Source organism: Anastrepha ludens, chromosome 2 (genome assembly GCF_028408465.1).
Source record: "Anastrepha ludens isolate Willacy chromosome 2, idAnaLude1.1, whole genome shotgun sequence".
Classification (NCBI taxonomy): Eukaryota; Metazoa; Arthropoda; class Insecta; order Diptera; family Tephritidae; genus Anastrepha; species Anastrepha ludens.
The window spans coordinates 115480124-115552212 of NC_071498.1; positions in this window are offsets into that span (position 1 = coordinate 115480124).

Here is a 72089-nt window from a genome sequence, read left to right on the forward strand (position 1 = left end):
TCCAGGCAGAATGCAATTCTGCACAATAATAAACACTCATACGTTTCTTGCTTGATGGACAGTAATTGCACATTGATCTTTTCCCTTTCTTTATTTGTTTTCCAGAGTTTTCTTGCTGCTCTTCGGAGCTATGAATGGAGTCGGTTATTGCTTCACGAACTCGTTTTTGAGCCAGTCACAGCACAAATCCTTACTAAGATCCTTCATGAAATCCCTTCTGCTCATTGGCTTTATTTGTTTTTGGTCACAGTTTGAAACATAGAGAATATAACTATTCAACACTGCCATATTTATCATACCGTAAAACATACATAATGGCCAACGCCTGGTTTTGCGGCTGCAGCTGGCATGACAACACATCTGATCAAAAGTGTCAACAGCACCTTTTGTTGCATTATAGGATTCAATAATTACAGGTTTTTTTGATAGTGAGTTAAGTGTGGGTTCGTCGTGCATAGTTGATATTAAAAAAACAGTTTTATGAGGCTTTGCTTTATAGCTAACAAGACTTAACTTATCATGGAAACCGAACATGGATGTTCGAATACGACGGGATGTATTATGCTTGAACTCATCTGGAATTTCTTTTTTGTTAGTTTTGATTGTTCCAATTAAAGTTAACTTATAAGGATCCGCTAATAGCTGTTCTGCTAATGGTATGGAAGTGAACCAATTGTCTACAGTTATGTTTCTATTTGTTCCATGTATAGTTCTAGTGAGAAGCTTACAATAATAAGAACCTAACGGTTCGCCAGCTACTGTATTAAAATTTTTTCCCAAATATGGTGAAGCATCAAACATATATTTAGTTCTGACATCGCAGACTAGCACAATTTTTATTCCGTATTTAGCTGGTTTGTTTGGTATGTACATTCGGAATGGACATCGACCTCTAAATGCTAGTAGCTGTTCGTCTATTGTCACATATGACCCCGGTTTAATAGGACTATGAATAAGTTCGTTTCGGTTTTACAACAGATGGCGTAACTTGATTATTATTCCATCGATCCACATTTCCAAACATTCATTGGAGAGCTACTGTCGTAAGGCACAAACGTCAGTATAAGTTTTTTATTTGAAGCGTAAACAACAATATTTTTACCACACTTGAAAATGTCGAATTTCGTGCCAAATAATGTGTTTTTGCGGGGAATTCTTCTTCATTATTTTAATATGAAGAAAAAAGCAGCCGAAAGTCATCGTATCTTGGTGGAAGTTTATGGTGAGCATGCTCTATCTGAGCGAACGTGCCAGAAGTGGTTTGCACGCTTTAAAAGTGGTGATTTTGGCTTGGAAGACGAAGAACGCGAGGGTGCGCCGCCAAAGTTCATGGATACCGAATTGGAGGAATTGCTCGATCAAGATCCGGCTCAAACGCAAGAAGAGGTTGCAAAAACTTTGGGAGTTGATCAATCAACCATTTCCAAACGTTTAAAAGCCATGGGAATGATCCGAAAGGTAGTCCATTGGGTGCCGTATGAATTGAAGCCAAGAGACGTTGAACGCCGTTTTATGGCATGCGAACAACTGCTTCAACGGCACAAAAGAAAGGGTTTTTTGCATCGAATTGTGACTGGCGATGAAAAGTGGGTCCATTACGACAATCCAAAACGTCGGGCAACGTATGGATACCCTGGCCATGCTTCAACATCGACGTCGGCGCAGAATATTCATGGCCTGAAGGTTATGCTGTGTATCTGGTGGGACCAGCTGGGTGTTGTGTATTATGAGCTACTGAAACCGAATGAAACGATTACGGGGGATGTCTACCGACGACAATTGATGCGTTTGAGCCGAGCACTGCGAGAAAAACGGCCGCAATACGCCGATAGACACGACAAAGTTATTTTGCAACATGACAATGCTCGGCCACATGTTGCACAAGTGGTCAAAACATACTTAGAAACGCTCAAATGGGATGTCCTACCCCACCCGCCGTATAGTCCAGACCTTGCGCCATCCGATTACTATCTCTTCCGATCGATGCAACATGGCCTGGCTGACCAGCACTTCCGTAATTACGATGAAGTCAAAAAATGGATCGATTCGTGGATTGCGGCAAAACCGACCGAATTTTTCACAAAGGGAATCCGTGAATTGCCAGAAAGATGGGAAAAAGTAGTAGTAAGCGATGTACAATATTTTGAATATTAAATTTGTAACCATTTTACGTCAATAAAGTTTCAAATTTCGAAAAAAAACCGCACGAACTTATTCATAGTCCTATTAAAATTATCTCTACATTGCTGAATAAAAATCTCCCATATGTGTCTAATGGGAGCAAATTTATCGGTCTTTCTTCTATTTTCTCGTGTGTTCCGATCATCAAAATGAAGGCAATTTATAAGAAATCTGAAACGTTCCATACTCATTGTAGCAACATTTTTAGATCCGCAGAGCAAAGGATCAAAAAGCCCTCTAGTTGACAAATGGTTGTTCTTTAGCGCACCACTTAAAACCAAAATTCCAAGGAGAGCGCGAAGTTCTTCTGTTTTAGTTAATGATGTGGTTGTGGTTTGTTTTTTGTAATTATTGGATTTAACTTTAATGTCTTCGTTGGTATAAAGAAGAATTTCTTCAATTATATTTGGTGTGAAAAATTTTTCAAAACAATCTAAAGGCTTTGTAAGGTCCCTAAATTCTCTCTTTGATCCCGGTAAAATATGAAAAATATTCCTCGCTGGAGTTCTACTTGAGCTTCGTTTTATAGAAGACGGTTCAGTCGACCAAATGAAATTGTTCTTACCTCTTACAATAGCTTCGGAAGGCTTGATTATTAAAGCGTCATTAGATTGGTCATTACTTTGTGGTACGTCTATAGGTGAAACTGCAACAGTAGTCAATTCTTGATTGCCTACAATTATATTTTCAACTTCATCTCCAGATTCAATTTGAAAGTTTGGATCAATTAGACTATCGTCTGAATCGAAATCCATTGCTAAATTGTCCTCTATTTCGCTTCCATTTAGCGACAGCTCCTCCAGCCATTTTTCTATTTGGGAGTCAGAAGTACACATCTCTAAACGAAAAAGCCATTAACATTATAGCTACTGTCGCAAAAAAAAGGAAATATTTACAAATAATATGTAGTCAGAAAAATACCTTTAATACTAAACCTCGCCTCTCAGGCAACACGAATTAATATATCTCCGTAACAAAAAAACTTTGTGCAATGAACGTTCGCCCACAAACTCACACAAGAGACTACTATAATGGTTTGAAAGCTCGTACTGCCACTTGCATTCAATCTTAATGAAATACGTAAAAATGACAATCTTTGCGCCTCAGAGGCGGGGTTTAGTTTTCTAGGGCTAAATAATTTTTAAATAAAGCCCCTGTTTCAACCTTCGAAGGCTCATATTTTTTTAAACTGAAGACTTACTCTAAAAATTGCATACATCACTTTTTTGCTTATGATTCAACTTAAAAACAAATTTGATCCAATACCCAGAAAAATAGTTGATTCTGCATTGTAGTGTAAGTATTCACACCTCTATGTAAGATTTTATTTAACTTGCTGTAGGATACTGTGGCTGGACTGGTCAATATCTAATTTCTACATAGTCGAGTGTTACTTGATACGTTTAACTCAGATTTTGCCGGCTGATTAGGATGTGAGAGTCGGCTGGTTAGGTCACCATACCAAAAAAAAATTTAAAAGTTCATTTATGTTAGGAGGATTTCGGGCTATAAACATTTTTTTTTTAATTCTACCAAAAACCACCGATATGAATTCTTCCTTATAACTTGATTATTATTTTTGTCATTATTCTTGCCAGGTGGGATTCTATATTCAGTTCCTATGTCCTTTTGATCTTCGAAGTAGTTCCCACATAATTGAGCCAGTTATCCAGAGTAGGTTCCACAACCTTTTCACAACCAATATTTTTTCGTTTCATCAATCTCAAGTACTTCAATATTCATAAAAAATTTCGCTTTTAAACTTATTTACTGAATTATTAGGGGCGCAACTAAGTTCTCGCTGTTTTTTCATGAAAATACAACTTTATGCTGAAAAAATGGTTACAAGTGAATCATTGGAAGTATTGCCCATCGCTGGCTACTACTTTTTCCCATCTTTCTGGAAGATCCCGTAGGCGGTAAAACTGTTCATCTTTTGAGGTTATCCACGGATCAACTCAGTTTTTGATGCCTTCAAATGAATGGAACTGCTTGTCAGCTAAACCAAATGCCATCGATCGGAACAGGTGATAATTGGACGACGCAATATCTGGAGAATATGGCGGGTGGGGTAGGATTTCCCATTTCAGAGTTTCCAGGTAGGTTTTAACAGGTTTGGCAACGTGAGGCCGAGTGTTGTCATGCTGTAGAATCACTCTTTCATGCCTCTCCGCGTATTGCGGCCGCTTCTCCCGCAGTGCTCGGCTTACTCGCATCAATTGAAGCCGATACCGATCCCCAGTGATGATTTTGCTTGGTTTTAACAGTTCATAATAAATAACACCAATTTGGTCCCACCAAATACATAGCATAACCTTCGCAGCGTGAATATTCGGCCGAGGCGACGACGTAGAAGTATGACCGGGCAGTCCCCATGACTTTCTTTTCTTTGGATTGCTGTTATGAATCCATTTTTCATCACCCGTCATGATGCGATGAAGAAACCCCTTCCTTTTTTGTCGCTGGAGCAGTTGTTCACATGCGAAAAAACGACGTTCAACATCCCTTGGGTTTAACTCATAAGGAACAAGAGTCCCCTGTTCCTGAATTATTCCCAAAGCATGCAATCGCTTGGAAATGGATTGGCAGGTAACTCCTAATACTGAAGCAAGCTCTTCTTGCGTTTGACACGGATCATCATTAAGCAATGCCTCCAATTTGGCGTCTTCGAAGGTTTTTACCTTCCTTCTCGCGCACGGTCGTCACTATCAAAATTACCGTCTTTGAAGCGACGGAACCAATCTCGGCACGTTGTTTCACTTAAAGCAGCATCTTCATACACTTTTTTTAGCTCTCGATGCGCTTCATGCGAAAATCAACCCTTGCCGCAAATGACGATTATTCGGCACAAAATCAGACATCTTCACAAAATCAAAAGTATATGATACAAAAAAAAAAACATCACTAATGTGTCGAAGCAGTTTGTTTAGCATATGTCTAAGCTTGGTTTATGACGTTTAGGTTATGTTAGAATCAACTAGCACACACTGCTGGCGGCATCTATTGACAAGCAGCGAGAACTTAGTTGCACACCTAATAAATTAGATTAGATTAGATTTGTGGGGGTTGGACAAGTCCAAGCACTTAGTCAGTGGAATGGTACTACACCCGGATAGATTTCAGAAAATAGAAAAAATAAAGATAGGAAAGATCAAAAGTGGATGGTATGATGGATAAATTAGTTGTAGGTCACTCTTCCACAAATCTCTTGGATTATTTGGTGAATTTTAAGAGATCCGGAAGAGGAAAAGTATAAACTTTATCCATACTCAGTATATCGCAACGCAAATATGCAGTGTCGTCATTCTCAAGACAGGAGAGGCATATCGGGCTGTCTATGACTCCATGGCCGCCATATGCTGACCACAGACGTTGTGCCCTGTGATTACACCCATCAGTACTCTAAGATCCTTTCTGTTGAGTTCTAGGAGAAATGTCGCTATTTTCCTATTCGGTTCTTTCACAAAGCACTTGGCTTCTTTCACAAAGCACAAAGCACGAGTTCAACCCAGACCAACGTCCTCTGTGGGTAGACCTCATAAAGTCATCAATCCATAATTGAATCGATATGGAATTGACACCTAGAAAGGTTTCAGTTTATCAGCCAGTTTATCAGCCAACTCGTTCCCTGTAATACCGCGGTGTCCAGGCACCCAAATAAGACAAACTTTGCTGTATTTTGTTTAGTTTTGTCTTGCATTTACCAACCATTTTCGAAGAGCAGCTCTCGGTGCAGCTTGACTGTCACTACAAATTCTAATACTACTACCTCTCCACTTTTTCTCAATTACCCAGTATGCCACATTCAAGATGGCATAGACTTCCGTAAGGAATACCGTGACCATCTGTCCTGTAGCGCCCGAGTACTTAGTATCATATCTTCGTCTAATTACCATCCAAATCCGCTACCATCGCTGGTTTTGGATCCGTCGGTGTAGAAAGTGTGTTGAAATCCCGTTAATAAGTTTTCTGGACTTAACCATTGATCTCTATCTGGCATCAAAACGTCATACCGAAGTCAACGTAAGGCACCCGATTATCTGCTGGCATCGAGAAACGTGTGCACCGCCCCGACAACTGGTGGCAAATCTCACACTGGCCAGTGTTTTCCTCGTTTCCCTAGACTCCGTTTGACTTGAGTCTGTACGCCGCCTTCATTGCTTCCTTCTGGATTTCAAGATCTATAGGTTGATAGTTCAGAATGGCATTAAGGGCATCGCCAGATGTCGTACTCGTAGGACCTGTGATATCCAAGCATACACTTCTCTGTAGTCTCGTTAGGGGTTTTACTTTGGAATTAACTATAGTAGCCTTCAACCAGACTACGGAGGCTTATGTGATAGTGGATCTAATTAGGGTGATGTACAACCAGTGTACGATCGCCGGTCTTAGATCCCACGACTTGCCGAAGGTTCTCTTATACTGCCAGAAGACTTTTAGTGTTTGAGAGACCTTCTCCTCGACGTGCGTCTTCCAGGTCAACCTACAATCTAGGATTCTTCTTCTTATTTGGCGCTATAACCGCTTACACGATTTCAGCCGAGTTCAACAAAGCGCACCAATCGTTTCTTTCTCGTGCTAACCAGCGCCAGTTGGACACACCAAGTGAAACGAAGTCCTTCTCCACCTGATCTTTCCAACGCAGAGGAGGTCTTCCTCTTCCTCTGCTACCACCAGCTGGTACCCGTCGAATACTTTCTGAGCCGGAGCGTTTGTATCCATTCGCACAACATGAACCAGCCAACGTAGCCGCTGGATCTTTATTCGCTGCGCTATGTCTATGTCGTCGTAAAGCTCATACAGCTCATCGTTCCATCGTCTGCGATATTCGCCGTTGCCAACGTGCAAAGGTCCAAAAATCTTACGCAGAATTTTTCTCTCAAACACTCCAAGCGTCGCTTCATCGGATGTTGTCATCGTCCAAGCTTCTGCGCCATATCTAGGATTACCCCTAAGTAATTGACCTCAGAAGACAGTTGCATTGAATTCATTAACAAAAAAATGTTAACATTGCAAACACTTTGTGAATGCCCTCATTTACAATATGTCAGGGTATTTCAGTGATTGCTCGCAGTATTTGTGATTACGCTCGTTGAATAATTTCTATGTTGCTGTCGCTGGCGTTTGCCCACAGTTCAGACCCATACATCCAAATTGGCTTTAGTATGGTTGTATAGAGCCTAACTTGGTGCTTCATGCAGAGTGGCGAGTAGGAGTTAATCAATAAGTGGACACTACTCAAGGGTGATAGACTTACCAGATTTGCTATTTAACTATGGTGAAAAGGAAAAATGTTAGAGGAACTTTGGCTACCACGTCATTGGGGTTTGGGCAATCGAAATTCGCACAATCATTTCACATGAATTCACACACCCGTCCAACCAGTCGTCGTTCAGACGGTAAAGGAAGTGAAGTTAGTTGATTTTTTTCATATATCACCAATGCAATCTCAGTTTTTTGTAAGTACATCCGCTTTTATATCAGCGCATTGACTGATTCTGTCAATTACGTTCAGAGCCCAATAACGGTCTGTTAAGTATCACACCTCTAAAAATCTTTTCACCGTGGAGACTAAGTTTCAATTTTATTCGCACTTCTTTTTCTTTTGAAAATTCGATGCACTTTCGTCAAGTCTGTAGCCTTTCTAGGCCCCAAGGCACGTGATACAGTTACTTTGTACGTGGTTTAATATCAATGGCTGGTGTTTGTTTAGTGTAAAATTAACTTGATTGTGCTCTAGCCAGACTCGATGGAATGCCTGGGATACGTTCAGAAATATTGTTGTGCATTATTCTCTTTGCTCAAATGCCCTATGAATTTCCGATGCAATACAATTTTTTTGCTCGACAGTTCCGCGTTTTTCTCGAAAACCAAATTGGTAGGTTGGGATAATATCAAAAGTTCACAGATAAGAACCAAGTTTAAGTATCATATAAGAAGTTACTCAAATGGTTTTGAAAGGCAGTTAAATGCCAATTTTTAACAGTTTTTTTCTTTTTAAGCCCCCGTTTTTTATAAGAATAAAGCAACAAAATCCAGGTAACGCAATGTTTCAAACTTTGTACATAATTTAAAATAATTGAAGAAATTTGTAGCCTATTAAATTTTGGTATAACATTGTGCCAGTTTAAATATATGAGAAGTGACTTTTGCAAATGCAGAAGAAGCATCCGCTTTTCTCCTATATATTTATAAAAAAACTCAACGATCCATCGATTGGCTGTATCAATCGACCCTAACAATCAAAGGCCCTTCTCCTGAGCACTCAGAGAGTCACTTAATCGGTTGTACTATCGACAATTCCTCTGTGCTGTTCACCATAGCACGATTATGAGCCATGAAGCATTCACGAAGTGTGCTTCTTATTCAACGAGAGAGCACATGAGAGCATAGACAGTAACATCAACTTGACAGTAACACCTACTTACTTGAAGTAAAGTGTAATTTAATGACATTTAACACTAAAAAAATCCGTTTTGTTTCTGCTTCATTCATCTGTAATTTACAGGGTGTTAACATTGGTAGTCAACAAAGAGAAAATGCGGTACATTTTACAGTTTTTTTTTGATAAAAGCGAAAATGAGTAAATTGTGAATGGAGTTTATGGTGCCGATTCGGTAACCGCAAATTACGTGCAATTTTGTTTTCGCCGAATCCCTTCAGGCATTTTTGATGTTAAAGAAAATATCGATAAAGTTACAGAAAAATTGTAGTATAGTCCAGCAGCTAAAGATCAACCATAAAGCAGTTTCAAACTATTTGCTCAAAAATTGTACGCAAAAATAATGGTTTTATTTTTCCCCAACCTAATATTTTGTTGACGTTAAAAGTTAATAAGGAATTCGAAATACATTGGGATATAACTCGATATCAGTATGCTAACCGTTATTGCAGCATTCCCAAGACCCGCATTTATATCCCGCCAAGAAGTGCCATTCCAGCAGCATTCCCCAAATATTTATGGGGGAAGGCTTCTGTTTATACAACAACAATTGTTATTGCAGAATCAACCAATCTTCTGATAAAAAATATCTTTTAAAAAGTTGGTAATCAATCTGCTATCTGTAGATTTCCCAGATCTATTAAAATAGAAATGTCAAGTGGATATCACGAATTTCACTGTTAAAACACAAATACAGTAGAAGCCCGATAAGTACAATTGGAAAATTTCAGCAATGATTGCACTTAACGAAAATTTGCACTTTTGCGAATTTCTCCTGTGAATCGAGGAATACCTAGGGAAAAATATTTTAACTCTATTCAATGCAATTAATGAGCTCAAAAGGTCGATATTCAAGAAAAATAAACACATATTTATTGAAATTAATACAAAGAGATCAATGCGGAAGGACATATGAGTGTGTGCTCCAAAATTCAATTATTTCTTTTGGAAAAACTTGGTTATTTTCGATTGCGTTTTCTCGTAACACTTTTCAAGTGCTTTTGATCGGATATCATGCAAACAAGCGATCTGATTGAATGACAGTACATCGTTCTGTTCACCCCATTTCAAAATTCTATTGACACAGCCAAAAATGGATTCATGCTGGACTTTTTCGGTTGTTTCTTCTTGAGTAGTATCTTCGGGTTCATTGGCTTCACTATCACCTTCATCTATTCCTAATTCCAAAACCCTATTGCGGATTTCATCTGTGTCTGCTTCACCCACATAGTTTTCGACCATCTCATTTAACCGTTGTAATCCTCCAACAAGAAGGGGTCGTCAATTTCAATATCCAATGGCATATCGTCTGGATTAGATTCAATAATCGCGTCAACTGTTGGGCTTGTACCCAATACGCTTTTCCAGCATTTAGCGATCATTTCAGGGAGCAATTTCCCCCATGCTTGGCTCAACATGATCGCGGCGGTTTTCAAATCAATTTTCTTCAATAGTTCATGTAATGAAGAATCTTTTTCACTAATTATGGTTTCCATTAGAAATGTTTTGTATTGAATTTTTGTCAAGTTAATAACACCTTGATCCATTGGCTGTAAAATCGCTATGCAATTGGCCGGAAAATACATCACTTCGATCTCACTACAAACTAATTCTTCTTCGGGCGGATGAGATGGGGCTTGATCCAGCAAGAGTAATGCTTTGGGTGGAATATCATTTTCTTTGGCGAATTTTTTTACTTCCTCGACAAAATTATCAAAGAACCACTTTTTGAAAATATCCCACGTCATCCAAGCAGTCTTGTTGCTAGCATAATTCACCGGTAGACGAAAATTTTTAAAACAACGCGGATTCATAGATTTGTCGATCGTTAATGGTTTTATTTTGTGGCTGCATTCACCATTTGCACACTAAAGAACACTGATTCGATCTTTTGAAACTTTGTTGCCTGGAGCACTCTTTTCATCTTTCGAAACGTAGGTTTTATTTGGCAAAAGTTTCCAAAAGAGCCTCGTTTCATCAGCATTATATATTTGTGATGTTACATATCCTTTTTCAGCGATTTTTGCCGTCAATTTTTCCTGAAATAGCTCAATGGCTTCTGGATCACAAGATAATGATTCACCAGTCACAGTCAAATAGCGAAGTCCGAAGCGTTTCTTGAATCGCGAAAACCATCCATCACTTGCATTGAATTGTTCTCCATCCTTTTTTATTTCATCAAATATTTTTAATGCTTTGCTTTTCAATATCAAGCTAGAAACAGGAGCATTTCGTCGCCGCTGATTCATGAAAAACTGGTATAAACGCTTCTCGAGCTCTGGATGATTGCCAAACCGCAAAGTTTTCCGTTTATTTCCAAGTGAAAATGAATTGTATGCATTTTCTTTTAATGAACGGGATTGTTTTTTTATTCGGCAATCGTTGCGCAACCGTTGTATTCGAATGCAAGATCTCGTTGTTTAACGCCTTTTTCAATTTTTTGGAGAATCTCATCTCTTTCTTTCAATGCAAGAAAATGTAGATCACTTTTCCCATGATTTTATTTGATGGAAGCAAAAAAAAAATGATTCAAACTCCGAACGATTGTTTTACTCTCAAGAACCAACTTGAAACTAACGCGAGTTGAATGTCACAAACGATTCGATGCCATATTTTATGATATCAGCGCTACAATTTTACAGTTATTTGTAAAAAACAAAAATCACAAAGCGTGAGAACAGTGTTTTTGGTCGCAATAATTCCGAGAACCATAACTGTGCATAGCTATAAAGCTGTATCTTCGCGCGTGATGAACGCAAATACATTGCCGTATTAAGTAAAAAATTTCTTCGAACAAGAATTCTTTTGCGCCCGAAAATTGCAATTTTTTATTGCTCTTTTCGAGTTTTCTATGGACTCAAAATCGAATTGTACTTTCCGCGAAATTGCAGTTATCGGTTTTGCACTTATCGGGCTTCTACTGTATCTCTTTTACCGACCTTCTTGCCATTTCGTAATTTGAGAACTAAATTTTACATTTACATCCATCCATTTACATCCGCAAATACAGCGACCTGATTTGTTTGATGTCATTTTAAAAATGACATATTGAGACAGCGAAATCAATCAGAAATTTGACAGAAGGTAGAAGGTGTAGATATGGGATAAGGAACTCGTCAGCCATTTACATTTTACCTTACAGAGGTTTGCGCAAATCTTGGTTTCAAAAGCAATGATTAGCGTTGTTGCTATTGCAATTGTGTCCATAGTATTATGAACTAAATTGATGAGACAGAAGTTTTATACACCGCAGATGACGTCGATAATAATATCACCGATCTCAAAAACTACGCTATTTCCAAACTGGGACAGAAAACGGCGCCATTGAGTTTGCGGGTAAAATAAAACAAGACGAAGTAGGCGTGCGAGCGCCTGTAATCAGTAAAATTTATCCTTTTGAGTAAACAAGAAAAATGTAGGCTTAAAACTTTATAAATACTTTACACTTACCTTGGCATTAAAGTTTTCCAATATAATTTGCATCACTTGTTCTTTTGTCTTTTTTTGTTCCCCGATAACAGGATAACAACTTCATGAAATGCATTGCATGGTTTTGGTTCGCCGCCATTCATGCATTTTGTAAGCTCTGAAACGTTGAATGGTCCCTTATCGGAGATCCAACAAATAATCCAGCCATTTCCAAAGTGATATTTTGTATTTTCATCAAATAGTTCAATGCTTTTTTTGTGATTCTTTGCCAACGCTTTCACGAAATTCTTCATAAGCCCTAGTTTTATATGCCATGAAGACATTGGGACAGCAGGGCAGGTGAAAAAGATTTCACGTATTGTTTTTTCTTTTCATTCCTTCCCAGGGGGATCCTTTCTAAAGTAAAGAAACGACCCGAATTTATATCCGTCCAAGAACTGTCATTGTAGCCCTATTTCCTATAGAAGTAACGGAATTTTTATGGTACGAAAACATCAAGAATTCCAAGATTGGCCACGACAAGAAAATCATAGGAAACAGCGATGCAGTTTAAAAGCACTTTTTTACAAAGCACGGATCTTATCAAACGTTTTCAGTAGTTATAATTTCCACTACTATAGGGTGCTAAATTTAAAGTTATCGGATTTTAAAATGTATTAAAACAACGAAAATTTAATTTCATTGAAAAATCTTTATTATTTTTGTGTAAAACTATTTATGACATTTATTTTTTAAAGATAATCGCTTTCAATTGATAGCCTCAACTGTGGCGTAATTCGGCCATTCGTAAACACTCATTTTGAATGACTCGCTGGAGGACTTCGGTCGGTATTCGTGAATAACTTTCGTAAAGTTGTCTTCCAATGCATCAATCGGAGCTGGTTTATTCACAAAGCATTTAAACTTTACATACCTCCACAAATAAAAGTCCAGAGGTGTGATATCACACGATCTTTGTGGCCAATCCACTCATCGCAACGACGACGCCGTAAATCCATTATTTTACGGGCCATATGGCAAATAGCGCCGTCTTGTTGGAAGCAAATGCTGTCGAGATCACGGATTTCAATTTCCGGCATCAAAAAGTCGTTTATCACGGCGCGATAGCGTTGGTCATTCACGGTTGTTTTCAATAGATGTAAAGGTGGTTCTTGAATGGCTTTGGGTTGCTTCTTAGCCCAAATATGACAATTTGGGTTATTGACGTATCCATTAAGCCAAAAATGGGCTTCATCGCTGGACACCATAAGCTGGCCTGAGCGCGCAATGAACACTTTTTTACAGAACGTCGATTTTCGTAATTCATTTATACGATTTGTAAACGTTGTTGAGGCGTAAGTCTTTCCATGGTTAAATATAAATGAATACTGAAATAATTATGTATTCAGTTTGAAGGTGGTCACGCTTGTCCTGTGAAAAACCCCTATTGCAAAAAGTGTCTCCAATCTGATCACCCTTTACTTAATCCGAAATTCTACTGCAATGAAGGTTTCCCCGTTGAAACCAAATTATAATATATTTGGAATGGATCGTATTTTCATAACAGGTGTTTCACTGAACGTCACCTTTCATGTTGTCAGTTATTTGAAATTTCAATGGTATTACATATTTTTGTTGTTCCTCTTTTATGTAAGCCACTTTCATGTGGGTTGGTTAAGCGCGGCAGAGAGAGAAAGAAGTGGAGTGAAACTCTTCTACACACTCCTCCTTTGCAATATTTTCCCATCTGTCTGCATTTGCATTGCAAAATATTCTTTTGCTACATATTTTTCGCAATTTAATATGATGTGGTAAATATTTTCTAAATACTCGCATGCGTGCATGCATAAGAATGTTTCGGCATTTTTTGTAAGTTATCTTTCCGGAGGAAAAGTGATAGAAGTATGGTTGCTTGCTTGTGTTTGGTATTAAAGAAAAAAAAACAAAATTGAATGGAATGCATAACTCTGCTCTCCTCCGAACTCTTCGCTGGTTCTCGCTGCACAACATTAAAGCGCATTACATAGAATAAACTATTGCAAACATTAAGTTAGTGTACTCATATGGAAGCATGCACCGAATTTTTAATTAGCATAAGTAAAATTTTTCGTGCATACGCGAAATTAATAAAGAGTCATGCAAAAGCGCACTTTTGCACCAAAACGTGGATGTAGCGCAGGGGAAGGCTGAATTTGTTTGCTTCAAAGAGTTTGAAACTTAAATTCCACATGCATTTATGGCGAATACCATATATTGAATTATAATAAGGCTCAATATATTCCCCCAAGAAATTGCCGACAAATTTGCAATAACTTGGTCAAACTATTCACATAGGACAAACTTTCTTCCGGATTTTAGCTGTAAAAAGTCAAGTCTAGTACCAAAATGTTGTCACATTTCCTCACCCTCCTACGAAGCTTTTTGTTTAGAATCTCGCATAACTTTAGAAGAATTTAACTTAACTCTTTCTTCGTTGTCGCGTACGAGGGGTGCCTTTTATATGTCTGGATTAGAGAACGAAAACAAATTTTAATAATCCAAAATCATTTTATTGTTTTTCAAAATATTCTCCATGAAGATCTATACACTTTTGCATGCGTTTGAACCAATTGTCGAAGCACTTTTGCCACTCTGAATGAGGTACCTCCAAAACATGCATTCTGAATGCCGCAACCGCTTCTTCAGGTGTCGAAAAACGTTGACCTCTCAGTTTGTTTTTTACGTACGGGAATAAAAAGAAGTCATTCGGTGCCAAGTCAGGACTATACGGCGGATGACCCATTAATTCGTTGTTTTGGGTGCTCAAAAATGCAGTTGTTTGAGCCGATGTGTGAGAGCTCGCATTGTCCTGGTGAAGAGTGATCCATCTTTGGCGATTGGTTTTCCTAATTTCTTGGAAGACAACTGGCAAACAAATGGCTTTGTACCACTCAGAATTTACTGTTCTGCGTTGTTCTGGTGGTACGAGTACGGTTGCGACATGTCCAGTTTTTCCGAAAAAACAGGCGACCATTTGCTTGGAAGTGCTTCGTGCGCGAACAACTTTTGTTGGATTTGGCTCATCTTGAAACACCCATACAGTCGACTGCTGTTTACTTTCGGGCTCATACGCGTAAATCCATGATTCATCACCTGTCACGATGTCATAGACGTGTTTCGAAGCCCCGCGATCGTATTTTTTGAGCATTCCCTTCGACCAATCGACACGAGCCTTTTTTTGAGCGATTGACAAATTGTGTGGGATCCAAATGAGAGTCAAATGTTTATGCAATACTGAATGTATGCTGGTCCCGCTAATGCCTAAGATTGTCTCAATCTCACGATAGGTCACATGACGATCTTGCAATATCAGTTCGCGCACAGCATCAATGGTTTTCGGAACAACAACTGATTTTGGACGACCTTCACGAAATTCGTGTTGGAGTGAAGTACGACCACGATTGAATTCACCATACCATCGATAAACACTGGTCCTTGATGGAGCTTCATCGCCAAAAAATAAATTAAGTTCATCCATGCAATGTTGCTGAGTTAATCCACGTCGAAAGTTGTAAAAAATAATCGCACGAAAATGTTCACGATTTAGTTCCATTTTTGGACCGAGATGAATCTTTCAAGTTACTGTAAACAACACAAATAGCGCTGGTATTTCAAAACGTTCTGAGTACGTAAAAGCCAAAAAATGTTAAACTTTGCGGTACAGCTGTCAGTTGCCAGATTGCAACACCAGGGTTGCCAAATCCCGAAATATAAAAGGAACCCCTCGTAAAACACCAAGATCTGATAGAATAACGTACAATATCATGAAAAACTTGCCATTCGCCTTAAAATCGCGCGTTGTTAATTTGTACAATTCGATAATAGAACAAGGAACATTTCCACAATCATGGAAAAATGCTGCAATAATCCCGATTCCCAAACCAAACAAACCAAGTTCCCTCATTTCAAATTTCAGGCCTATATCCCTGTTACCTTGCAGCTCGAAAGTTTTGGAGAAGATCATTGTTCGTCGTCTTGTATGGTTTGCCCAGCAAAATAACCCCTTAAGTCCACATCAGTTTGCATTCCAGAAAAACTTAGGCGTTATGGATCCACTGCTTATCTTTGAAAACTTTGGCTTAACAGCCTTAGCAAACAGAAACCATGTTGCTGAAAAGTCGGAGAAAAAATATACAAAGTCATAAGATCATATTTATGTAATCGCAAATTCTTCGTGCGTATAAACAACAATGAGTCTTAAATTCTCCCACTTTTCAACGCAATACCCCAAGGGTGTCCTCTTTCTGTAATCGTGTTCATAATAGCGTTCAAAGAAATCAGCTCAGTCATATCCTTAATCGCAAATATTGAACACTTCGCTTATGCAGACGACGTGCTGATTTTCTCTAAAACTACCGATTTAACAACTTTCAAAAACTCAATCACTGACATCCTCTCTAAACTCGGACTTTGGTCGAAATCATCAGGAGCACATATAGAGTGGGCCATGAAAAATTTGCTTTTTGAATCGGCTATAAAAAAAAACGAAGCAATATTTTTTCAAACTTTTTTTTATTTTGAAGATTGAATATTGTCATTTATGACTGGCTTTACAGTAGGCCATTCGATCAACCCAATTTTTAAGCCCATTTTCGATTGTTTGGGCTCCAATTTCATGAATGGCAACTTTGATTTCGTGTTTTAAAGCATCAATCGTCTCTGGATGGTTCGCATAGCACTTGTCCATAACGGCTCCCCACAAAAAAATAGTTCAACGGGCTCCGAGGCGGCCAATTGATATCGGAATTTCGGCTGATTATTCGGTTTTCAAAGACGGTAGCCAAAAGGTCGAGTGAAACTTTGGCAGTGTGACAAGTTGCACCGTCCTGTCGAAACCAAATGTCATCCATGTCATCCTCTTCAATTTTTGGAAACAACTCATTGAGCATGTCACGGTAACGCTCGCCATTTACTGTAACCGCGGCCCCTCGCTCATTTTCGAAAAAAATGGCTCGATGACGCCGCCAGACCAAAAACCGCACCAAACAGTGACTCGTTTCTGGATGCATTTGCTTCTCTACAGTAACGTGTGAATTTTCTGAGCCCCAAATCCGACAATTTTGCTTGTTGACGTAGCCACCGATGTGAAAATGAGCTTCATCAGAAAAGATGATTTTTCGGTAAAAATGCTCATCTTCGGTCAAACGCCCATTGAGCGAAATTTTGTTCAAGCGTATAGCTTTCCATTTCGTAAATGTCAAACCTTTAAGGAAATTATGAACACATGTGACATGTCATTTGTGTTACCATTCTCAAAAAAATAGGTAGTTCAGAAAGCAAGCGCTATATGGCCCACCCGTTATGTCTATCAACAAATGCCCCACTTTTCACATTTGCCGTAAACATAGGTGTACTTTCCCCTCAATATCCTTTTCTAACGTCACAATTACTCACACTAACATCCAAAAATACTCGGAATTATATTTGATAAAAAATTTACTTATAAGCATCATTGTGAACATATTAGAATAAGCTTATTATCAAGACTAAATATAATTAAGTACTTGTCTTCAAAACACTGTCTAGTTCATACACAAACGCTGGTAAATATAACTAGAGCTTTGATGTTATCTAAGATAGACTTCGGATTAGCTGTTTACGGACATTACGCATACACCCAGCTGAAACGTCTAGAAGCGCCTTCACACGCAGCAGCTAGAAGGAGCATTAGAGCCTTCCCTGCTTCTCCCATTTAGGCCATCTTAGCGGAAGCTGGTCTACCTACCCTTGTGGAAAGGGTATCAAATAACACGCGGATGTGTAGAGTTTTATATTGCAGAAACAAGGTTTTGTCTGAATTCGTTTCTTCATGTCAACTCAAGACAAGTAAAAATGGCCGAAAATCAACGATTTCAGAAATTTTAAATCAAGCCAAAGAACTGAACAGACTTATATCACCTATTCTCGTAGAAAACCCGGCTCATCTAGAATGGGTCAAATAGACTGAGACCTGTTATTTACTGACGGATATAAAACCGATACCTGTACTTCATTTGCCGTAACAAACGAAATATATACCACTATAACCGTTGGAGTTTTATCAAGTTACTGCTCAATTCTCACAGCCGAAGCTGCTGCGTTACTTGAAGCGGTACACTTCGCTTCCCGAAAAAACCATCAATATATAATATGCAGTGACAGCAAATCAACAATCGAGGCTATTTTGAACCCAGCTAATAACTCTACAGTAATCACAAAAATGCGCAAAATGTTCACACAAAAAAAGGTTCAATCAAACTTATGTGGGTCTCGGGTGACAGTGGCATCAAAGGTAACGAACAGGCCGATACTAGAGCTAAGGAGGCAACCAAAGAGCCATTCTACATGCTCGAACACACTCTTCCAGAAGATATAAAATAGCTGGTAAGGCGTATCAATTATGAAAGTTCCCTGAACAAATGGAACCAACATCACTACAAATCCTTCAATCTCTCGAGATCGAAAAACCAATACCCGTCAAATTCATCATGCCGTAATATTAAGACCGAAATGAATGCGCAGGGTGAAGCAAACGTTTTTTATTATAAATTTTTGAAACATTTTTTTGTAATTTTTTAGTATAAAATATACTTAAAAAACGGGTTTGAAACAAATTGAATACTATTTATTCAATAAAAAATGTGTGCAGCGTTGATTTGGAAAGTGAAAGAGTTGACTTAATGTGAAATTAGAGGTGCCAGAGCGTGTGGAATTGCGGGAATGTATTTAGTAGATGCACGAATTATATAAAACCAAATATCGCATTTTACTTCCACAGTTACTTTGATACATATATTGTATGTGTATGTGTGTGTGGCATTCTCATTTGCATATGGCATCAACATCATTAAGAGACACCACTCAATCAATCAGTCAATCAATTTGAAGCGCTCATTACTATGCAGCTCATGCTGGAGCTATTACACCAAACAGGTATGCAAAATTCATATTTACTAATCACATTGAACTTGAAAGTTGGACAGGTCGAGCCAAGGAGCACCAGGAGATTTGGTGGCTCCTAAAACACTCAGGCTAAAGAGCCCATTGTATTTAAAACTCTGGAAAGGGGGTAGATAGTCAAGGAGGGAAGGAGAAAAGTATCAAATAAAGATATAGAAAAGAATAGAGACAGAGATAGAGATAGTTAGTCCTGTGAGAATTTTCCAGATTCTTTGGCAAATCTGTAAATATCCTGCAGTTTTAGAGAACGAATATTACTCATTCTCATGACATCGGAATCCAAAACTCGTAGCCGTGCTCTAGCAAAGGCAGGACACTCACAGAGAAAATGCTCAGTGCTATCCGCCTCCTCCAAGCATGACAGGCACATTGGGTCCTCAATGATTCAAATGGTGGTCATATGCTGACCCCATGGGTTGTGTCCTGTAATGATAGCGACCATCAACCGAACGTCTTTCCTTCTAAGTTTTAGTAGAAAGTTTGACAGTTTTTTGTTCGGACTTGTCACAAAACACTTTGCAGTTCTGCAGCGTTCCAGACCGGACCATCGCCCTTTATGGAGATTGCCTACATAATCCGTGATCCAATTCATGATTTCTGCGGAAATGATTCCGATTATTGGCTCTGGCCCTTGTGGGGGAGCCGCTGAGCTACGGTTGGCTAATTCATCGGCAATTTCGTTTCCTTGAACACAGGAGTGTCCTGGAACCCATATAAGTACAGTCCTTTTTTGTCTTGCAACAGAATCAAGCTTCTTCTTACATTCTTGAACAATCTTTGAGGTTTGCTTCGCGTTCTCCAGGGCCTTCAGTGTCACTGGAAACTCCCATCTGTTTCCCGCTTCTTCTCCTCTCGATTATCCATTCGGCTACTTTCAGGAAGGCAAAAACTTTAGTTTGGAAAACAGTTGCCACTTCCCCATGGCATAGTGATACTTATTACTATCGGTTAAGTACCATCCGGCTCCAGACCCTATTTCAGTCTTGGACCCAACGGTAAAGAAAATATCCATCAAACCTCCCTGCACGCATTCTGGATTGCTCCATTGCTCACGCATCTGTCATCAAATTTCCTTCCAAATGAAACTGTGGGTATCAGGTCGTCTTTAGGTGCCAAAAACAGCGGATGTTGGTCAGATAGCAACTTAAAGATTTCTCTGTGTCCCGAAGCTCCGTCTTCGTGCCAGAAACCATATTTATGGAGTCTACACATTGCTTTTATTGCTCCTTGTTGCATCTTAAGATTCAGGGGAAGCAAATCAAGCATAGCGTTTAGGGCATCACCAGAGGTTGTACTCATGGCACCCGTGATGCATAAACATACACTTCTTTGCAGCCGGTATAGTTCGCGGATTGTGGACTTAACCCTGCTCCGTCGCCACCAGAGCACAGAAGCGTAAGTGATGATTGGTCTGATAAGTGCTGCATATATCCAAACAAATATTGTAGGACCTAGATATTTAACTTCTTCGGAAAGACCAAGTGTCACACCTTTCAGTGTTGGAAAACTGAGTCCATCCAATTTCCGTTTTCTTGTAAACAAGACTATGGTTGTTTTGTTCGGATTAACGGAAAGATCTTGCCTCGTGCACCAGACATCGATTTTGTCAAGAATCCTCTGCACTTTCGTGCAAAGCCTCCTTAGGGACTAATCACATAGTTTCCCTTCAAATGCAACTAATCGAAAATATTGCCAGCCATATTATGCAAAATATTTCGTTGCATATCTAGCGCTGGCGTTCTCTTATTGCCTTATTGCATTTTTATTTTTAATTATTGTAAAATGCTTCTGCTGTAAAAAATACAAACACTGTCGTTTATGTAGAATCCCCTCTTAGTATGCGACCATCGACTCCACCTTGGTCGTCTTCGTCGTACACTGCGTTATCACGTTACTTGTTGCGGACGTTATTTTTGCCAATTTCGCCTCACTTGCTTCCGTTTCCTTAGCGAACGGCAAACAGGATGTTGAACTTTTTCACTGGCGATGGACAACTATACATATCGATTATGTAGCAATAATGAATACCACCCGGCGGCCCAGCGAAAAGCAGCGCCAATTTAACTCGAATACACCAGCAAAAAGAGAATAATAAGGATATAAGTAATGTGCACACACACATACATATTCACTACCTACACACCACATACGTGATGTACATACATACAGAAATGTACATATATGTATTTGTGCTCCCTGCAAGTAAAATATGTAATAATATCGGCCCCTTTATGCCAGAAACGCGTCTGTGTTAAGGTGAAACAATTGGGAAATCAAGTTTGAAAGTTTATTGCTCTATGAAAATTTGGGGTTTGATTTCTGATCTTTAGAAGTATTTGTGGTTTCCTTGTCCGCATGGCATGTTACACCCTCTGGGTTTGGGTATAACATAAAACATCCATAGCTTAAGCAAGTCAACCCATTAACTGAAAATTGGAAAACTTGCACGGTAAGGAGGACGATATGTAGTCGTATGAATCCCGGTTAATTTGCAAGTTCAAACAGGTTTCATCAAATATAGTACACAATTTTAAATTATTGTATATTAGCTTTCTAAATCAATCAATGACTCACTCAAAACATTTAGCGGAAAATATTTCGAACTTTTCACTTCATCTGATATATACACATTTGCTAATTAAATATGTATTTGATATTTTTGGGAAAATAATGTCACCTGTTATTTTTTTTTAATTTAGAGGATTTCTATAATTTACATAATTTTTTTAAAACTTTATAGCTTGATTTTGTCTAAACAAACTCGAGCGACTTCATGCCAAGTATATGGGACATCTTAAAGTGAAATATCCTCGGCTCATTTTATCTTTATAAACTGTTTTTTAAATTTTTATACTTAAACAAATTATTTGAGAAAAAATTTGAGGAAAAATATTTTTTTTGTTAAAAATTTTTTGGTAATTTTTGAAAAAGGCACACAGGTTTTTATTTTCTTAATTTTTTTTAATGATAGTTTAGATAAAATATACTTATAAAAACGATTTAATGATTTGGTATAATTTTTTGGAAAACAATTTTTGTATTTTAATTTGTCAGTAGAAATAATTAAAAAAAAAACTAAAATATTTTTTTGTAAAAAATTTTTTTTTAAATATTTTTTGTTTGTTTTTGAAATACACACCCTTAAATTTCTTTTATTTTTTTTTAATGATACTTTAAATAAAATATATTGTACTTAAAAAATGCTTTGAGAAAAAAAATTTTATTTTTTTTTATATTAATTTTTAGTAAATATACGAGTACTTACAAAATATTTGAGAAAAATTAATTTTCTTTTGTTAAAAATTATTGGAAATAGGTTTTTATTAATTTTCGAAAAGCACATCTTTCAGTTTTGTTCTTTTTTTTAAGAATTGAGAAAAAAATATTTTTTTTGGTAAACATTTTTGAAAGTTTTTTTTTAATTGTTTAACTAAACTAAAAAAAATTATTTGGCAAAAAGAATTATTCTTTGCAAAATAATTTTTGTGTTAAAAATTGTTGTGTAAAATGTTTTTGGTAAGTTTTGAAAAACACATCTTACAGATTGGTTTTCTATTAACAACATCAAAATATTTGTTTTGGAAAACTTTTTTGGTTTTAATTTTTTGTATGAAATATAGGTACAATACTTAAAAAAAATTATTTTTTTGGTAAACAGTTTTTCGTAATATTTGAAAAATACGCCTTTTGGATTGTTTTCTTATTTTTATTTTTTGTTTTGTCATAATTCTGGCATAGATTAAACTAGCAAGCCCTATAACTTTCATTGAGCGTTTCCCATAACTGATAATTCTTTAGCTGAATACACAAATAAGTTTTAAGACAAGTGTACGGGAGTGAAGAATTTGGCAGGAACTCAATTAAAATATTGCACTAGTATGATTCGGAACTGGTTCCTTGTAGCTGCGAACATTGGAGTATCCATTCTTTGGACTAAAGATAGGACAAAAGAATTTGGCTGTACTTGAGCTTAACTTTTAATTATTTATACAATTTGTACAATATTTTTATAAAAATGTTTTTGACTTCTCATTTATTTGAATGAAAACAGGAAATCAAAAAAAAAAAGGAAATGAGAGTGAGAGACTAAATAGTTTACAATCCCCAAAAACGCTAAAAGAGCCTCTTAGCGGTTCTATCATACCTTACTAAACCCTACTACAATGAAATATCATCTGTTCCTTTTTACATTTTTATATCTTTTTTAGGATACTATAAACTTAAAAGTCAATTATTTGAGAAAGTATTATATATTTGTGGCATAATTGATGGCCTTTTCTCGAACCAAGTCGAGATATACTAAAATATTCGAAGATGATTAAAAGTCGTATGTCAGCCGATTTTCCGCCTAGAAGTTGCGACTATTCCCTTCCCTTTTTTTTTGCGGGATGCCGTTATACTATAAAAATAAGTAAAGGTTACGTTTAGGCTCAGAGATAACTGAAGAGTAGAAACGCCGAAACGAAATTTTTTTGGTGGTATACCATAAAATTCGAGACTCTCGAAAATGCACTGAAGCATTGAGCTGAGAGAATGCTGTAGCCCATAAGATCATTTGTTAAAGACATTTCAATGGCATTATGTGCCATGTTTAATGCAAAGGCTTGCAGTAAAAAAGTCGTCATGCTAACGAGGAAATTATTCTCCAAAAATTATGCAAGTTTTTATTCGGACAATCTGCGATTCATTTGACGACCAATTCACAGAAATATTTCGCTCTAAAGACGATGACGATGACGACAATAATGAAATATAATCAATTTCCAAATTTTAATGAATTTCCAATTTAAACAAAAAATATAATTATCCGAAAAATTTAGTCAACTGAACCACTTTGCAAAACACGGGCAAGAAATTTGAATGAATGAATTGGAACTATTAAAAGATCTGCCATGGACATTACTTGCAGTAGGGAGTAGCTCTCATTTATCACATTAATGGAACCGAAGAAAATACGTACAAACGACAATAGCCACTTTGTAAGGCTATGCATTATTCGGTTTCCACTAAAAGTTTAGATTCGCCATCAGTTGTAGATTTTTTCCCATTGGGTATTGTAAAAGGAAATATTCTTGCTTCATCTCACTGTTTGCAGTATCGAACAGTTTGCTTTAATAATGTTTCCGCTTGCAATATAGAGAACGCGAATATTGCAAAATTGTCCAACAAGGATAAGTATCTATGCAAAAAAAGAGAAATAAGAGAAGGAGGAACGAGGACAGCGTGTAGGACAATTGACTTGACTTGACTTGTTATCTTCAATTGTGTTTGCATACTGGAAAATATTGAAAATACAATAGTTGCGGATGTACACATGCTGAATTAATTTTATCTTAAATCAGTTCCTAAACTCATTTGTAAAATTCTTAGCTTGATTTAATTATGTTAATTAATAAAGTTGAAAAGGAGTGACCCAGGAGACGTAGGTGGGTACGTATAGTGGTTGTCGGTTGACACACCTAGGCCTGTTGTAGGCCCATTGTGATACCACCAGGGCTGTCCCCTCTCCACACTCTACATTGTCCCCATTGAACCAACCTATGGCTTTAATATATCTAACAAAACTTGCTATTTTTATATTGACTACTTCTGCCAAGTTATTCAGGGAACTTTTTCTTAAAATATTGAACCTTCTCCTATCCAGAGCCATGCACCCGCACAGAAAGTCTATAGTCTCTTGTTCTCCAATGCCGTTACAGCTTCTGCAATAGTCGTTATAGGGAGCTCCCAGTCTACTGGCATGCCTGACAATCAGACAATGCCCTGTTAGGACCCCGAGAAGATTTCTCATGTTTTTCCCCGTTTACTTTCAACAGTCGGTTTGTACGGCCCATGTTCCATTCCGGCCACGTCATTCTACTAGTTGCACAGGTCAGGGACTGAGACCATAGCCTGTTGGCAGCACTGATAGTGTGTTTATTTATTAGCATCTTACAAGTTGCTAAAGGTATAGGTATCTGACAAAATTAAATAAAAGATAACACTATTCAAATTATATTTCAAAAATAAGTTCTGAAGGTATAATTTATGCTTAAAACTAAAATAAAAACTCTGTTTTAAACTTTATTCTGCACATAAGGATCAATTTTATTCTCACCATACGAGCTTTTTTGACATTTGGCATATGAAATAACACCTTCTTCGATCATAAGCAACAACACACAATTTGTTTTTTTAAATACTAGAGGTCATACATCTATAATAGACCACATCATGACCAATAGACATGTCTATCCATCACGAATACTCGATATTAGAGCTTTAAGCTCTGCAAATCTCGGAACGGACCATAACCTGGTTCTTGGGAAAATAAGAAGTAACAAAATTCATCGAATAAAGAATGGAACTGCACCAACTTTCGCTGAAAAATATAACATCGATTCAGTCAAGAACCCATCCAATTCAATCAAAACAGTATAAACACAGTAGATGATGTAGAGAAATTTAAGGATAACATTTTCGCAGCGGCAGAGGAAGCTCTAGGAAAACGAAAAATAAAACTTAACAATAAACGAACGAATACAAAACCGTGGTTCTGCAACGAAGTCAAAACTTATGCGATCTCGAGTGAATGTGTTTCAAATACGATAAACAAATTAAAAAATCGCTACATCTGTCATAGAGAAGATGAATACTGACAACATCATCAGTTCTAAGCTACTGACTGCAACAGGTATACGACAAGGCGATAGTTTAAGCCGAATCCTATTCAATACTAAAATGGATGAAATCATTTTTTGATGTTAATGACGTAACACACGGTTTTAGTATCTCTAACACTTAGGTAAAAATATTATGTTATGCGGACGATACAGTGGTCATGGCGAATTCAGAAGATGATCTTCAACGTTTACCACTACAACTTTGAAAAATCTACACAAAAATACAAAATGCAAACATCCATATCAAAGATGAAATCACTAACAATTTCAAAGGACCCATTACGATGCAAATTAGCAGTATATGGCAAAAGGATCGAACAGGTAATGGAATTTAATTACTTGGACGCAAAAATAAATCTTCAAAAAAATGTCGTTGATGAGGTGCAAAATCAATCGGAAAAGCCGCATGGGGGGAGAAACAAAACAAGGAGCATCAAGGGTAAAGTTCGCTTATATAAGACATCCCTAAGTCCAATTATGGCATATGGCATTGAAACTCGAGCGGATATAACTACAACAGAGCGAATAATATTCACGGTCGAAATGCAAACGCTGCGAGCAATAGCTGGCTACACAAAGCGCGATCTCAAACGAATCGAGGAGATACGAGAGATGCTGGAAATCACTGACATAGTAAAATGGAGCCGCAAGAGAAGACAAGAATGGCACCAGCATGTAAAGAGAATGGGAGACGATCGATTGGCAAAGATTGTGATAAAAGATCAACTTAAAATACAACGACTTCCAGGAAGACCAGACCAAAGCGTTGGCCCGAATGCTGGACGTCGGGATCCCCATCCGAATGCTGAAATAAAAAAAATAACATATTGTAAACGAATTTTTTTTTTCGTTGAAAGAACAGGACGCAATAAAGATGAAGAAGAAGAAGAAGAAAATTTAGTCATTCGCCGTTTAGATGCTGAACAAGTCGCGCAAATTTTTCGTTTTTTATTAGTTCCCAACTCTCCATATATATAAAATGTCATACCATATATATGGTAGAACCAGGTGTATAATTATCCTGACATTTATGAATAAAAATTGCCCACACCTTTCTTATAGGAGCAAATTTGTCTGCTGTAAGCAAACTGCGTACTGCTTGATCATCAAATCGCAAGAAGGACTTTAGAAATTTTAATCTGATTTCAGTCATTATATACAATATATCCAATCTATTTGGCGCGTACTCCCTTTTTGGGTGTTTGGCCGAGTTCCTCCTCCTATTTGTGGCGTGCGTATTGATGTTGTTCCACATATACCTACAGTTTCAAGCAGACTCCGAACGGCAGATATTTTTTTATGAGGAGCTTCTTCATGGCAGAAATGCCATTGCCTGCCGAGGGGCGACCGCTTTTAGAAAAATGGGTTTCTTAATTTTGGTGTTTTCGCCGAGATTCGAACCAACGTTCTCTCCCTGAAATCCGAATGGTAGTCCCGCACCAACCCATTCGGCTACGGCGGCCGCTCAGTGATTGCAGGAAGATATTTTGCACATGTGAGGTGATTACCCCTCATTACTGTTGTTAGAACTAAGATACCAATAAAAGCTTCACTTTCCTCAACGTTGGTTTATTCTCACGAGCTTTGGTTGATTTCGACGTTGGTCCACTAACCAACTTCTCGATTTATACCGTCCGTTATAAAAAGTTTGAAAACTTGTAGTAGATCCACAATATTTTTGGACAAGCGAATAGGTCTACGCACTTAATGCACAATATTTTACCCGTGTCTTAGAGACTTAACTTTTTGCGTCGACTACAATGACGGTGTTTTTCGCGTAATACAATATAATTTTTGATAAAATGGTTATATTAGACCATTCTAACAAAATATTCAACGAGATATCGTCTTCATCTGAAGAAGAATCTTCAGAAGAACTTTCATCTTCACTTAGCTCTCCCACGTCAGACTCAAGTTCATCTATCGCACCGTCATCATAATCCGATTCAACAATGTTTTCGTCCTCTGCCAGAAATTTTTAAATTTCTTCCTCATTCAATGATTATTTATTTGCCATCCTAAAATTCTTATTGCTTTGGTAGCACAAGCCACACCAAAGACATTTTAAAACGGTACTTACAAACAACTAGCGCAGTTGAACGTGCGCCCAAAACTTAAGACGTGGCAAACATTGGTAATCTCTCAAGTCGAGTACGTCAGTATAGTGGTGGAAAGAGTTCAGGCATTGAGTAAGTGATACTCACTCTATAGTTCAGATCATCATCTCACCGTAAACCATCTCTCAGCGAATTTAAGGAAATCAGCTGATTTGTTGACGTCACCTGGGATGTGATGGCTGTTGGTTTATGACAAAGCTGAGATTGTGTCAGTGATATAAAAAAAATCCAAGCAGTCAACACAACGATTGGTTGGACGATCATACGAATACGTGGCGCGGTATTCTGCGGTTGTATACACGATGACGTGGCAGCCGAAGCTACTCAGACAATTTTGCTTCAGATGGCCAAACCTTATAATCTAACATCCTTGTGCCGGTATGGTCTCGCTAATGTTCACCTTCTCATTTGAGTTCACTTTCATATACGTGTTTGGTCGCCCACCAGAGTGTAATTGAACGATCTTGTTATGAACTACTCGAATTCCATGCAAAAGAATGGTTTACTCATGAACGAAAATCAAAACCGTCCAGCAATCCCTACCGGACATCTGCATATGGACCAAACACCTGTGGTTATGGTGAAGAATGAAATGAAGCAAAACTGTTGGGTATTTGGCATTCCCAGCACTAAGGTGCAAAGTGTTTGCTTTAGACAACTACGCAAAAAGGGCTCGACTTCTTCAACTTTCCGTACTGTGAAAATTTGACAGGACAACGAAGTGGTCCTAAGTGAAAGAAAATAGTTTGTATAAACACTGAAAATTTTAGAACGAACCTTTTACTGAAACACTTTGCATTCACTCCTCTCACTTCTTGAGTTCTTCTGTTCTTTCCAAGTATTTCTTTGATGGATAAAAGCGTGTGTAGATTACTTCGCCTTTTGTCTGACAAATTTAGTAAACCTTTCGAAAAATGGGCTAACTAAGTTCACACAGAAGCACACTCTGAGAAATTTAGAATCCTTACTCACCATTCTGGAACTATGAATTATGTGGAAAAGTCATAGTCATCCTCCTTTTCTTCCGTTTTAGGGTACCAAATCGTAAACTCTTGCTGGAGGGTTTTGTTCATAAGGGCGTCTTATAGTAGGAGAGAAGCGTTTATTGAGTCTCATTGTGGTCCTTCCAGGGAGAACTATACTTCTTAATTGACTACTGAGCCCTGTAGGCAAGCGTAATTCTCTGTATGATGCCCAGGCCGACGTCGTTTTTGTGGTGATGCTGATTGAATTACATTAGATTTGTGGAGGCTCGGAAAGGTCCAAGCACTTAGTTCGGAAGACCATTGTACTACACCCGGTAGATTATAGTGAAAGTGATAGAGAGGCAGGATAGATATCATATGGATGGTAAGACTAAAAAATTGGTTTGAGTTCACTCTTCCGCGAATTTTTTAGATTCACTGATGAATCTTAAGAGGTCCGGAAGAGGGAGAGTAGAACTTTATGCATACCCAGTACATCCCACCCTAATAGGCTAAGTCTGATTCTAGAAAACGCCGAATAGCTGCAGAGAAAATTCTCTGCAATGTCTTCCTTCTCACGGCAGAATAGGCATATTGGGCCGTCGATGATTGCCATCGTAGCCATATGCTGACCACACGCATTGTGCGCTGTTATTACACTCGCCACTATTCTCAGGTCCTTCCTACTAAGTTTTAGGATAAATGTCGCTAGTTTCCTGTTTGGTTCTTTCACAAAGCACTTGGCTACTCTGCAAGAGGCAACTCGGGCTAACGTCTTCTACGGGTAGACCTCATGAAGTCGTCAATCCATAGTTGAATCGATGCAGAATTGATACCTAGAAAAGAGTCACGGTCTAATAGTTTGCTTCCGTAGGTTTCATTAGCCAGTTTATCAGCCAACTCGCCCCCTGTAGTACCGTAATGTCCAGGCACCCAAACAAGGACTTGACCTGTGATCTCTATGTGGTATTAAAACATCATACTTCGCAATGAAGGTAACATAAGGCAACGGATTCGAGAATAGTGTGGCAAGAAGTAAATAAAGTTGGTTGTTAACACTGACATATTGTCCAGGACGCGTAGACTCCTTGTATGTTGCCAGCAGGTAATTTGTTTTGCCTTCATAAACCGCAAGACCCAAATTGCTCGCCTATCTTTTCAAAAACGGTATGTGAAAGTCAGCCAGCGTTTTGTATGCCTTTAAAGAAATAGCAAATTTCACTTGAAGTCAACAACAAAATTTACTATCGGAGTAGCTCCTTTTTCTCTACTTGTTTCACTTCCAAAATAAAAGAAAAGTTATGATATCGAGAAGATATGAGCAGCTTCGATCACCACGCCCCTTCCAACACTTAAACTATTCGATGCGGTCCCCGTTTATGGCAGCAGATGATGAAAAATACTTTTTTACGTTGGAAGTATGGAGGGAGGAAAAACTGGGACTCTCTTTGGGTTTATGCGAACAATTTTGAATATGACCACACTCCCTTGGACGAAAGAATCAATCAAGAGGGAAAAGAAATTTAAAAATTCTAGTGTTTTAACATATATATATATACTTTTGCTTTGTTTTTATAGACTTCTATAAGGAGCGGGAGCATCCACTTTCATAAATTCACTCTCTTGCAGATATCCTTTTACACCAATTCTGAGAGGTTATGTGTGTGTGTATGTAAGTATACATAACAATTCGCGCACAGTCGTCAATCTTTAAATTAAATTTTTTCAAGCAAAATTCTGTGAATACAAGAAGCGTTTTATGTGAATGCAATTTCATGCTCAAAGGCGTAATGAGCTCCGGAGGCTGCGCACATTTCAAAGTGTTGAAATAAAGTAAAATAAACGGAAGAATCCGGAACCGCACTCCTCCGTAGACATACTGCACGAAACACAACAGTGATGAATAATTGTTGTTATTAATTAAAAATAATAATTGCAAATAAATTAAGTTTAAATAAATAAATTGAAATGAATGAAAAACAATGCAAACAGGCAAAGTGTGTGAGTAAGCCATGTGGCGAAGTGAGCGAAAAGGAGCGCAAGTGCAGAAAACCCTTGCTGAGAAATTAATAGAGCTGGTTTGCAGGAAATTTCCACTCATTTCAGGGAAACACATTGCTTAAAGCAATAAATTTAATGACTAAAGATAGTATTTAAAGTGCGAAGTAATATTTTCTTTAAATTTCTTTGTTAAGTCTATGGCTGCAATTTCTTACAGACTAGAAGTGCAGAAGAGCTCAATGGCAATTTCTTACTGACTAATGGCCAATGACAAGTGATTTCTTGTAAACAGAAAAAATAATCTCAGATTTAAACAGAGATCTCAGCATAGCAAAAGCGACATCAAGGGAGGTATAGATTTCATTAACACAATAATGTTTGCAAAAAAAGTTCCGGGGGAATTTCAAAATTATCAAAAACAATATGTGTCGCTTTTCGTAGGACCATTCACGTGAGGAAACAGTAATGGCGATGGGAACAAAAAATCGCATGGGAGTGGAGGGGGGAAATGCTTTGTTTCGGAAGTAGGAGGGATTTTGTAATTTTAGAACTTTTTATAGATGTAGATTCTATGACGGTTATATTTATCTCTAATAATAGCTAATAGTCCCGGCTTTCCAAGAAATGCTTCGTCAACTTCCGACTTCTCTTCTGTCGGGAGTTATGGGATGTGAAATTCAAACAATCGGAATAAATTCCATAATATTTATTTTTTTTTATTTTTACGGTCCACTGTTTCATATTTGGTATGATTTGTGCGTAATATTTATTTGTTTCTTTGTATAGAGCAGATAAAAGATCATCGCCAGTAAAGAGTGATGCTACATCCTTTATGCTGTCAGCATTTTCATGAAATATTTTTACCCCTGATGTACCTTGAAAATCCTATTGATTTGTGATCAATCCGAATCTTCAGCATCACGTGAATCTGGTAATTGTAGTACTCTTTGTCTTGAACTGGGAAAAATAGAATCAGAAGACTCTTCTGAAGTACTTTCTTCATGTTCGCTGAAAATTCTGAAAGGCTATCCTCAAAGTCTCTTCTGAATATATAAGTATATATGCACTTTTATCCATGTTTCACTTTATATGCCGGTTGAAAAATACAATATACATAATTTTCTAAAAAACAAAAACACAATATATAAAAAGTTATGCATTACCGGGTTTCAACAACTTTTTTGCCTTGCCCGCAATAGTTCCAAATAACAATAATATACCTTTTATTTTCGTCAAGCGTTAGTAAGTGGCGAATAAATGAAGCAACTGGTATAAAGAAACATATTTTGGCAGCACTGGATTAGAGCTGCCTAAAATTACATTTGTTTATAAAAATATTAAGATATACCAGTTTTATGAGGCATAACCGTACTCGCTAGCGGCGAATCTTACTTGATAAGTTTGTTGTTGCTTTCAAATGCAAATGTTTCGTCAAGTTAGCCGAGCAGAGAAGTGGCGAATAGAATATGTGCTAACCCACTAGCGCTGCAGCAAGAGACTTTAGACAAAGGAAGAACTGAGAAATGTCACTCTGTATAATTTCCTTATCCATAAATGAAGTGCACGCAAAACTTTAGACGCGATCATCTCGAAGTCGTGTTTTTTGCAAATTACCGTCGCGGCGCATAAACATTTTTTTTAATTATTCGAAGTTACAACCTCGTTTTTATAAATATTTGCATAGTTCGCTCGAATACATTTTTTTTTTGAATTTTTCAACTACTTAAACATCGTTTTTTTGGTGCAAAACCTTTTTCTACAATAATCTTTTAATTTTTTTTATTTGACTTGAGCTGCTCATGCGCTACCGTGATCACCGCAAGCCGCTTCTAAAAAACGGCGTTTCGGGGGAGGGGCGATATCAATAATAAATAATAACATTTTTTTAAATAAAAACCACCAAAATGTATTCTTCGAGAGTTACCCTTCAGTATGATATATGCCTCATTTGAATAAAAGTTCTAAAACATATTTAAAAAAAATTATGACAATCGTCCATTTTTTCGGGCACACAAGGTATATAACCCCTTAACGGTTATTGGCACACTCAAATGTATGCACACGAGAGTTTTGGGAAGTTTAACGAAAAGTACAAATAGGAGCACACAGTAGGTAATGTGTTAAGCTTACAAACTAATGTAGGCAAAATTAAAGTAATAAGATTTAAGTACGAAAAGATGAAAATGATAATAGAAACATAGCATCCTCTTGAGTGCATTGAAGCTTACATTGGTATCAAGCAGTCAATTAAAGCAAAACATCGTAGCTAAACATTAATGATTAAATGGTCCACCTGTACGAAATGATGTTCAGATCTATGAGCAAGCAACGGGCACTGTAAGATGGGTTGGAGACCCCAAAATTAAACGTTTAAAGAGAAAAATGAATGAAATTTCATTGGACTCAGTGAACTCAATATTTATTAGTAGGTCGGGCATTTCCCACTGTATTTCCCAGCAAGCAAGACCTTTAGGGCTCTTCTCAACAAATGTACGGCACATTGAAAAGTTTAATTTTTTCATATAAACACTTATTATATAGGGTATTTTTTAAGCTGCATGAGAACTTTCGAGACCGATAACTATGGTGGAAAACATTTCTTTTCAGTAAGGTTTGGCAAGTCATCATGAATCGCTTAACGCCAGAATAATGCTTCCAAATTGTGGAAATTCGCGAAATTCATAAGGCGAAGTGTTGACGAGAGCGCCGAAATATCGATTCGATCGATATCGAAGTCCTTCTCTACTTGTTGGCCTTCTTTCTTTGACTAGGCGGAAAATTTTAAGTAAGCATCTTAGCTCACCTGCCTACAGCTTGTGCAAGAATTGAAGGCAAATGACTACCGTTTGCGTCGCATTTTTGCTGATTCGGCTCATTTAGATTTATTATTCAAATTTATTGGGAAAAAGGAGTCAAAAATTGGACTGATCGATGTGGCCATGTGAAACGTAGCCGCGGCAGACATATGCCAGATATGATATTCAAAAATGAATGACATGAAATTGTCTACCTCTTCTTTTAACCGTTTATGCGATTTGAGCCTATTAGCTTTACAAAGCGCGCTAACCGACGCCAGTTGGACACACCAAGTGAAGCCAAGTCCTTCTCCACCTTCCAACGCAAAGGAGGCTTTAGTCTTCCTCGGCTACCACCAGCCACCGAATACTTTCAGAGCCGGATCAGTTGTTTCCTTTCGGAGGACATGATCCAGCCAATGTAGCCGCTAGATCTTTATTCGTTGCACTATGTCTATGTCGTCGTAAAGCTCATACAGCTCATCGTTTCATCGTCTGCGACAGTCGCCGTTGCTAACGTGCAAATACCTAAAAATCTTCCGCAGAATCTTTCTCTCTAATATTCCAATGAGCGTCTCATCGGATTTTTATGTCGTGGCTGGAGCAGTCCTCATAGGACCGTTCCAGGCGCTCATAAAAGGAATTTTTGGTCGAATCGTCCTTCTCTTCCTTTGGGGCGTGGGCGCAAATGACTGAGATGTTGAAAAATCTCGATTTGATGCATACTATTGAGAGACGCGCCCTCCACCGGAGGAATTGGCAGTAGTACTTGGGATTGGAGACTCTCTCTCACAACAAATCCAACACCGAATTTGCACTCTTTCATTTGGCAGCTGTACTAGACATTGCATTGTCCCGTATATCGCATCTCTTGAATGGCAGCGAGGTCAGCCTTTACTCTCACAAGGACATCAACCAGCCGTGCAGAGACACTTCCTACATTAAGGGACCGGACATTCCAGGTGCATGCCCTCAAATCGTAATTCTTAGTTCGTTCGCAGTGGTCGCCAGGGGAGGGATTTTTACGTGACGGGTCGCAAACTCAGCGCACAACCAGCTATACTGGGTTGCTTAGTCTTCTCACAAATTATCAATCTGATTATGATAAACAAATTCATTTCAACAATATTTCCGTTTTGTTTTATCATTTTAAGTTCTCAAGATCTTGAGACTTTACTGCAACAAAAATAATATAAAAAAAAAAATTTATCAAAATTTCAAACTTTTTAATCAGAATGTGCAGAAAAACTTCGACTATGCAGTTTTAATTTAATTTGGCTGTAATATTTGGAGATGTTACACATAACGATGTTATGCATCTTTGGCCTAGTTTGGTGGGTAGCTCTTCACAAGGGCTACAACACCACTAAACTAAAGAGAGTGCAGAGAACTGCATGTGTGGGCATCAGAGGTGCTTGTAGAACTTGTCCCACTGCTGCGCTCAACGTTATTCTGCACTTACTTCCTGTGGATCTGCAAGTTAAATCCATTGCTGCTCAGAGCGCTATTAGGTTGAAGGAGATTGACCTCTGGAGACAATTTTCTGTAGGACATAGTAGCAGCTTGAAGCAGATGCCCCCTTTCTTCGCTGTTCTTCGCACTGATCTCTCCATCCGCAAACTGGGATTTGAGGGTTGTGCTAGGGCTATCTTTCCGAGCAGGCAAGATTGGAAAGAAGGGAGAATCGGCACGGATAAAGGAACCTCTGTTTTCACTGACGCATCCAAGATGGAATCTGGAGTGGGTGGGGGGTTTTCTCTAAAACACACAGAGGTCTTCGCGATCCTGCAAGCATGCAAAATGCTTCGGGATCGCTGTTGGGAGGGAGACATTAATATTTTGTCCGATAGTCAAGCAGCTATCAAGTCCCCGACGTCGCAGTATTGCAGCTCTCTTCTGGTGAACTCCTGTAAGAAGGAACCCAAATGTCTTGAACGTGCAGGAAACATTTCCCTTATCTGGGTTCCTGGGCACAGGAATATAGAGAAATAATAATGATATTGCCGACGAGCTTGCCAGGAAGGGGTCGACAGAACCGGTTTCAGCTGTCCCCCTCTCGGACATCGGTGACTAAAAAGAGTAAGACAAATGGAGGTCAGTCTTATCGTGTGCTATTTCGAAAATATTGTTGCCTCAATACGATTTAAACAGAACGCTAAAGGTGAAGGGAACCCCCTGCCATTCAATTTCCAAACTCATTGCGGTGTTCACAGGTCACTGGATGATCGGTACTCATCCGGAGAAGCTTGGAATTCCATACAACCTCTATTGCGGGAGCTGTGGGGATTCTGCAGAGAAAGAGACTGTTGAACACTTTCTCTGCAAATGTCCGGCTCTGGCTCTGGAATCTCTGCTTCGATTACGCCACAGGCACTTCGACGTAAGCTCGCTATGCAGTTATTCTCATCTCAATTCGCATATTTTGAAATAGCTTATAGTAAAAGTAATTTGAAATTGGTCGAGAAGTTGAGTATACCATTCAATAACGTAACATATTACGTGTTTGGTAATGCAAGACATTCTCACATATCGGCGTTGCGGGGTAAAACTCTGGCTAGCAGCATTATTCACTTTTTGGCGTCTGGTGAATAATTCCTAGACGGTACCTTTTTTAGGTCATCTTTGCCATTTGTTGGACAGTTGTATACTTTTACTCGATTGAACAATACGCTGAAATTATCTTTAAGAACAGCATCACAAAATTCGTGACTTTTTTGGTGAAAATAATCGTCCGACTAAGTCGACAATTCAAAGGATGGTGAAAAAAATTGAAAAAACTGGTTCATTGGAGGATAGAAACAGGACTGACAGACCAAAAGCTGAGCGCTCTGTTGAAAGTATTGCTGCTGTAGCGCAAATGGTTACTGTGTAAGCTTCAAAATCGAGATCTCGACGTTCTCAAGAATTCAGCATTCCGCGACTATTTCGCGGATTTTACTTATAGACAGGCGCATATACTGGGTTGCCCATATTCAACGGACCTGTGTGTTTTTTTTTTAAATCAAAGAAAAACACAATTTTTTTGATGTTGACGATAATAATCATTTTATTTGGTTCAAGTAGATTTGTTGTAATCACTTTTTGAATATGATATCTCTCAAATGGCCGCCTTGAGTCTGTACGGCGTATTGTGCCCGTTTTGCAGCATTTTCCATAGTTTTAGCTTACATTTCGGCTGGAATAGCGGCTATTTCCTCACGGATGTTGTTCTTGAGCTCTTCTATGGCCTTTGGCTTAATAATATAAACCTTTGATTTTAAATATCCCCACAAGAAGAAGTGAGGTAGCGTTAAATCGGGCGAACGTGGTGGCCAGTCAAAATCGCAATTTTTCGACATCAAACGACGAGGAAACAATTTCTTCGAAAAATCGATTGTGGTGCGAGCGGTGTGTGGTGGAGCGCCGTCTTATTCAAACCAGAACTGCCTCATACGCTTTCCACGAATAATTGGCATCACAAAGGGGGTTATCATATCGCGATAACGCTCCTGATTCTTCTTCTTGATTTTACTTCTTTTGTTGAATGTAAATTTCAACAATTTGGGAGCGCTCGCGTGACGTGTACTGTTCTATGGTAAAAATCTACTTGGACTGACGCTTCCAACGAGGTATGTCATTAAGCGATCTGACGTCTCTGTCAAAAGATACAGGGTTGCCAGATGGGTCCGTCGAATATGGGCAGCCCTGTATAATGGTTAAGAGCTTTATTTTGAATAAAAATAGTGAAACCTTTAAGAATCTAAATTTTTGCATGTTTTACTTTAAAACAACATCTAGACGCGTCTTTTGAAATACTCTTTATTCACTTACTTCCAGCCAACTGTTATTGGCGCTCTCATTAGCGCTCTAAGAATATGGAACTCGAGTCCGTATATTGTTACAGTGAACCAAGTAACCGAAACAGAAAATTTAATCCTGTTTATTTGACATTGCGTTTGAATGTATGAGTTGAAAATTTTCAATATTTGCTATTAGTTTTAACCCAAATGAAATCACGTTTAAAATTTTTTTCGAATACTACAGCAAGTACCATAATACGCCGTTATCCCGCCGGTCATAGTGTGCACAAAGCATGCTGCACATGCAACTGGTAAACGATTGGTTCGATACCCTAAATTTATAATTCGAAAATTTTACTTACACTGTATTCCAGAAACCATTTGGCTCCGAAGTTTCAAAGCAGATTTATACGAACACGCAAAAGGCTTGTCTTATTTATGCCTCTCTCAAATAAACTAAACAGGCTATATTGCTGAAACCGTCAACATGTCTTCGATACGAGTAAAACCAACATAAAAAAATGATTGCTCGAAAGTCGACTCGCGAACTTTGAAAATTCAGCTAAATATACAGACTATGTATATATATAATTGGCGCTCGCATCCTTTCTTGGGTGTTTGGCCGTTCTCCTCTTCTTATTTGTGGGTGTGTCCTGATTTTTTCCACAAACGGAGGGACCTGCAGTTGTAGGACAGCTCCGAGCGGCAGATATTTTTTATGAGGAGCTCTTTCATGGCAAAAATACACGCGAGGGTTTGTCAATGCCTGCCGATGGGCAACCGCAATCAGAAAAACGTTTTCTAACATTTGGTATTACATGCCCGGAGTTTTGAACTTAATTGTAGTCACGCACCAACCCATTCGGGTAAGGCGGCTGCTCAAATTATGTTTGTATAAGATGTAGTGGTTTGTTGTTTGACATATAAAAACTGCATAATCTTGGTTGTACAACAAAATATTAAATAAATAAATAATAATACTATTTGTTTCTTTGATTTACCTGAGAACTAATTAAAAATAATGAGTCCACATTTCTTTTTTTTTTTTGTTTTTTTTTTTTTTTGGAAGAATTCACTCTCCTGTGTTTTTGGAAGGAGGTTGAAATCAAAATGTCAGAAACATCTCAGAGGTGCCGTCACACCAATGGTATGCGGGTCACGCCCCCACTAAAACTAAAGCAATCTTCCACCTCGGCTAATTCTACCCTGGGACCACAAAAGTATAACTTCTGGGTAGAGCCGCGTTTATGTCCGAAAACTCAACAAGTCCCTGCGACGAGGTTCCTCTCCCGCAGCCATATGAAGGCTATACACCGTCGATAGTCTCAATTACTCCCACTATGTTTATAGGTGGTTCCAAAGTAAAGGAGACACCGGAAAAGTAGCAGTAGTGTTTTATTAACTCACTAACGCCTTCTCATCTGTACGAAACTGTATTAAGTGTTTCACTCAAACGTCTGTGCTTGTTGTCGGTTTGCCAGAAACTGACCGCCTTCTCTTTTGCTGCATCGCTTTGCGTTCCCTTTCAATATGGCGAAGTCGCGTCATGATCGTAGCTGCGAACGATTGCGCTGCCTCTCACTTACCGCTGGTTACGCACATATCTCGTAAGAGGGTGCTGGGGGATGGTTGATGACCCAGTGCTTGTTCCAGGATACCTCGTTGCTTTCTGAAGCGGTCGTTATAAAACATGACGTGTTCTGCGTTTTCGTCAGTATTCGGGCAGTTTGGACAGAAAGGGCTGTCTGCCAGTTTAAAACGGTGCAGGCATTCCTGAAAACAGTCATGTCCGCTGAGCAACTGCGAAAGGTAATAGTCGGTGTCTCCATGCTTTCTCATTAATCGCTGATCAACACGTGGTAGGTCCAACGTCCGATTTGTGACTCATTCCACCGTGTGGGCCGCGCTCCTTGCCCGTTATAGAGCCGAAACATTTCATCTGCCAAGAGGTTCAATTGATGCACTATAGATAAGCGCTGCCGGCCCTGGCAGCCGGTTCATGTTACTACAAATTTAAAGATACAGATGTAAAGTGTTACTACAAACTATCTCATTCTACATAGTTTAATTTTCTACTAAATAAGTAAATAAATAATAAACAAAACCCCGCTCTAGTATCACCAAGTCGGAAAATACAGAAGCGCATGCACAGGGGATGTCCTTGATGTCCCTCTTGCAGAATTCATTCAGAATCAGACACGTCAACAAATATTGATACTTTTCACTTGAAAAAAGTTTTAAATTTCGCACATATTTTCAGTCATCTTTAGAAAACTTGGAACTGCAGTGAAATGTAATAATAGAAAGAGAGGAAGCGCTTGGTAGTCAGTTACGAATATTTGCTCGGATCTGACAGGGAAATCTTTCGTATTTTTGCTTGATGCATCCATTTTTTAACTTCGGTTACTCAACTAATATAAGGGATGAGCCAGAAATTAAATTTATAATTAGATATTTGCAAAAATAAATCGCTTTTTTCTAGAACAAGTACGCTTAATAGCAGAACGTTTGGTAAATGATGAACATTGAATCCAAAGCTCAGTTTTGCCAATGGAGGTCATTTTCATTCCGGTAGTTTGGAAAAAAATTCAAATTTGACAACGCTGATGATAGAGAGAAGTACTTATTTGGGTTGGCGAAATGAAATCCGGCTTTCCACATTGCATTCGCGACGTTTTGTTTTTCTTTCGAATTCAAACGTTCAATTCGATACCGATCAGTTCATAAATTGGACGTCATTCCCAATACTTATATGTTCAGCTTCAAATCAGATGGATTTGGATTTATTGATTAACCAAATTTAGTAGATGGGAGAATAAGAGCGAAAATACATGGGCATAATTTCAAAAAAGCGATTACAATGTGTATTTACCCAACAATCTTCAAGACCGAAATACATTTAAAGGAATGCCTTTGTACGAAAATGAGAGCAAACCCACATATACGTACTTTCAGAAAGTCGGGCGACTTTGAAACCCTTCTTTCAACTTTAACCGCTTCATAAAGGGTTTTCCAATAAAAGGTGTTAAGATCAGTGGTTTCGTTGCTTGTTCCGTCTTGTTGAAAATAAACGTTGTCCAGAACAATACCATCCAATTCCGGCCATAAAAAATCGTTAGTCATCTCTGGATAGCGCAATCCATTCACCATAACTGTTGCATCAGCTTCATTTTCGAAAAAGTAAGGTCCAATGACTCCGCCGGACCATCAACCGCACCAAACAGTCACACGTTGAGAATAGAGAGGCTTTTCAACAATAACTCTTGGATTTTCTGAGCCCCAGATCCGATATTTTTGCTTGTTGGCGAAGCCACCTAGGTGGAAATAGGCCTCATCACTCAAGATGATTTTTCGATGGAATTACGGATCATTTTCATCCATTTCAACCACCCAATCAGTAAAGACACGACATTGCTGATTGTTGATGATCGGCCGGCTTGAATTCTTGTGTTAACTGGACTTTATAAGCCTTAAGACCCAAATCTTTATGCAATAGATTGTGAAAATGCGAAATGTGAAATTGTGAAATGCCTAATTGCAAAGAACGACGAGAAATGGACAAACCTGGGTTTTCTGCAACACTTTCGGCTATAACAGCAATATTTCCCACTGTTCTTGGGCGACGTGCACAAGTTTTATTCTTCACATCACTAACTTGTCCCAACAGCACGAATTTTTCACCAATTCTGTATTGCGGTCCGACAAGGTGCTTCACGATGACCCAAACATGTTCGAGTTTTACGAACCGTCTCTGCCAAATTTTCACAATTTTTATAGCGAATTTTAATAATTTCAATGCGTTATTTAAGCTTGTGTCGTTCCATTTTTATTAATGGCGTAGTTTCTATTTGTCAAATATCAAAAAATGACAGCTTCAAAAGAGGCTTCTACCGAAATAGCGGGCTATTCAAAATAACACCCTTCAATGGCAAATGACTGACTGAAACTTCTTAGTACGCTAGGGAACTTCAGCACAGTATTATTAGGTTGGGTCTCTGGACATGAGGGATATGATGAAATGGCTGACCATTTAGCTGAAAAAGGGGCAAACATGCCTCTAATTGGTCCTGAGCCTTTCTGTGGACTTACAAAAGGCCACATTAACGAATTTCTTAAAAAGTAGGGGGGAAAAGAATTTAGTTTAAACATTGGCGGAATTCAATCGGAATTCCTTATGCCGAACAGAGGAATTTCTGAAAAGCTACTTTCGCTTTTGATGTTGTATACATTTGTGTGGCTTCCCTTCAGAGGTTAGTGTCTTTAGCAGGGAATAGTTTTCCGCATTTCGCACAAGCAATGTAGAGCACGAAATGGCATATCTCTAAATCTTCTCAAACAAAATGATGACTTTAATTACTAAATCAATGTTCTGATACGAATTGGACTTTTCAAAAACCCGATAGCCCCAGCAGCTGGTGCTTAATTTTATTTATTACTTTAAGTATGATTAATAAAAATAAAAATAATCATAAAATACCCTAAATTTTAATGTCCAAGGGCAACTCTCAACCGGGCTACTTGTTATCTTGAAGTAAATTACAACGACTTTTAAAGTCAACGTTTCTAGCTGCTCAGTCAAATCGATAATCTCCACTTTTTTCCAAGTTGTTGAAATATTCACATCGTCTTTTTTTAAATCACAATGAAAAATAAAAAAGCGATTGCATTTCCGTTAACAATGGCAACACTGCCAACAATACTATCGACAACAATGGGAATAAATCAGCCACAGGAACAGCAACATTGGCTCTACGTCCCTGTCAACTACAGTCGAAGAAAAAATACAAAAAAAAGACACAAATTGAAATGAAAAAGACAATCGAATAAATATGGAAAAAATTGCAGGACACAAAGAGCGAAGTGCAAAGCGAAAAAGTGCAAACATTTGTCGCCCGCACAATGTGAACTCAACCACCGAAACCATTGTCAAAGCAGACCAGCAAATGAAAGTGAAATTTGATTTTTTCTTCCTTTTAATTTCTTTTTTTCCACATTTAGAATTTTTAAAGTGGAGCCACGCGTTTTTTTGTTTTATTTCTTTGGACCTTCTTTTTTTTACTTGCTTTGTACACTGCCTTTTTGAGTTGACCAGGAGACAAACTGATGAATATCCCTACAACCAAATTTAAATAATTAGTTTTTAGGCGCGGATACTTTGCTTTCAGTCTGATGTCAAGCGATATTTAAATATAATAACATTTTGTTTACTGTGTAAATTTTCAGAGCAAGCAATTTAATGGCCGCTTACTAATCGTTTTGCGGTGCGCTAATAAATCATTGACAACAAATATTGCGGTATGTAGATTATTTGTAGATTTAGCATCCACGGTCAGCTGCGCATCTAAAATGAGGTAGAGATGTTATCCAAAAGCCAACTGCCATCTCCACAAATTAATTTATTCCTTGAAATACGGAGCTTAAGCGACGATGTGCCAGCTCACACGTCATTAATGGTTCGTGATTTTTGGCCGAAATCGCAATCATACCCCGTATTCGCCGGACTTGGGCTCTACCAGCTTGTTACTGCTCCAAAAAGGGAGAAGTCACATGAAAGCATGGAAATTTGCGCTACTGAGGGAATAAAGACAGCAATGCAATGCTTTTTTTACTAAAAATAAAAATTTGTAGAGTTCTCGCATATAAAAAGGTGAAAACGTACTAATTTAATACCAGTTCAGGCGGAACATAATGGATGCCATTTAACGAGAGTAACACGAAAAGTCTCCTTCTTCTTCTTCTGGTCTTTAATCTCTCGTGGGACATTGGGCATCACCGCGGTGAAAATCCTACTTTCAGCCTCCTAAAAGCGCTTACGGACGTGGCTCGGAGACAACCTGGGCAATGCAGCGGGCGATGGACGACATTGTATTCTGTGTGAGCAGGGTAGCAGCGTGTAGTAGTCTAAGCTGTAGCTGAAGAGAGAGAGCTGCATGTTCTCTGTGACCATACTGCTGAGCCCAACAGCGAGGCTAACGTTTGCTCAGATAAGAGGCGGATGAGGACCGACTTTCTTGTTTCCTATTCCTATAGCTTCTTTAACATGTTTGAAGTCGAGATAGGTATAGGTGCTAAGGGAACAGGGTACTGGATGGTACACTAGAACCCCTTGTGGGTGGCGTTTTAAGCCTCAGAAAATGTGACTGTTAAAATAAGATTGTCTGGAGTCTTCCCGCCACCAGAATAAGGGTGAATAGTCTGTTTTCCTCAAAATTAGTGTTAGTTTCGACTACGAAGCCTGATGGGATACTTAAATTTGGTGCCATGGGGAACAGGAGGCCTCGGAATTCATTCCGATATGTTCGTGAGGAGCAACGTAATGGTTGCAGTTTAAGACCCATTGTAAAGTTGTATTGCAATCAGCAAAAGTATGGCAGAGGTTTAAATAGGCCTCAAACCTCACCAGGTGGTTAACGTGTCCATGCACACTATCAATTCGCGCTAGATTAGATTTGCTTGCCCTTCGACATTGTGACCTTTTGTGTCATCTGCTCGCCAAAGTACCTCATCCAGACCCACATTCCTTATTATTCTCAGGATAGAGCTGGGTTGGATTGAACGCATGTGCCTTTCTTTTCTTGCTGCAGTCAGCCGAGATGCCTCAATCTTCCCCACATATAAGACTGTAAAGCTACATTCAAGGAGAAGGTGCATTGGAGTTATATTGTATTGGTCGCAGAAACGACAAGAACCAGTGGACCATATCCTGATCATGTGCACACGCCAACGCAGTCTGTAGTGACCTGTGAGAATGACCGTGAGCATTTTCAGTTTATCCTTGGGAGAGATATGAGTTCTATGAATCTCTTTTGATTGAATCCCCCAATAAAGATTTCGTCTGACGTAGCTCCTTATTTTGATGCCAGCAAATCTCCCTTAACCTAAGCTTTTCATTCGTAAGCCAATGTGTCCGCTACTTCGTTGTCAGTTATACCCCTGTGTCCTGGAACCCAAATTAGCCGAATGGAATTGCGTGCTCCTAGTAGATTCAGTTTCTCGATACGCTCAAGAACCAGTGAGGACTTCATCTCACAGAATGAGGGAGTCTTGAGTGACACCTGACTGTCGCTCGGAATGCCAGTTCGCTCATTCCGGAAATTTCCGTCTAAGTTTATCTCTGCACATAGACAGATGACATACATCTCCGCTTGGAAGATGGTTGAAAAACTACCGATCAGCAAAAAACGTTTGGTTCTGGGTCATCTTTGTACCAAATCAGAGTAGACGCCTGGAGTTTCCTTTCAAATGGAGGTCTACTCCAGTTTAATTTATCGTCCAGTTCAATTCTGAACTTCTTTTCGAATTTGATGACTTTAGTGATATAATCCCTGGGTAGCTGGGTAAGTGAGAGCTGCAGACTCAGCAATCCAATTTTTTTAGATGGCATCACGTTTCCTCTACCGAAGCCTTTCCTGGTAATATTCTATAGGGTCGCTTGGCTGATTACTGAATAACTATTTAAAGCGGTGCTAGCTCAAGCATCAACTCCATCGGAGCTGTAGAACAGGTCCGCATCGCCTCCGTGATGTACACGCATATTAAGCGCTGAAGCTTAGTTAGTGCCGCTCGTACAGTCCAGGTACCCAAGCAACCGCTCCATATGTTGTCATTGATCTTATACGCATGGTGCATATCTATGTATCTCGGAATCCTTGGGCCACAGACGTTTGCAGATCATGAGAGCTTTTATTGCTTTGGACAGGGTTACGTTGGCATGCAGCTTCCAGCTATGCTTGGCAGCCAGGACAAGACCAAGATCCTTGACTTCGCTAAGTGGCGCTGATCATTGATTTGTTACGCTGTGCTTTTCATGTAAATCTTAAGGAATGGTTCCCTTTAAGGTTATAAAAATCAAATAACAGCTAATGAAAACTCTCGGCTTTGTACAACAGGGATATTTGTACCTTTAAGTGATTAAGAAAATGTGGAGGATATCTCTATTAAGGCCACACTGAAAAGCTCAAGTCGGTTCGTGGATGCCAGTTTATTCAATTACAACTTGTAATTAGTGCTGGTATGTGAAAAAAGCAGTCCACTGCATTACGCCTTCAGCGGAAGGCATCCGACGGTAGCTTGTACTCAATGATAAAATCATTAAAGCAGCAACAGTTTCGATTGAGTTACTCAATGCCGTTTGTGTATCAGATAGAATAACAGAATTAAAAAAATCAAAACAAAAAAAAAAAACAAAAAATACAGTTAATGTGCGGAAAATGTATGTAAACTTCTAGTATTCACAACTTCAACTAGAACTTTTTTTTTACGCTACGCTCTTCACTTCCTTTCAAACAATGAATATAACACCTTTTATCCTTTGTTTCCTCATTAAAAATGCAGTGGTTTCATTTTTCACACTTTGACTGCAAGTGGACAGCCAGTGATAGTGTAGGTGTGAGCACTACTCTGCATTGACGGCAGTTTGCCTGTGTTGGCACCAGTGTTTCTACCGTTCGTTGCCTGTTATTGCCCACCGTTAGTAGCGTTTAAAAACTCTTCGCTTGTCAACGTGATATATGAGAGTGGATAAATCAATATGTATAGGTAGGGGTGTGTGTGTGTGTGCGTGTGGATATATGCCTCTGAATAATGCTGCAATGATGCTTGTGAGTATGTACTTTAGCACCTTGTCATATACTTCAAGGAAATGAAGGAATGAAAACAATACCTAGTTATAAACTAGAGTGCACACATACACATACACACACTCACACGCATTCACCAGCAGTAGTACGAGTAGAAGTTCATATGCAGTCGTTTATAGAAAATTATGCAGCAAAAGGCGAATGAAACGCAAACTTATTGAATTACACAAATAACAGATGTTGGATTGGAAAGTATTGTACTCGTGCTGGCTATGGTTTAACACGAACATAATGCGCACACATACATACAACCGCCTTCTACACGTTTTCATTCTGTGCCGCTCATTGACTTCATCCTGTGTCACTTTTCTGACTCAACTGTTAAGGGAATTGTAAAACAAGCGTACGAGCGAGCGATCGAGCAACTTATATAAGGGCATCGACATGGCCGTCGACAGAACGAACGTCAAGGCAAACAAACACACGCTCACACGTGTGTGTACTCTAACACTCACCCCTGCTGTTGACAACACGCTCAAGGGGTGTCGTCGTGTGTGCGCCGTTAAATACCTATCGATGAGAGCGACGTGTTGAGATGGACCAACACATTCATTCAGCCACACCTAAGCATGTGCAGTGGGTATGCAGATACGTGTATTTGCGTATGTATACGTGTGTATGTTTGCCTTTCATATCAATTCATCCTTCGTTCAAGAGCTAACAGTAAACACCTCAGTGTTCTTTTTCTTATCGCCTCTCTTTTTCAGTTTTGTCAATGTATATGTGCATGTGTGTATGTGTGCTTGTGAGTGTTGACTTATTGCTGCTGCTGCTGCTATTGTTACTGCGTTTCACAGCTAAAGGCGATCAATTATCCGTAATTAGCCAAAAATGCCCCTGAAGGCTGTTAATTAGCTGAACAAAGATAATCAGAAGCCAATCAGCTCTTTGGCCAGCTGTGCATTGTTTAGCTGTTATTCTATAAATTTCGTATGAAAGTAGCTATTAAATATTGACTCCATATGCCGGCGGGCTAGACCTTGTGCGAGTGCATTAACCCAAACGCTAAGCAGTAAAAAGTGGTTAAAAAAGAACAATCGTATTTTTTTTAATATTTTTATTAGCATAAAAATTAGATGCCTGCATTTACTCTACACCATTGATTCAATTAATGTATGAGTAGTAATTCCCCATAAATGAAATTATAGTTTAGACTTTTTTCACTAATTAATTTTGGAAACATAAAATACAAGCAACTATCTGTAATAACTGTGTAAGCATTCTAAACCGCACAACTAAATGAATTTATGCGTTTTTAGGGAGGGGAAAATTGTTGTAGTAGCTTTAAAGATTCTCAAACATGCAACGTTAATTCCAAAGCAGTTATTTTTAATATAATGAGAAGATGGCAAACGCATATTGAAAGAAAAATATTTGGAATGTATTACCTCTATTCAGCTGGTTCAGTAAGTAGTCTATCTACCATTTACCAGTCTTATTTTCGGTAGCTTAGGTTAGGTAGGTAGGTGAAATGGTTGAGGAACCACTCTGGCCCTCCCCAAGTAGCCATTATGAGGCCTCCAACAGGCAGATATCTATAGCCAGCCAGAGCTGTTGATGTAATGGAGCAGGTTGATAAGATTTAGGTTAGCGGACTGTCCCAGGCTGTTGAAAAAACGAACACCCAGTGACCACAGCCAGTAGTCCAAGAATTAAGCTCGCCTAATGCCATTTGAAGGATGCCACTGATCGTATTAGGACACAGTTCTGCCGACATTAGCACCACATCATCAGCGTACGCCACCGCTTTTACCCCACCTCTATTAAGTTTTATTAAGATTTTGCTAATCACACATAACAAGTGGAGATAATATTCCCCACCGTGGAGTACCTCTATGGACTCTCTTAGTTATGTTGATATTAGCCATGTTAGCTTTGATGATCCTGGTCTCTACCATAGAGATGATCCAATTGCTGATACCATTTTCCACCCCTAAGTCTATGAACGCCCTTTGGATAGCATCAGTGCTATCTGCGATTATAGACTTTACAGTTTGTAGAAAGTTGATTTTGAATGTTTTGCTGTCCATTGCAGTAGCCTTTCTTGGTTTCCTGCAATTGATTTGTTCATAAGCCTTCTCTGATCAGTGAACTTCGTGCCGAAATTTCAAAGAAAATATTCTATTTTTCATTAATTTTGGGAATATCTATAATATTATGCCACTTAAACGACTTAGATTTTTGGTATTTCGAACCACCAGTCACCTTAGTAGCACCAAAATGTATGGCTGAACTTTTTGACCTAATAACAACAAAATCTAAGGTGGTTGTTGCTTCTTTCCACATATTTTAGCAAGTTATTGAGTGATATTTGTCTATGTTTCATACGTATTTCCATACCAAAGATTTAATATTTTGTTTATTTATTTATCACATTTGAATGCTTCATAATACTCTGGCAACACCTGCTACGTTGCTTCGTTTAAAAATTAAAGGAGCGAAAACGAAGTGGGGGATGCGAACACGCCTACTATTACTTGGGAATTGAGTGCAGCAGATGACTTTCTTTATTAAAGGAAAAAGTACTACACGCCTTAAAAAATAGCTTCTCCACCTCTAAGGGAGCAAGTGGATTGAATATTAACACACGTTCAGATACATATATTTTTAATGCTTGTTTGAGTACTTGGTGTTGTTTTCCGGTTGGTGCTTCTCCCACAAAAACAACCACATTCTTGACACCTCATTTTACACACTTGTCAAGGGATTGGCAGAGACAGAGTGGGAGATGCAATAACAAACACCTAAAAAGGAAGAATTTGTACCAGCTGTGAAAAAGATGTTGGTATTTACATTGGAGGAATTCATATATGTATGTGCGAGTATATATACCGTTGTATGTACTAGTATATAAATACTACCAGACAAAATATGCACCTCTATGGGTATTAACAAAAATCAGAATTTTACTAATTGGCTGTTGGTTAATTCTTGAAAATAGTGTAAATATGTCTGAAGTTTCGGTAGTAATAAAATATATGATTTTTGAAATGGCAACAAAAGCATTAACAGTAAAAGAAAAACAAACGGACTTTCGAATTTACTTTCCTAGAATTCTTTTCTTGACTTTCCTGTAGAGTCGAACGAGTCCATTTTAAAAAATTATCTGTAAATTTTCGGTAGTAAATTTAATGATTCCTGACCACTACGTTAGATAGACTAGAAGTGGAAAGACCTATCTGTCTCTGGACCTCGTCCCTGCTTGGCTGTAGGGAAGTTAATGCGGTCGCAAGAGGGGCTAAAGTCACTAGATTCGTGCACAGGAGGACCCCGCAAGGTGGTATCCTTTCGCCCCTACTTTGCCTAGTAGCTATTGACGAAGTTCTGATAATGCAAAATAGTAAACGCCGATGACTTGGTCCTGTTGGTATCGGGACCATTTCCCTCAGTCCCTGTACTCAGTCGCTGGGCTGCCACTTGGGCCTTCGAGTCATTCCTGACAAAACGGAGCTGGTGCTATTTACCAGAAAATATAAACCTCCACCCTTTCGACTTCCCCTAATAAAACAACCACGTTCTCCCGCTCTCATCGGAAGTTAGGTATCTTGGAGTGATACCTAACTTCAATTCGACTCCATTGGAAGCTACACATTGAAAATCGGATAAAGCAGGCCAGTATAGCCTTCTACTTCTGCAAATTTATGTTTGGTAAAAAATGGGGACTCAAGCCACAGGTCGTGCTGTGGATGTACAGCGCAGTAGTTTTGCCATCTTTAACGTATGGATGCTTGGTTTGGTGGGAAGCTCTTCGTAAGGGCTATAAATCACTAAACTGGGAAGGGTGCAAAGGACTGCAAGCATTGGCATCACTGGAGCATGTAAAACATGCCCCAGTGCTGCGCTGAATCTCTTTTTGCACTTATTTCCCATCGAATTTTCCGTCATTTCCATCGAAGCTCAAAGAGCAATCAATTTAAAGGAGATTGGCTTCTGGAGACAATTTCTCAAGGGACATGGTAGCATTTTAGGGCAGTTAACAACGTATTTCTACGAACTTCGAACAGATCTCTCTATTCGTAAACTAGAGTTTGCGGGTCGTGCTAGCGAAATCTTTCCAAATAGGCAGGATTGGATCGAGACCGAAGCTTGCACCTCTGTCTTCACTGACGGTTCCAAGATGGAATCGGGAGTCGGAGCAGGGGTTTTCTCTAAATCAGCCAATTTATCTATCAACTTTAAACTGCCGAACACTGCTAGTGTTTTTCAAGCAGAAGTCTTTGCGATCCTGCGGGTATGCAAAATGCTTAAAGAATGTGAGAGCGAAGGAGCTATTAACATTTTCTATAGTCAAGCCGCGACTAAGGCTCTGACGACGCCATAGTGTGGAACGAAATTAGTAAACTCCTGTTAGGAGGAGGTCAAATCTTTTGGGTGTGCAGGTGACATTTCTCTGATGTGTGTTCCAGGACATAGGAACATAGAGGGAAATGAAATTGATGATGAGCTTGCCTGAAAGTGGACTGAATTGGCCTCATAGACCTACTACCCGGTCATCGGCATCCCCTTGACAGTTGTTAAAGGGAAGCTGCACAAATTATTTCTCAGGAAAGCGCAGAAAAGATGGACCTCCATTTCTTCATGTGCTATTTCGAAAACCCTTTGGCCCCAATACGATATACGAAGGACTCAGAAAGTCCTTTGGACTCCTCGCCATTCAATTTCCAAACTCGTAGCTGTATTTACCGGTCACTGGACGATCAGCTCACATGCGGTAAAGCTAGTGTTACCATTTAACCGTATTGCAGAAGTTGTAGGGACCTCTCAGAGAAGCAGACTGTAGAGCATTTTCTCCTTAAATGTCCGGGTTTGACAGATAGACGGCTAAAGTCACTGGGAGCTCCCTTCTTCGACAGCTTAGAGCAGTGCGCCAACCTAAATCCCATCAAACTCCTCCATTATATCAACAGCTGTGGCTGGCTGTAAATATCTGCCTGTTGCAGGTCCCATAATGGTATCAAAACTGCTGTTGCAGGTCCCATAATGGTATCAAAACTGCGCTTTAGTGCTACTTGAGGAGTGCCAGAGCGGCACTTCAACCATTTCACCTACCTGCCTAACTTAATGATTCCTTCCCAAAAACAGTTGCAGGTTGGTAGATTACTAACCCGCCTGCCCCAGCTCGGAGATAGGATGTCTATCTGCACCCCCAAGCAGGTGATTGTTGTATACCGCGGGTGGTATTTTATTTCGTACTTACCTTGCATATCTACAGGGTATTACCCGATCCGCCACCTGGGTACGCGTTCGATGGGAGACAACCAACTCCGTACGATAAGCAATTAAAGCTGATCAGTTTCTCAGGTACCTCAGAAAAAGCTTCAAGGTACTGACCTCAAGATCCATGCTAGACAAAAGAAAGCACTGCAACTCAATGAGCTTATTTCAGAACCATTTGCAGTGGGCGCACAACAGTATGCAATTGTAGAGAAATTTTGCTACCTTGGCTGCATGGTAATCCCCGAAGGCAGCTCTAAGGTAGATGATGGGTATAGGACTAGCAAAGCTATTTCAACATCTCGCGCCTTTGTGGAAAAATAACAAATCAGCTTTCATACCAAATCGCGCATATTTAAGACTAATCTCAAACAATCATACATATATGAGATATGGTTGCACAACATGGAATGTAACCGGCGAATCAAGAGACACCTGTAAACGTTTGCCAACCGCTGCCTGCACCGTATTGTGCGATCCCACTCGGATCTGCTAAAAAGCTAACTAGCTAGACGTGGCGACTGAAATTCGAAAAAGGAAGTGTCATTGGTTATGACATAGGGTTAGAAGAAGTTATGACAATGTTGCTAAGCAGGCCGTGCATTGGAACCCCTCCCAACAAGCTGGCCGAAGAGTGGTTAGCTCACGTACCACCTGGAGACAATAAATATAAGCTGGAAGTTAAAGGAAAAAAAATAATAATAATAAAATAATATCACTTGCCTTGCCGTTGAGAGCACACACTCTCGCATAATTGTCCAACGAATTGTTAAAACAAAACGAGGGAAATGGTTTTTTACATTTTCAATGGGATGAAAGAATTTGTTGATTCACTAAAATTAATTGTTTTAAATCGGATTTCAAAAGCTCCAAAGAAAGAAAACTAATCGGGAGATCACAAAATTGCGAAATTGGTGTTTCAAAGTCTTTATCGTTAGCCGAGCTGTGTGACTTGTTGCTCTCGCCTGATGGAATCAGAAATGCAAAAAAACAAAAAAACTTGTTCAGCAACTGCCTATAGCACTCACCAGTTCTTGTTATGCTGAAGGTGTCCTAAAAAGGTTTTTTCCCAGCAAATGTCGCACCAAACAGCCACTTTGAAGAGTTGTAATGACTTTTCGTGCATTTGTATAGATTCACTATGTAGCAGAATAAAAATCATATCTATAAGCAAAAACACATAAGGGAAAATATGTTTCCTTACCCAGTAAGTTTTAGGATACGAAGCCATCCTCTCCTTGCAACAGGTTAAACGTAACGTGGGAGTTAGTTGACCTCGCTTGACGGCCAGCAAACAGGAGCTGGCGAGCGTTTGGCACCTTGTATTGGTACTCATTTAGCTCTTTCACCGAAATTAGAGACAGCGAACAGGAACTATGCCGTCAGGATGAGACTTTAACACACTAAATGTTGCAATCATGCTATTTTCTGACCTCGGTACGGGTGGATCGTCCGAATATGAGAGATACAACGTTGACCATAAGACACTGCCTGACATCCGCGTCCGTAAGTTGGATGTCTAAACATGGGTCATTTTATTTAACATAGGATTTTCTATCTTAGATGAAACTACTTATATAAGGTATTAGATAAAAGTCATTATGTGGACATGTTCTTAATTTATGGAACAACCCTGAGTGCAGTTTATTGTCAAATGCTTCAGTTACGTCGAGGTATACAAGTCATCATTAATTTGGGGAGCCTTTCTAAGAACTTCCAGGGTTGTTGAATGATTTCGTCTGAGTCCAAACTGGGGTTGGCGTAGAGATTCATGATTGTCATGCTTGTCACAATCGCTAGTGCAGCTTTTTGTTTAGTTTTAGTTAGGAGCTAAGGAAATATTAGTTTGGAGAAAAAGTAGTCCTTTATTTTCTCTCTAGATGGCTGTAGTGATCGATATATCGTCAAGTGGGCGGGTTAATCGGAAAATGATGCGAATAACACAGACACTCTTCTCTAAACGACAACTTTCACCCACTGGCATATACTTGTTGTTTTTGCTAACGAGGCTCCGTCGACCGAGTCAAGGCGGTATAACCTTGTCAACACTTTAAGCTAGGTTGTTGAGGTACCCGTACTGAGAGCTGGTAGTGCTTAAATAACCAGTCTACAACCGTCCTCGCCGACACCCAGGCAAGTTTGGTTATATTAAGCGCCTTACCACGATATGCCGGCTCTGCCGTGGCTGACCATACCCTTCCGCGCCTACTCGAGGGACCAAAGCGCAATGGCAGAAATAAAAAAAATCTCAAACGAATCCAACTTCAGCCAACCCCACTTCAGACCAACTCTGGTAAGGTAGTCAAAGTGGGCTTTGAAAAGGTTTTCAAGGCGGCTTCTGGGAGGGTTGCAAAAGCAACCTCTGGCAAGGATACCTCGGCGACCATAGTGAAGGTTGAAAGAGAAAAATAAAAGATCGTCCGGCGTACTGCTCAAGGCGCGGTACCTGAGAGCCAAGTTCATTCTGACAAAGATTGTCAAAAATGAACAGGCTGGTAGAGCGCACGAGCGGGACATCGAGGACCGTGCTAAGGGCGGGGTCACGAACAAAGAGTAGGAGGTCGCAGTCGCATCTAAGCTTAACCAGTCACAACAACAGCCTAACTAATATTCACAGGACGTAAGTTGTCGCGAAGCCAAGATAAGCAAAAACTTTTCAACCCAGGGTGCTAAAACTAATCCCTGCGTCAGGCCGAATAAGGCAACACTTCATTCCGTTGAGAGTTACCAGATGTTAACAATGAAAGTCAACAAAGAGAAAATTCGCTACATTTTACAGTTTTTCATTGATAAGGGCGAAAATGCAAGTCCGCCCGTTCAGGCATTCTTTGGTGTTAAAGAATATTTCGATAATGTCGATAAAATCACAGAAATAATCGAAGTTCACAGTTCATCGTAGCATTGCCCAGGAGCTAAATATGGACTGTAAACCATTTGCAAAAATAATGGATTTCTTTTTCCTCAAACTAATATGTATATTGAGTTTTCTTACAACTCTAACAAAAAACTGTAGATGGCATTCTACGCTAGTAGAATTAAGCTATTTTGCTATTTTAGCAGCTAATTTTCTATATAATACAAAGTAGCAGAAAAGCGAAAAACCACTACGAAATGTTTCCTCCTCCCATCTCCATACGCAACTTAGCATGTTTACATTTTTATGAGCCTCCAGCTACTATTAAAATCTATAAATTCACACGCAATGCTGCCAACTAATCGCCACCGTCACTGAGTCAATTGACTATCTGTCAACCGCCGCACTGCTTGCTCATTAACGCCCAAAATATAGACACTTCTAATCCAGCAGTCAAATCCCTGTTTGTTAATCGGGCCCATGAATACTTGGTGTTTAATTCAGGCGAGCACATACAATATATACACCCATGTTGTACTTACAGGCACATTCACACATATGTAGTGAGCATATGGGGAAGTCCCGGGGGTGCATTAGTCCATTTGTCTGCTTTGTCGCGGCTGGAACATCTGCGTTGCAGGAATCGCCCAAAAGCTAAATCCATGCATCATTTGTGATTTTGCGCCTGCGTCTGTTTTTCAGCGGTTATACTATATGTATGTATATATACATGAGAATATGTATGTGTATATGTACGTGTATATGTATGTATGCGCTTAATTGCCTGGTTGATAAGGCAGCTATGAGTGCACGTGGAGTTACAGTGAATTGCGATAAAATCTCGTGAGACTCAACTTTGCCTCATCACGCAACCCGAATTGATAGGCTAAATTATTGCGAATGAGATAAAATTCAAGGCGCTTATATGTAGTAATGTCACTCTCATGCAATATATTTGAATTTAAATTCATTTGAAGGCTTTGTTTTCATTCGCCAGAAATGCTTATCGGTGGGAAAATTTCATTATGTAGAGATTTAGGATACTATTGGTTTCTAATGCCCAATCGAATAATCGAATAAGTAGAAAAAATGCAGCACTGAGGCTTTAGTTATAATAAAGAATTAATTGCAGTTATTCCATTGACTCTTTATTTTTGAAGAAAAAAGGCGAATTATTAGTTTTGCCAGACATTTTTTACGATTCCGAAGCCATTTATCTGCATTAAGAAATTGCATTGGGTGTTTAGTTTCCGAGCAATTTCATGACTATTTAACTGGTATTCCAATTTTCGCCAACTACTCGAGGATCAATGATAGCTACATTTGCAGACGACGCAGTCAGCTAACAACAATGAAGATGGAGCAAAAAAACACTGTAAGATACGCTATCAGTTACAACAGAATGGTTTGAAAAATGTGGCATTGAGGTCAATAAAGGCAAAACACAACATGTAAAGGGTTTTCCAATATGAGGTTATATTCAAAGAAAATTGATATTTTTTAATGTAAATGACCGGATGTTTATTTCACTGTAAAGAGGAAGGTATGCCGTTAATAGTAGAAGATAACATCAGGCAAATTACCACCACGACCACGCTTACAGAACAACATCCTTTTCATGAAATTTTCCATAACCGAATTGCAAAGTGGTTGCCCAATGTCCTCAATAGCCTCACGAATTCCATCTTTGTGGTCTTGAATCGACCCTGGGCTATGGGCGTATACCTTCTCTTTCACGTGGTATCAAAGAAAAGAGTCACAAGGTCTTAAATCACAAGATCTCGATGGCCAATTGTGATCACCTCTTCGAGAGATAACACGGTCCGGAAACTTTTCCCGTAAAAGATCAATGGTTTCGTTGCTTGTGTGGCACGTTGTCCAGATCAATACCATCCAATGCCGGCCATAAAAAATCGTTAATCATCTCTCGATAGCGCAATCCATTCACTTGAAACACCTGTTACTGGGTAACCCTTTAGTATACGTGAAGAGAAAATCTGCAAGACATCCAATCCAAATTAACGGAGAAGACATAAAAATACACTCAAGTGCAAAATATTCAGGCATCACGATTGACTCAAAACTCTCATGAAAAAAACACATACTGAACAAGAGAAACGAGATGAAAAATAATTTCGACAACTCTACTGGCTACTAGGAAAACAATGAACCCTAAGCTTATTTAATGAACAAATGATATATAAATCAATAATTAGACCGGCATGGACCTATGGACTAGAAATTTGGGGGACTGCCAGCAAACCAAACATACAAATTATACAGAAAAGTCAATCTAAGATGCTAAGGACAATCACAAACGCAAATTGGTACAAAAGGAATGACGATATTCACCGCGTCCTCGGCATATACACTGCCACTGAAACATTAAAAAGAAGCAGCAGCAAGCATATCTTGCAACTATTAGAGCACAAAAACTATGAAATGAGACTGATACAGGAGATGGAACTTCACAGATCTTGCTCGTACTCTAATATAACTAAAAATATAAAAAACTATGTTGTGTTAGTAAAATTATAACTAAATACCACCAAAGACAATAAGGTTCTCTTCCAAACTCCAACACCAATTACTGATTTTTAATATTAACAGATTGTAATTTATAATACAAATCACAAAAATAAAAAAATAAAAAATAAAAATTTCAAAATGTAACCAATTTTTAGGGTCTCTTTAAGAAAATTCCGCGGCGGTATATAGTAAATTAATACAAAAACAAAAATATTAGCCATTAAAATTTGTTCGAAGCGTAGGAGTAATTAAAGTCTACCTCTTCTTATGAAGAAACGGTTTACAAAGGTATTTTGGTCCTTTAAAGGCAACCAGGTCTTACTTTGGATGAATATTTATGTGCTTATACAGTGCCTTTTAAAAACTGTTCATCTTATTTTACTAAATAGAGGATGATGAATTGGACCCTCTCATTGAAAATAGAAAAAAAACAAAAAAAAATTAAAAAAAAAAAATTGTTCAAGTCTATGCAGAATATCTTAAAATGAAATAATTTAGTTCGGAATGTATCGAGTGTTTTTTAGCCGAATGAGAACTATCGATATCGACAACTATGGTTTGACAACTGAGAATGGCAAACTGTGTTGAAATTTCGGTTCAGTAAGGTTTAGAGACAGAAAGTTCCTGCGTACGATTTTTGGACCTTTGCACGTTGGCAACGGCGAATATCGCAGGCGATGGAACGATGAGCTCTAAGAGCTTTACGACGACATAGACATAGCGCAGCGAATAAAGATCCAGAGGCTACATTGGCTGGGCCATGTCGTCCGAATGGATACAAACGCTCCGGCTTTGAAAGTATTCGATGCGGTACCAGCTGGTGGTAGCAGAGGAAGAGGAAGGCCTCCTCTGCGTTGGAAAGATCAGATGGAGAAGGACTTGGATTCACTTGGTGTGTCCAATTGGCGCCGGTTAGCATGAGAAAGAAACGACTGGCACGCTTTGTTAAGCTCGGCTAAAATCGCGTAAGCGGTTATCGCGCCAATTAAGAAGAAGGAGAAGGTTTGGCAATTCGACATGAATCGCCAGAACAATGCTTTCAAATTGTGGAAATTTACTTTGAAAAAAGAATAAATAAATCTGTTCGCGAAGTTCATGGAGCGCTGGCGGAAGATATGGATGTGGACGATATGTGGTTTCAACAGGACGGTGCCACTTGTCACACAGCTAACGAAACAATGGCTCTTTTGCGCGAAAAATTTGATGGCCGAATAATCTCATATCGCGGCGATGTCAATTGGCCGCAAAGATCATGTGATTTGACACCGTTGGACTTCTTTCTTTGGGGTTATATGAAAGAAAAGGTGTACGTCGATAAGCCAGCAACAATTCAAGAGCTAAAGGATGAGATAATTCGGCACATTAACGGCATAGAACCTCAATTATGCCTCAGCGTCATCGAAAATTTGGACCATCGGATGGAGGTGTGCCGCCAAGGCCGCGGCGGCCATTTGGACGATATTTTGTTCCACACGTAATTGAGCCATACCAATATTATCATAATAAAGAAAAATGACGAATACGGAAAAATTGTAATCGTGGGTTCCATTTGAACACAAAAAAAGTGCTGCCCAACTCAAATGTCAAATTTTAATATTTCGACAACAGCTCACTTCAATGTAAAGAAGACAATTTGGCGAATAATCTTTAACATGCAAATATTGTAGAAAGAACAATTGTCATCATCCACTTATAATGATGCTGCTTCAAATATTAGACAATCTACATATCAGGTCAGTCCATAAGTTCGTGCGTATTTCACCCATGATTTCACTTTAGTACGATTTTTGCATACAAAAAATTCTTCGCGGAATATAACTGAGCTATTTATATTTTCTTTCATATATTGTGCATTCAACAAGTGATTCTAATCGCGGATAGAAGCACGTGTTGTTAAAAAATAAAATGGAATCTTCGAACGCGTATAAGAGACATATTTTGTATTTTTTTATAAAAGTGGTAAAAATGCAGCAACTGCTGTGCAGAAATAAACACTATTCACGTGAGTGTAAGGACTGCACAAAAGTGGTTTTCAAAATTCCGAAGTAGTAACTGGGACGTGGAGGATGCCCCGCTGGCCGTCCTGAAGTCTTTAACTCCGACGCCTTGCTCGAACTCGTGTAAGCTGAGCCAAATTTGAGAGTCGTTATGATAACTCAGAGGTTAAATTCCTCGCATGGAACAATTCGCAGGCACCAGGTTCAGTTGGGAAAGGCTTCAAAGCTGGGAAAATGGGTTCCGCATAGACCTTCCGTCGCCTACCTTCAGCAGAGAGTGAATGTGTGTTCTCAGCTGCTGCAACGGCTTGAAAATGAAAGTTTTTTGAACCGTATTTTTAGATAAGGATGAAACACCAGAACCGACCCCTACACATGGCCTTCACCCCAAGAAGATTCTCCTGTCTATTTGGTGGGATATGGCCGGTATTGCTTATTATGAACTTTTGGAACCAAACCAGACGATAACTGCTGATTATTATTCCCATCAGCTATCAAACCTGAATGAGGCACTTAACAAAAATCGACCGTCTTTAGTGAATAGACGCAAAGTGTTGTTTCACCACGACAACGCAAGACTTCATACCGCAAGGTAAGCTGAACGAGTTCGGATGGGAGCTAATGCCGCATCCACCAAACTCTCCGGATATTGCACCTTATGATTATCATCTTTTCCGTGGACTGCAATCCCATATGAGTAACAGGAACTACTCCTCAAAAGAAGCTATAAAAAGGGATATCGAAGCGTTTTTTGGCTCCATGGACAAACAATTTTTTGAGCAGAGAATTAAAAATTTGCCTAAACATTGAGACGACATTGTAAATAATGAAGGAAAATATATTATTGATTAATAAATACTTTAAACATCTTTTTTATTAATTTTAAAACCACCTTTAGAAAACGCACGAACTTATGGACTGAACTGATATATGTAGAGTTAACTAGTATTAAATTAATAAATTTTAACACAAAACATTTGTGGTTTTCAATAAAATATGTGTATTAATTTTTTTTTTGTTTTTGGAAACGCTTCGAGGCTCTTATTTTCTACTTCTAACATATGTTGTTTTATTTGGCCGCATTCAAGCACTTCATGTTTCTATGGTGCCTACGCGTTTCTTCCAGGTTGGCTGCTTTCAGAACGCACATAATTTAAAGTGTCGAACACATTCGCTGCATAGTCGAAGCGAGATTGTCTAGCTTCATATCTTGCTGTACAAAATGCTGCAGATTCTTTGCTCGGAAGTCCTTTTGAAGCGCTAGCTGCTTTTGAATAAGATCTGCAGCACTTGAATCGACTCGCTTTTGAACAGTTGGTGCACGTATCGTGAAAGAAGGACTGCAGTTATTCGACGGTATGGATACGTCCGAATCGGGTCCACTATTCTCTGCTTCTACAGTAGCAGGTAGTCCCACACTTACAGTGCCTGTGATTCCGTGTGTGCTGGTCTCTAAAGCGGTCAGTCTGATGACTTCTTCTTCCATTTCATTGAAGTGGTGCTGCTTAGATCGGCCACCGCCAGTTGTTGTTTGCTCCCTCTTACTTTCGGACAATTTTCGCTTTACCTAAGCCTTCCAATCTAACCACATCTGAAATAAAAATATGTTGTGCAAACAAATTATTTACTTATGTATATACAGCCCTTTATTACCTCTTTCCAGCTTGACATCATACATCTTTGGTTAGCGGGCCCATACCGTTAAACTGCTTCGCAACATTTTGCCAAAACTCGTCTACCTCTTTCTTAGAGCATTTGGAGAACCCCTGAGCAATCCGTGGCTTCTTCTTTATTAGCTCCAACAACTTGGCATACTGCTGCCCTGTTGTGACAACTTTGTACCCGTGAAAATCAAATAAAAGTACATATATTTCAAAAAACTCCTTTTTGTTTAAAGTTTAGTTAATACAGGACTTACATTTTACAGCTTTCTTATTTGTTTCCTTTTACATTTTTTTTATTACTCGTTCTAATTTCTGTCCGTTAGTCTAACGTTGACGTAGAAAAATTGTACTAAACTGTAAGATTTGTCGTTACGAGTTTATTCAGTGCATGCTACTCTACGAATTTCGAATGTACGTTCGGAGATATTCGAATTGTGTGATTACAATTTCTTAGTTTCTACGAAAAACAGTCTTCGACGAATTCTATGATAGGGCTGATTAACTCAAACTAATTTGCCGAACTTTGTGTAAAGAAATGCATAACCTGGACAGAATAATTTTCCTTGCAAGTCAGGGACTCGAAAAATCAAAAAAAGACTTCCACGAGCGTTTGCTTGAGTAAAGTTTTCAAGTTATTCAGCACACAATCCGGACTTAAAGTCAAGACAAATTTGCGGGCTGTGGTTAAGAGATGATTGGGATGGTACCATCAGGCTCCTGCTAATATGCAACAGCTTTGGAGCCGCGTAAAATTGGAATAAGAAAATATTCCAAGCCGAATCGTGGAATAATTAATGGCGAGTAGGCCTAGACGTATGAAGCAGACTAGTAAAACAAGGAGGTGTGAATGTGCACTGATACAAGTCAGCCAGCTTTTACCAAGATGCCGCATAAAAGTGCCAAAGTGAAATAAACATTCGTTCTTGCTGTGAATTATTTCTTTTTATGTATGATTATTTTTTTCCTTATGCAATAATGAATATAAGATAATAAGGGTGAAGTACTGAAATTCTCGAAAAAAATGGAAATTTTTTAAAATTTTAAGTCACTTTAATTAAAAAGAAGAAACCAAAATTTAAACATGCGCTCAGTTCGGTGACAAACAGAAATCCCCCTGACTCTTAATATGCCATACACAGCGACCATTAACAGTGAATGTCACGATTCGAATGTTCCCACCACCTTTTTCGCTGTTATTCACATAGCCACCCACTGTTCATGTTCCACAAAATGTTGACGCAACAAACTATGTTGCTACAACCAAAAATGTATACCAATAAAAAGGGTGCGCACCCCAGCAAACGTACAAACGTGCTGCCGAACAAAAATGTTGTAGTGTGTGCTGGTTGCATGCAACACGGCAGTGAAGTGTGCGCATTGCCTGCCGCAGTAGAACGAAGTTGATGCTGGTCATGTGTTGTGAGCGGGAAATTAAGGAAAAACAGTGAAAATCGAGAAAAACGAGTAGGCCAAACACGAAGTAAACATTGAACATCGCCCTCGTCACGCACAGTGCGTTCGGCGTTAACATCGTCAGCGCCGACGTAGTTGTCGTTGCTGTAGTCGGCCGTAATGTTGCTGCTCGCTTGCACTGTTAGGGCAATATTTGCTGTTCTTGGTTGCTGCTGTCGTTGCCATAGATATGCCAATGCAGCTGCTGTTGCTGTTGCTGTTGCCATTGTTGTTTTCATTTTCGTTCACATTCGCTTAACTTCTGCTTTCAGTTCTGCTCTGCTGCTGCCACTGTTGCTGTTACTGCTGCTGCCACTGCTGCTGCTACTGCTGCTGCTACTGCTGCTGCTACTGCTGCCATCATCGCGCAGCTGTTCGTCGTGTCGTGTGGGCGCTCCGCCGAATGTGCATACATATGTATGTACCGAATAGTTGATATCACAAAAAGTATCTGCTGGGAGATTCGTGCATCTCAGTTGATATTCGTGGCTCGTCTCAGTTACAACATACGTGTGCGGCACGGTGACACGGTAGTTTTGAAATCGCCAGCGGAACATTTAACGTTCGTGATATTGTATTATGCGCGCCGTGCGGTGCGGTGAGGTGTAGTGCGCGATAATTGGAACGTTTAAAGCCAACAAAAAAATTAATTTAATTTTACATACCCTGCTGCTGTGTAGCATAATGATGACGAGGCCATATGCGAAATAGCAGTTCCTACAGAAATAGTTGTCAAATGTCAACTGCTGAGTTGCTCGAGCTCGACAATAATATTCGCGTTACTATAGGACTTCTTAAAGTTCACAACATACGAAACATGCGTGCAGCAGTGAAAGCCTCAATTGGATAATGGCAAATGCGAAAGCTAAAGAAGTAGAATTCGAAGTAGAAGCAACATTCAAAGCTTCACGCTAAATAGTCGAAATTCTTGGTAGCCAAAGGCTCACAGGTCAACCAAGTGCGTGTAAATTGTGTGGTGCCCATGACGGTGTGTTTGTGTGCCTGTTTGCAAGTGTATTCGCTAATGATGCAGGAGCTGTAGCGGCGCGTGGTTTTCGCTTTCTTCGCCTCCGCCTCCGTCTCCGCGTTCGTGGTGTGCGTGTGCGTTTGCCGTTTGCGTAAAAATAAACACGCGCTAAAGTATCTGAAAGTTGTACGCACAAGTTAGCTTTGGCATCTTGTGAAATGAATTTGGGCCACTCGAGGAGAAAATAGTGCCCAGAGCAGAAAATCTACAAAAAAATAAAAACAAAAATAAGAAAGAAGAAAATAAAAAATAAAAATAAGAAACCAAAAACGATTTGTCACACAGCTGAGGAACATAATAACAAAAGCAGTGGCAACGGCGTAGTGCGTGTGATTTGAACTACAAGGGAGGCGAGTAGGCCAGAGTAGAGCAGAAAATCAAAATCAAAGTCAAAAAGTTTGATCCATAAAGAAAACAAGATTATGATAAGCGACATGCGAATATGTATTTAGAAGCAAAATAAAAAAAAAATTATGAAAAAAAGTTATATGAAGAAGAATTAAGTAAAACAAGTTCGAATACGCAACTAACTTTAGATATGTGATGTTTACAACCAGCCAAAAATACAAACGTAAACATAAATAAGCGCAAATACACTCACATATGTACACCTACACATATAAGTAATATGTAAGTCAAGCATAGTGCGCCTCCTCGGCTCCTAAATGATTTAGTGACTCCAAATAAGCAGAGATAAAGTGGAAAGTGAACGTGGATATATACATACATCCCTACGTAAGCAACCCTCCTTGCATACAATCAACTGCCATAGTGCAAATCATAGTGCAAAATTGCCCAAATTTCGGGTGTGTATGTGTGCGCGCTTGCTTTTGGGCCCAAAGGTGGCGACCCATTTACCACAATTCTTTGCCGCTGACCGATTTCCGGTGCCGCATAATAAATAAATACACGCACACACACACACACATACATATGTATGTGTGCGTCTAAGTTCGTATTTGGTATGTGTGTTGTGCAACAAAATCATTAATTTTCGTTATCCCAAAACCAAAATAAAGCAAATAGAAATAAAAGTAAAAAAGTTGACAGAGCAAGAAAACAAGTGAACGGCGCTTGGCATTTGTCAGCTTCAATAAAATTCGCATTAAAATTTGAGTGCAACGTTGCAGTAACAATATGATGGTGTTGTCATCCAGCAGGCAGCACTAGCCCCACTAACCGAATGCCTTCATGCAACAATTTCAATTTATCACAATTTGTGCGTAAGTGCTCGTGAACGCTAAGCGATTAGTGAGTGACCAACTGGCTAAATATACATACATACATATGCACATATGTGGCAAGAAAGCACGCAAATTTGTCGAGTGACCCAACAGAAGTGTAACTAATAGCATACATACACACATACATACATATATATATGTATGGATATGTAAATCATACTAAAATAATAACAAATTTATTGGGAGCTGCTTGGTGTACATACAGTGAATTGGTGAGTGTTATTTTGTAATTTACCGTTATAGAAGCTGCATGCAAGTAAAAGAATATGAATTAGCGGAATTTGAATTGGTCTGCATGTGGTTGCGTGCAAAATGCAAAGTGGACTAGTTACATATACAGTGCACTCTCCCATAAGCGGACACCTAAAGGACTCAAAATTTTTTTCGCTTATTGGAGGTGTCCACTTATGAGAAAGCGTAAAAAAAGTTGATAATCTATTATGAAAGCATTAACGTGTTATGGGAGGGTTGTCCGGTCAAGAATTTTTTTTTTTTTTTAATTCTTAAAAATTTCTGGTATGTGCTGAAAATAGTGCGCCCTTATGGTAGGTGCGCACATAAGAGAGGTGTCCTTTAGGAGAGAGTGTACTGCACACTGCGTTGAATAACTATAGCACAAGGACCTATTGAGAACTTTTGACTATTTTCGACAATGCTTTTTATGCTTATTTGATTTAATTAACTTTTCAAGAAAGTAAAGTTAATTTTCCCAAAAAAACCATAAAAATTCAAGTTTCAAAATTTGTAGAACTTAAAAAAACTCAACAAATTTGCATCAAATTTCAAATTCTTCAAACAGAAAGTTGAGAAAAGTTTCAGGTATGCAGCCCATTGAATTTTGGTGTAATAAAGTGCAAGTTTTAGGTGGCTCAAAAGTCGCCTTGATTTGTGACAGTTTTTCGTACTGACGGTGTTTGCTGTGGTCTTCCATATAAAAATATGTAAATGAACATTCATTATATGGAAAAAATGCTCACGATTGGTAGCAAAAATATCTTTCAAAATTTAACGCGTCACTTGAAGCTTGCACTTTATATATATTATATATATATAATTGGCGCGTACACCCTTTTTGGGTGTTTGGCCGAGCTCCTCCTATTTGTGGTGTGCGTCCTTATGTTGTTCCACAAATGAAGGGACCTACAGTTTCAAGCCGACTCCGAATGGCAGATATTTGTATGAGGTGCTTTTTCATGGCAGAAATACACTCGGAGGTTTGCCATTGCCTGCCGTAGGGCGACCGCTATTAGAAAAACGTTTTTTCTTTTTTTTTTATTAATTTTTGGTTTCACCGAGATTCGAACCAACGTTCTCTCTGTGAATTCCGAATGGTAATCACGCACCAACCCATTCGGCTACGACGGCCGCCGAAACTTAATATAATATATTACACTGAAATTTGATGGGCCATAAAACTGCATATCCTGACAAATTCTAGACGTCCTAATTAAGGACTGAGAAATTTATTGAATTGGAAATTTGTTGAATTTTTTTAGCTTTAAATAAATCTCCAAATAATTAAATTGAAAAAAATGCATGTACTTTTTTCAGTTTTCACTCGATGTGGAATGAAATGCGGGAATAGTATTTTGCAGGGAGTAGCATCAGGTGGAAAAATCGCTTTTGCGCCATCCTGGTGTACACTAAAGTTTGAAACAGGCTATGTGAAACTGTAGCAAAATGTTTCAAGAAACCAAGTACTTGTGTAAATAAGTATGCGGAGCTGTAGAGAGAAGTTCAAATCGTCAACGACTTATTTGAGCGCAGCCTTGAAAACGAAACCAAGGCAGAACATTTATTCATTTAAGCTACCAACGTAAAGCCCGTTTTAATGTAGAAAAACGATCAAAAAGTTTAATTGCAATCAAAAGCTTGGATTTCATAGGGTTTTCGCGTTGGAGTAGGGAACGATGAAATTGAATAAAATAAGCTGTGTCTGCGATATCAATGAAATTAGCTTTTGTTGTGAAAGGCCAATGTATGGCATTAGGGTAGAATGTGACAGCCTTCAAATGTCTGCAGTGCATCCTCATAGTGGCACGGATCCGGGAGCTTCAATTTTCATTGACCCTACTGAGTAGATTCAGTTGAATTTGTATATTGGTTTGAGTTATGTTAACTTTGAGGGAATCAGTTGATTGTGGCTTTTTGCCATAGAAGTGCGACTTCAGGAGACTCCGCATGAACAAGTCTAGCCGAGTCAAATCCCACGCTGTTGCTAGGTAATTCACGTATCACACCTTTCAATTTTTTTCGATATAGAAATAATGCATAGAGTAACCAAAGTTCTGCAAAAAGAAAATCCAACGAAAATTTTTTCGGCCGCCGTCGCCGAATGGGTTTGTGTGTGACTTCTCAAAAAAAATATCTGCCGTTCGGAGTCAGCAACACTATGAGACAGTGCCGAGTACTGTTGGAACGTCCATGGTCTACGACCGAAATGTTTGCGTGTCCACGGCTCTAAAGCAGCTTCTAAAACATTTCCCGATATTAAATCGAATTCACTTTGACACCAGCTTCGATAAAAACGATTGGAGAGCGCCCATAAGCGGTCACTGCGGCCCAAACCATTACTTGCGATGGGAAATTGCTTCGAGTGGCCATACGTAGACTCAAATTCTCGTATGAGCGTTCGGTCAAGTAAACAAGATCGTTTTGAGTGGTTATGAACTGCTCAATTAGGAAATTTGGTTCATTAGAAAACACCATGTTAGGAAATTCGCCACGTTCCTGCAAGCGCAACAACTGCTTTGCTCTTTCGCACCGAACTTTCTTTGCTGGGGTGACAGTTCGTGTGCTTTTTGGAACTTGTAAGCCTTGACCTTGAGCTCATTTTTCAATATGCGTCGAATGCTGTCTTGCGATGTTTTGAGTTCTTTGGCCATTTTTCTTCCACTTCGACGTGGATTTCGTTCAAGTCGAATCTTCACTTTCCTGTTGAGCTGTTTTACAGATACAAGCAGTGTGAAGTTGGTAACACTTCATATCGTTCACCCTGTATATATATACAATTTTTGAGTCAGCAAAACTCAAATTGCGGAATCTATTAGTACGAAGCTAGTAGTTTCTCGACAAGTAGGACGTCAAAAAAATTGCGGTATTTACTCACGGTGGGCTTCAGCATGGGATAGATTTGACAAAGATGTCATACAAAATGGCCTACTGAGATTCGTTACTGGCTACGTATTTATGTGAAATCAGTTTAGTTTGAAATTCTCAAAATATTTTAATTTTTGTGAAAAATCCCGAAAAAGTCGACTATTTCGTATTGATCAAAATTAAAAATTATTTATATTGGCAGAAACTGAGAAGAGTAATAATAATGTACGCTTATCATTAGTTCGCTTAGTCTTAGAAAACATTTTCCTTGCTCAACTAATCTATCAGCAATATACGATGCACAGCTCACGCTCCAAGCTTTCCTTGCATATGACCTGATCGCTACAGTTTTCTCAATGGCTATTGGCCACTTGCAATCATATCTGCCCATCACTATATTCACTATATTCCTTCCGCTCCATAGTGAAGTATAGGGTCACATCTGCCCATCGGTACAAACATACAATTTATTAATTTTCAGGTATTCCAGTGTAGCAACAAACAGTAAGATATGTAAAAGGGGCTCATCTACCTTAAAACGTCATTTCTTCTATTAGAATTGTTTCCGTAAAAAACAGAGAGAACCGTAAAGCTTTTTAATGCATTTCAAATTTTCAAACATTCATGTCAAATAGCTAAAATAATAATTTTCAAACGGTCGCCTTAGCCGAGTGCGTGGCTATCATTCGAACCTCCCCGGATGCGAAACCGACTATGGGCAAGAAACACCAAATCAAAGAAATGTTTTTTTTTTTTTTCTAAAAGCACGTTAGTTTAGAAGAAATTTTTTTTGCTTACCTCTTTTCCATGTAAAAAATATATTTATATGGGGGAAATGCACAACACCATCAATAAAAAAAAAATTAAACAATGCAATTTTTAGAAAAATTTTTATTATTTCTTCTGAATTTGGTACATGGCTTGAAACTTTGATTTAGAGTTATTTTTTTAAAGATCGAATTACATTTTCAATGAAAATTAACGAAAATTAAAAAAAAATTGAATGCCAAAATTATATGTACATACCTACATAAATGTTGTTTATGCCCTAGCCTTATTGAATTTTTTAGCGATAGTTATTACATTTTCGCATTGGTAATCGCTTTTGGATGGCACGCTTTATCTACCGAATATGTTTGAAGGATAACGAACCCCTAAACGCTTCTAAAAGAATGGACGTAACATAGATGGTCTTCCAGCTATTACTTTTAAAGGCAAATCCTTATTTATTGAACTTTAACACTTATTTTCCACAAGTCGTTATCTTCCGGTGAGTTTATTGTTGACTGAAAAAAGGCTTCCATGGCACCAATTTTCAAAAGGGGTAATAAAAATAACATTGCCAATTACAGACTGACAGCTTGATAACCTACATACTTACTAAGCATACTGGTGTGCTCGGAACGATTTGTTTCTGAATGTGAAGAAGTGATCCCTTGCTACTTTTACTAGGAGGTTCATTCTGTTATGCACGAGTGATGATATTTCGGGATTCTCTTTAAATAGTGTTACTGAAGTTAAGTATGATATTTAGGAGTACATTGAGACTCGAAACCAAACCTCATCACTATATGAATTATATTATTTGGAAATCTTATGCAATGCTAGCTTTTGTCCGGCGTAACAGTCTATCTACTCGTATATCTGACCTGTATACTTTGAAGGTTTTATACATCTTTTTTGTAAGATCTACATTTGATTACGCTGCCTTCGTTTGGAGGCCGTGTCATGCAAGTCATATCAGACGCATGAAGCGAGTTTATAAAATATTCATTCCCTTTTCAATCCATTCGTTAAACTTCAGAGAACCTTTCCGCCTTATGAGCCGCGTTTTATAGTTTACTACTGTGGGCAAAAAGCAAGGTGAATTTGGTTGTAAAATGAAAAATCTTTATTTATTCTTGAAAATCAATTTCATCCCCTTCAAAATAATCCCCTCTCGATGAAATACACTTATGGCAATGATTTTTCCAATCCCCGAAACATGCTAAATAGTCCATTTCCGGTGTAGCCATCAGCACCTTCTTCGATTCAGCTTTTATCTCCTCAATCGACTCGAAACGCGCTCCCAGGAGTGGTCTCTTGAGTTTTGGGAATAGCCAGAAGTCACACGGAGCCAAATCAGGCGAATACGGTGGTTGCGGAACGATATGCGTGGAATTTTTGGTGAAATTGTCACGAAGAACGAGAGCAGTGTGAGACGGTGCATTATCGTAATGCAAAAACCAAGAGCTGTTGGCCCATAATTCTGGTCTTTTTAGACGAATTGCTTCACGTAAACGACGCGTAACGCTCAAATAATATTCCTTATTAACAGTTTGTCCAGGTGGAAGCAATTCATAGTGCACCACACCACGAAAATCGAGAAAACTGTCATCATGACCTTTATTTTTGAACGACTTTGACGTGCTCTTTTCGGTCTGGCCGCACCTTTAGCACGATATTCGCTTGATTGGTCGGTTGTTTCAGGGTCATAAGCATAAATCCAAGTCTCATCTACCGTAATGATGCATTTGAGCTTGTCCTGATAGTCTGAAAGCATTGTTTCACACACATCAACGCGACGACTTTTTTCCAAGAAATTGAAAGTTTTCTGTACCAAACGAGATTTGACTTTTCGTGGGCCCAAATGGTCTTTCAAAATGGTTTTCACAGATCCTTCTGATATTCCGATCATATCAGTAAGGTCTTTAACAGTCAACCGACGATTTTTGAGCACTAACTCCTTCACTTTATTGACGTGTTGGTCATCTGTTGTCGTCGATGGTCGTCCGGAGCGCTCCAAGTCATCAACACGTTCTCGATCCTCTTTGAAGTCTTTGTACCACTTATAAACATTTTTCTGTGACATAGTCGAATCACCAAATGCCTTCTGCAACATGCTGAACGTTTCCGCAGCCGAAATTTCGTTCCACAAACAAAATTTGATGGCACTTCTCTGCTCAATCAAATCAGACATTGTAAAAATCGAAAAATGCACTCTTGGTCGTTTGGTAAACACAAGCGTAAATACTCGTAGATTACTGATAATGACATTCACATGAAAGTTGGCCCAGATGTTACTAACAGTGCTGCCAACTCATGAAAAAATTAACTAGAGCGAAATTTTAATCCCGCGAATTTTGACAAATAAATTCACCTTACTTTTTGCCCACTTTTATGAAACCTCTGCATAGTACATTTGGATTTCTTGTCTGCAATTTTATAGTTCACCTTCTGAATAATTCAGTTAACTGTCCATGAGTAGTCAGCGTTGGGTCTCAATATTTTATGGTGGAATACCAAAGTGCAATATGCCAAATTTGCGCCTTCGAAAAGACTTCCATCTGAGACAGATTTGGAATCTCCCTGCCTTGTGGAGCTGCCCGTAACCTGTTATGCGGTAATTTTTAAATGGTATTAAGTAGTTTTGTTTTAATTTTGCTTATGTGGCTAATTAAATAAATAAATAAATAAGAATATGTACTAAAAGAAGCAAAAAAGTATCCTGGAGATATGGCATTTTCCTTTAAAAAATTGAGTAGGAAGTGTAGACAAGAGGTTTCTATTGTTTTATTAAACCGATTAACAGGCTCTGCTTCCCTAAACCTTTTGATCTTTTGGACGACTACCTTTGGAACAGAGACAACAAATATAATTCGAGCACAAAAGCGCTTCAACTCATTTTTTGACTGCCGTTTAATAGCATTTACATCATACTTTTCCACGTAGATGGGTAAGAAGGGGCGGACCTGCATTGTGACCTGCAGGGTTGCCTGATTAAAACCCTCTTTTTTATATATATTTTAATATTTTTTCGATATTTCAAAATATTAGTCTACAATAATCCTGTAAATAGCCTAGGAAAGCTGCAGCTACGATTTAATAAAAAATGGCAACACATCCGAATGAGCGGGTCGTAGAATGAGTTAGAAATGGAAATTGGAAATGGAAGGCATGCACTTTGAACTTTTTATGTAACTTTGATCTTTGGTTTTTTTTTCTTGTTGTTTTTCTTTATTAAATTTTTTTACTTAATAAATAAACAGATGATTGAAAAAATTAATGTTTTAGAAAATAATAACTTGCCACACCCCCAAAACGTAGGTCCTATGCTCCCAAGAGGAGTAAAGATTGGTTGGTTGATTGACTTAGTGAATCTCCAAGAATATAATTTGCGCATCCGCACCATTTTGTTGTAACATTCTCGCTGCCAACAAGTTATACGGATTATTCCTACACGACTCTATCCAGTGTCTGCGATTGAGAAACCTTATTTTGGTTGTTTACGTCTAAGCCAACCAGTTCTTCGAGATTCTCAAAAAGCGTTTTGCCAAGGGTTGACATCCGCGCTTTCCACAGGGCAGGGTATTCACAAAAGGAAGTGAAGGTAGTTTCCTTTTTCTTCGGTTGCTTACAACTGTGACAGTTTAAATTGCATTTTGGCTGTTTGCACTACCAGTTTGCACTACCGTGAGTCTGCAGGCATCCCTTCGTTTGTGGCTGCAGGTTGGCCACAACGTTCTGCTAACTTTGCACTTCGTCTGATCCCTCCATCTACAATCCGCTATTTGTAGGTATTTTGGGAAGATTACATTCCTGATTTTACCCAGTGGGGTGAATACCGATTATGCAAGAATGTTACTCATGGTAGATTTCCCTGTTGTCAGTTCGTCTGCGTTTTCGTTTCCTTCAATGTTCGGATGTATCGGGACCCAGATTAAGATATTGCCATTGATTTTCGCTCAAGGCTGTAGGGCTATTCTTGCTTTGCTCCACTAGTTTCGAGGTTGTTGCAGCCAAAGGAGAGCAGTAAAACAAAGTCATTAGTTGGGCGGATTAATTAATATTAAGACTTTTGCTTCTTTTTATCCATACTTTTAACTTTAAAATATTTTACGTTCCAGGTTAGGTTAGAGAGATCCAAAAGGATCCGTAGTTTATTACCAGTGTTGTTGCAGTCATGTTAAACACACTTGGCGAGTTTTAATTAATTAATAGTTCAAACATTTGGCAGCAGTATCCTTTAGACATGACAAGTATACTGATCTCAGGCAGTTGTA